At 43.3% G+C, this 71,519-nt stretch overlaps 2 protein-coding genes across 10 annotated transcripts; both read left to right on the forward strand.

Moving 5' to 3' along the window:
- Positions 1 to 570: 570 nt before the first annotated feature.
- Positions 571 to 37,479, forward strand: eif4ba (eukaryotic translation initiation factor 4Ba). 7 transcript variants are annotated; one of them, XM_078431527.1, is made up of 16 exons: positions 571 to 598; positions 12,882 to 13,019; positions 17,674 to 17,879; positions 18,627 to 18,743; positions 19,060 to 19,114; positions 19,698 to 19,832; positions 20,945 to 21,043; positions 22,397 to 22,582; positions 23,978 to 24,221; positions 27,061 to 27,179; positions 28,663 to 28,692; positions 29,587 to 29,836; positions 31,288 to 31,325; positions 32,736 to 32,859; positions 33,306 to 33,375; positions 34,317 to 37,479. In XM_078431527.1, the coding sequence occupies exons 1-16, from the start codon at positions 586 to 588 to the stop codon at positions 34,386 to 34,388; spliced, it is 1,896 nt and encodes a 631-aa protein (XP_078287653.1). In that variant the 5' UTR covers positions 571 to 585; the 3' UTR covers positions 34,389 to 37,479. The 7 variants fall into 7 exon arrangements, with proteins under 7 accessions (XP_078287653.1, XP_078287654.1, XP_078287660.1 ...); XM_078431528.1 differs by having other exon boundaries at positions 27,085 to 27,179; XM_078431534.1 differs by lacking the exon at positions 33,306 to 33,375.
- Positions 37,480 to 43,078: 5,599 nt separating this feature from the next.
- pym1 (PYM homolog 1, exon junction complex associated factor) lies at positions 43,079 to 55,106 on the forward strand. 3 transcript variants are annotated; one of them, XR_013549600.1, is made up of 4 exons: positions 43,176 to 44,116; positions 46,329 to 46,422; positions 46,532 to 46,614; positions 50,287 to 50,421. XR_013549600.1 is itself a non-coding variant. In XM_078431340.1 (3 exons), the coding sequence occupies exons 1-3, from the start codon at positions 43,137 to 43,139 to the stop codon at positions 50,759 to 50,761; spliced, it is 597 nt and encodes a 198-aa protein (XP_078287466.1). In that variant the 5' UTR covers positions 43,079 to 43,136; the 3' UTR covers positions 50,762 to 55,106. The 3 variants fall into 3 exon arrangements, 2 of the variants coding, with proteins under 2 accessions (XP_078287466.1, XP_078287465.1); XM_078431340.1 differs by lacking the exons at positions 43,176 to 44,116; positions 46,532 to 46,614 and adding an exon at positions 43,079 to 43,164 and having other exon boundaries at positions 50,287 to 55,106; XM_078431339.1 differs by lacking the exon at positions 46,532 to 46,614 and having other exon boundaries at positions 43,357 to 43,629; positions 50,287 to 55,106.
- The last annotated feature ends 16,413 nt before the right edge of the window (positions 55,107 to 71,519 follow it).

Here is a 71,519-nt window from a genome sequence, read left to right on the forward strand (position 1 = left end):
AAACGTCACCTATCCATGTTCTCCAGAGATGCTGCCTGACCCGCTGAGTTACTCCAGCACTCTGTGTCTTTTTTAGGAGGGTCATATGGTATTGCCTCCAAGCATGCAAATAAGAAGTAGGACGCATGCAAATCATGGCAAATTTGGTCTTAACATGCAGATCTGACGAGTGACAGCTCATTCTTTATCAAGCGCAAAGATGAACAAAAAGGATGGTGGTGGGAGGGACGGGAAGCTAGAAATGCTAACTGTTGAGAAACCTGCTGCAATATTTAAATTGAAAATATAAAATTACTTGATTGTGTTAATCAATTGTGATATTATGTGGCTTGCAACACATGTGAGGGGTGGGAGGGGTGGGAGAGAGATAGAGAGAGAGAGAAAGAAAGAAAAAAAAAAAGCTGAGTTACTCCAGCATTTTGTGTCTGAAACAAAATTGGATGCTTTTTTTGTTTTGGTTTCAATGGTTTGTTTGAGCGAGGAGAAGAGAGACGTGAACCATGAGATTTACCCTCGTCCCCAACCGCCGGGCGGCGGCGTCACGTGACGCCCATATCCGGGTCCTGTCATCGGTCATTCTCCAACATGGCGTCTTCAGGTAAAGCGGCTGCGGGCGCCGAGCGGGGCGGCAGCGAGAGAGAGAGAGGGGAAAAACCAGCGTGCCGGCCGCGGGAGGCTGGCGAAAAACGCTCGCTTCTTTGGCGGAGGATGGGGGGAAAGGGGAAATGGAGACGGAAAGCGGGGTTTCAATGAGTTGTGGGGGAGTGAGGGAGGGAGAGAGGAGGGGGGGGTTTGGGCGGGGTGAGTGAGGGGACGGACGGCCGTGTGGTGCGTGTGCGGTAAATCCGGCGGCGGGTGTGGGGAAGGGGGAGGGAGGGTGAGGAGGAGGAGGAGGAGAAGAAGAGGAGAGGAGGGGTGGGGGGCTAATGGCGGCCATTCGACCTTCCTTGCCCACCGAGCATGATGCATCCTGCCCGCCCGCATGCGCCGCCGCACTGGCTTTGGAGGGGGAGGGGTGGTTGAGGGAGATCGACGACCACATGAGATAAACTTCGCATTTCCAGCAGCGGCAGCGCTTCAAACTCCTGATCCAGCAATTCAGCCCCACAACGCTGTCACGCCGCGCCAGAACTTTTGCCAATTAACCAGGCGCCCTCGCTGGCACCAGGCAGCGCCGCACTTCACGAAAACGGAAACTCTGGGGGTGGGGGGAATGAAAAAAATGTACGTTCAAAGCTCAAAAAAGTTCCACTGGACTGTTATTATTACACTGGTATTTTACCAGTACAGCTGGTGTTGTACCTGTACAGCTGGCTTTATTACACTGTGATAGAAATCCTACCCAGGGTCACAACCTTCTCCCAACCATCTAGTTTTTTTTTTCTATTCTCATTCCCCCAAAACGTAGACAAGGTCATCTCTGATTACTTTGTCCTTTGGGTGTAACACGTCAGCAATTTTTGGTTGTTTCCCTGCTCCACATTGACGAGTGGAATAGTTGGAAACAAGGGGCTACAGATGCCGGTTAATGCACACGAGGGCACAAAGTGCTGGTGTAATTCTGGGACAGGCAGTATCCGTGTGGAATGTGGATGGATGATGTTTCAAGTCTGAAGAAGGGTTGCCTATCCATGTTCTCTGGAGATGCTACCTAGCCTACTGAGTATAACATGTCTACAATGCTTGGTTGTTTCTCTGCTCCAAATTGACAATCCCAGTAGCACCCTTAGAAACAATGAGCTGCAGATGCTGGTTTACACAAAAGGACAAAAAGTGCTGGAGTAACTCAGTGGGTCAGGCAGTTTCTCTGGAGAACATGAATAGATAATGTTTCAAGTCTGAAGATGTGTCGCCTATCCATGTTTTCCAGAGATACTGCCTGACCTGCTGAGTTCCTCCAGCACTTTGTGTCCTTTCCAGTAGAACCCTTACTCTGTTCCACTTTGATTGTACCTGTGATCAGTTGCAATCAGTGTTACTTTAAGTCCAAGGAAATGGACTCAACTGGGGTATAGAATGTTAATTTAAGGACATCTTAAATAAATTTGTATTCCCTTGATGCTTGGAAGCATTAGCAAGTAATCTGATTGAGCTGTTTAAAAAGTTAAAGGAGTCATACGCAGTAGATACCTTGGAACTGTTTCTGCTGGTAAGGTAACCAAGAACAAAGGGACATTGTGTTAAAACCCTTTTCCTTTCTGGGTGGTAATCAGCGTTTCTCCAGAAATCAGAACTCTTCCCTGAAAGCCTTTTGATACAGGGACAATTAGAGCTCTTGAGACATACTTATAGGTTTTTTATTGGTTAAGGGAATAGAGATCTGGAACTAGGCAGGTAAATTGAGTCAAGATGAGATAGAAGTGACTTATTCTTCCTGTGAATGACACAGCTGGTTGTCATTCATCATCAGCTCGAGCCAGACATCTTCCCTTACCTCTATTGCCAAGAACTGTGGTGACCCGGTGATCGAGATGATACATTCAGTTATCTCTCTGGCATCCTTTTATATTCTTCGCCTGTCGAAATACGATGATCTCTGCATGAGCCATGAATGCAACTTTCATTTTTTTTCTCTTCACCTCATTTGCTCTGCAAGCTCATGTTCATGAGGTTCACTTTCTATTCCTTGGGCATTTCTGGTAAACTATTGACCACCCAACAACTTCCCTTGGCTTTCTTTGCTCTTTCTTTTTTGGAAGTGGTTTGCTCTCCTGGTTCCATCTCGCTCCCTTTCTAACCTGCCAAGATCACACCTCTCCTCTGAAGTAAAGCAGCTGTGACCATTCAGTCATTGTAAACTAAACTCTACTTCTGGCTTCTCTTCTCCAAAAATCTTCATCATTTTCACCTCCCATAATCCCTGCCTCTCTGTCCTATGTTTTGAACCTCTTCAATTTGGGTTTTGCCTGTGCTGCACCAAATAGTCTTGAACAAAGTCACAAATGATTTGTTACGGATAATATCACCTTTTGGATCGAACCCTCATCTTTAGCACCTTTTATGAGCCTTGTCACAGTTGACCACAGTAACTTGCAGTAATTCAGTTGAATAAGACTGCCTTTGTCCACTTCTGCAGTGACTCCACTATTTATAAAGGATAAGAAGTGTGATCTTGGCCTTTTAGAATCCCGTATGGGTGGTGACAACATTTGGATAAATGTGAACTGGTTAAAGGCCAGTGTGGGTTTTGTAATGGAATTTAAATCTAACAAATCATTTAAAAAAAATTAATGTGGTAGATAACGCTATGTTACTTATCCTCGAACAGCCATTCAAAGAAAAGTGACAAATAAAGTGTATGGAATTGGAGGTAACCAACTCAGGCAGGGAATTGAATATGACAATGGACAGATGTTGGGATAATAGTTATGTATTCCTATCCACAGGATTTGACGAGATTCAATGATTCATTAGTTTGTGAGCATAACGCTATAAAGAGTTGCATATATCCATGTTTTCTGATGGTAATCAAGTGGTACTGTAAATTTTGTGGACAACAGTTGCAAAGAGTCACCAACGAATGGACAAAAACATGTCAGGTGGAGCTCCATGTGTGACGTCACCCACTCTGAATCCACAATCTTTTGTGAACTGTAGCATGCCAGGAATTTAATGAACAGATTTTTTGGCTTTACCATTTGCAGAAATCACAAATGTGGACAGTTACAGAAAAATTGAAAAGGCCAGTGAATTACTTGGATTCGGAATACAATTCCCTTAGAAGGGGTGCAATACGGAATCACCAGGATGATATTGAAGTGGGAAAGGTTAAATGAACTTGAAACTCCTGGATTCTCATGCAATATTACCTTGAATATAGGAGCTTAAAAGCCATTCACTTGAGCTAGGGATTTAAAGGATTTGACAGATACTGCGAGACTCTGTTAATGTAGTAAGTTTGGGAGTTAGTGCTGTCGGGCTACTAGAGTTTCAGACTTCAACCTTTCAGACTATTACTTGTTTTCAGAATCCCCTTCACTCCACCCCCTTCTCCCAATTGATACTCCAATGCACTTTAAATTCAGTTTTCTAAGAAGTTTCACATTTTCTAGTGAACCTGGTAAGTCTCAAGGCAGCAGTGGAAACAGAACCAGGTGAGTTTCAAGAGAGAGTGGGAACTGGGGGCCCTGGTGTGTTTGGGGTGGAGGGGGGGTCAGTGCAGGGGGGTCTTGGTATGCTCTAAGGAGGGGGGGGGGCGAGGGATCCTGGCATGGTTAATGAAGGGCAGGTCCTGGGGAGGGAGGAGGTCCTGGTGTTGCCTTGGGGGAGGGGGGGGTTAATGTCCAGGGACCCCCAGTGAGTTAAGGGCCTAACCATCAAGATTTTCAAATGTTGGATTGCAGGTTGTTTTACTATAGATATAAACTTTCCTTTGGCCAGAGGGTCCAGAATAAAGGGTCATAAAATGTAACGGCTTATCCTGTTTTATGGCTGTGTTGGGGCTCATTACTTCATGTCCAGCTAATTGGAAATCTGGAACTCTTTCCTCCATAAAGCTGTTGTGGCATTGTGCCAATGGGAAAACTCCAAATAATAAGTTGAAAGGTTTTTGTCACCTGTTGGAGTTCATGATGAAAGAAACCCAAGGTGGATAAATGGAGTCAAGGCATCTGCAATCTCTGGTCTCAAGATAACAGATTGACTCTGCTAAAATTGAATGCTGGATTGGCCTTGAAGGGATCAATTGTCTACTCCTGTTACTGCACTCCTGTTACCTCTCCAGTTGAAGGCAGCACATCTCCCATAATGACTTATTTCTACAGCACCTGAAGAACCCCCTGCAGATTTACCTTTGTTTTTTAATTTAAAATCTACATGCTGCCCCTTCACAAGACAGACATGGTGTTAGCTGTCACATGTTTGCTAATAAGCTTCAGCTTTGCCTCGCTGCCAACTCTCTCATCCTGTCTACTGGCTGATCTCGTTATCCAGAAGAATTGTCCTTCCATTAAACATTGGGAAGGCCAAAGACATCATCTTTGGAACGACTCCCTTAGCAAATAATTTCACACAACGCAACCCTATTCTGTCTTGGGCAGAAACAGACTGCAGCCACTGTGTCCTGTTTGACCCTGAGCCAAGTGTTGATATGTATCTGATCTTTCACAAAACAAATCCACTTAACTCTTTAGCATCATCCTTCTTCACAGACACGCTCATCTGAAAACTTCAGCCATGCCTTTTCCACTTCCATATTTTATTCTTCAAATTCTCTTTGTCAGTGCCAATTTTCTGCCCTCTATGCCATCAAAATCTCTGCTCTCCTTATCCTATCATGCATCATTCGCCCCTCAACCCTGTGCTTGCTTGCCTGTCTTGGCTCCCTGTGACTTTAAGCCTCAGACTTGGGTCCAAAGCCACCCATTTCCTTCTGATTTGCAATTCTCCCAACTTTCCTCTCAACTCTGGCTTTTAGATTCAAAACGACAAGTTTCAGGTGACCAAGAACTTTGAGTTTCTCAATATTACTGATTAAACAGATATATGTTTTTATTTTTAATCATACTTGTGTTTCTCAGTAAAACTGTTGCCCTTTTTGATTGTACCGTCATGTCTGTACGGCCATGATCTGTTTGATACAGGAAAGCTTCTATGTCCTTTAGCACAACAAAAACATTTTGATCATGACAATATCTGAACTTATCAGTGTTCTAAAACGTTTCTGACTGGGATTTACTCTTTGTCATAATTCTGTTTTAACATTTTCAAAGGCTTCAGTGGACCTAACCCTGACTTGTTCAAACCATCTTTGTTATGTGTTAACTTGTATATCTTGTTGACAGTCACACCGTGGTTTCAGGGAAGAATACGTAGGTTAAATTGCAACTGCATCCTATTTACTTGGACAGCTTCATTTCTTCACAGCTCGGCCAGTTTTAAATGTTCATTTCAGTATTTCATGGTGTACTGGGGTAGAAATTTTTGTCGATTTTTAATCCGGGGTTTTTGTTTTAACCATGAGTTAAAGCAACTGCTGATGGAGATTGCATTATTTGCAGTCAAAATGGAGTTATTAAAAGTGGTCACCCACTACTCTGGCCTCCTACACTGGAGACATCTTGAGTATTAAATATGGTAAGATAAAGTGAAGGATGCTCTGAGAAATGGAAAGAGAGAGGGTTGAAAAGGTTTATACTTGCAATGGAAGGTCTTCTGCGAAGGAGAATAGGAGTGCAGCAGACTGAGGGGATCTTACAAATGGTTTCCAAGATGACATCCGTTTTTTGAGGGAAAGAGCGGAATCAAGAGAAAGTGAATAAGCTGAACCAATAAATCTACCAGGGCTGAAGAAGGGTCCCAACCCGAAACGTCACCTATCTGTGTTCTCCAGAAATGCTGTCTGGCCCACTGTTACTCCAGCACTTTGTGTCCTTTGATCTACCATGGTGATTTTTGCCTGTGGATTTTGAGGAGGAGGTATAACTGGGCTGGGTATGAATTGGGGGTGATTAGTTTTGAATAAAATCTCCGAAGCAGCCCAGGTCAGTGGTGGCTGGGAAATGGTAGCTTGAGGCTGAGTTGGATTATGGTCCAGAGGGAGTCCCAAGGAATTGTCAGTCAATGCTCGGCTTCTGCAGTGGAGAGAATTAGTCCTGTTCAATCAAGTTGCAGGACAGTATGAATAGAAAACCTAAAAATTTGGGAGGAACGATGCTAGTAGAAAAGATGGTTTCCAGTTGAGGCAAGAATAAACCGACTTGGATACAAATTTAATTCTGAGACTAGGATTAAAAGAAAATGGGGAACTTTTCTCGATGTAGTTCAGTCATGGGATTTGCTCCCAGCGTTTTCAGTTTAAAATGGCACTCAACCTTTCAAGTAAAAGTTGAACATGCCGGAGATCTGAAATAAAAACACATTCTGGTAACAAGCAGCCGGTCAGATAGTATTTGTGGAAAGAATATGCAAAAATTTCAGTTTCCAGATACTTTGCCAGAATTGGGAAAGAAAACAGGTTGGCTTTAAGTGGCAGAGGGTGAGGGAGGGATGATAGGTCAAAGGAAGTATTTCTGAAAGGGCGAGTTCAGGATTGCCATGTGGATAAACTCTTGAAATTGTTCATTGATGCGTTAATGAGAGAAAGTAGATATAAAATGAACCGAGAAAATTTAAAAGATATGAGATGAGGGCAATTGGAGAACATAAAGGTGGAGGTGTACGGAACATGAAGCAGACCAGGTGGTGCTAACGGAGAGTGGATAACAGCCATTATTGCAGTTGGATAACCTATAGCAGAACAGGGCAGTTCTGATGTAAATAGAGAGAGAGCAAGTTACCTGAAGTTTTCAAATTCAATATTGAGTCCAATGGCTGCAATGTGCTGAAGCTTGTGTTTTCTTATGTGCCTCATTTCAACAATGCAGGTCACAGACAGATTAGAATGGGCAGGAGAATTGAACTGGCAGGCAAAAGGGAGCTTGGGGTCAGCCATGTTTGCTGAACACTGGTGCTCCACATAGCAGTCACCCAGTCAGTATTTGTTTTTTTTCCTTGAAAAAGGGGAGCACATTCTGAGTACCGTGGTCACAGTGACTGCTGACCCAGTTGGTTTGTCATAGTTTAAAACTACTGTTTGTTGGAGAAAATCAGGGAGCAGACATTTTGTGAAGTTAACCAGTGTCGTGTCACAAATGTGTGATGTAACACTGGGCGACCACAGTGAGAGACCCCTGCAGTAGAAGGTAGACACAAAATGCTGGAGTAACTCAGCGGGTCAGGCAGCATCTCTGGAGAGAAGGAATGGGTGACGTTTTGGGTCGAGACCCTTTTTCAGACTGAAGAAAGGTCTCGACCCGAAACATCATCCATTCCTTCTCTTTAAACCAGCATCTGCAGTTTTCTTCCCTGCAGTAGAACGTTGACAATAGATTTGGGGAGGTTTTGGACAATATCTACTCCTACAAATATTTGTAGTTGGTGTTTTATACTTTAAAAACGATGGCTGTGTTATGTTTTGTAACATTTTAAGTTGTTAATTCAAAAGAATCCAAGTATAAGTGTAATCTTCTGCCAAACTTTGTGCAACTTGTCCTTTTTAGCATCGAAGAAACAGTGAGCCTTGTTTTAATGTGTTCCACAGATTCCTAGTACTAAACTTGAATGTAGGCTAAAGTTGAGCATGAGCTCAACAGTAAGATTACTCCAGCAGTCCACCAGAAGAAAAATAATTTCCTGTTTCTCATGAATGTTACTGCAGCTGGTGACCTGTTCCTAAAGGGCTGTGGAAGCAGTCTTTGAATATTTTTTTAAAGCAGGGGTACATTGATATTTGATGAGTAAGAGGGTGAAAGATTGTATAGGTACATCAGAATGCAGTGGGCTGATTAAATGGCATAGGGTTGAGGGCCAAGCAGCCTCCTACTCCACTTTAAATTCGTAAGTCGTGGTGCACTAATCATGAATATAAAATGTGCTAATAATTCATAACATTGTCCTGTGTCAACATTGAAACAATTCTGATCAATGAAATGATGCTGCCTTCTGGATATCACCTTGGATTAGTTTATCTTGCCTGAACGTCCTGCAGCCTTTGTGCCTGTCCTTGCTGTTGTACAAGTTGTAACCTTTCATTCCTAACCATTGTTTTTTGTACACAATTACACACCACTTCCACCAAAAAATATTGTTATGTGTTTAAGTTTTCAAATGTTATGTCTTAAGTGTGCAACATTTCTGTGGTTTAGCTGTATTAATTTTTTAAGCATGGGAAGATCTCATTTATTCTATGCCACGTGTTTATTGCAGTTTTCAGCTATTCAAAATTTGGTCTTCGTGAACTTTATCTTTTTGGAAATTAATTTGAATGGCTAAAGTAGGTGACTTTTGAACTGTATGAGATCAATGAAGTGAATCAATTTTGTTTCCATTTCACTACTTTGCTTTGTGCAGTAGGAATCTGTATAATGGACAATCTTATTTTGGTGAAAGCAGGAAGCAGACACTATTAAATCCAGATGATTATGTTAGAATAACCAAATATATATTGGAACTCTTCACTTGTAAAACAATTTCAAATGCCATAACAATATCAATATTTGGTTCCTATTAGTTAATTATCATTTAATTAATCGGATGAATTATTTAATTGATAGGATTTAACTAATTCGTTATTGTTTCAAAGAGTTGTATGTTGAACTGGGGCACCTTGACTAAACTACAAGCAATTACGTTATTCAATACATTTGTGCTGGGAATCATTTCTGTAATGGCATTTTGTCAGCAAGATAGTTTGTTCCTTACAAATTCAAATCTTTCAAAAAACTTGTTATTTTTAACAATTAGACAAGTATTTTTTTGCCGCATATTATTGGTAAAATGGCGGGTTTTGTATCTGGAGTGATGTGAAGACAAATATTGACCAGAGATGTTTGATTCCTAGCTAATTTCCCAACTAAAAAGCTGTTCAGAAATATCTCTTATAATAATAAAAATGCTGATTCCGTTGAATTCCCATTGTAACGTGCCCTTTTATATCATGAGTGCTTATTCCAGGGCAATTTCCAAAGTCAAAGCAAATAGGGAGCTCTAAGGGTAAAACTGTCACGTTCTACAAGGCTACTCAAAAATTAGAAAGCAAGTCAGAATTAATAAACTAAGTTTTATATGTAGAAGGGCCTGTTCCTGTGCTATAATGTTCTAAGCAGATAAAAGCAAATATTTCTGTAGACGGGTTGGATGAATATGTACATAGATGTCTGCTGGTTCAGCAGAGCTTTACAATACTGTTTCCTCATCGAATAAAATGCCACGTTCCACTAATTTTGCAGCTTGATACATCTATTTTCTTTTTCATTTAAATTAGCAATTCACTGAAATTAAAGCTTGAAGATGTGTAATATACAATAAGAAATTTAAAACGGGCTAACAAGGTTTTATGAAAGCAATATCAGTGGGTTGAACCTATAGTGCGACACCATGCCCCTGCAAAACATTATGAATGTAATATTTATTGCACGTGGATTGCACCTTCAATGTTAGAAAATGTTCCGAGCACTAGAAAAAATGTCCTCAATCAAAACTGGGATACCGATCCAAAGAGTGAGAGATTTGGAGTTAAAGTACAACTTTCGAGGAGAGGAAACTAGCAGGATTTAGTGATCCGTGTGCTTGTCTTACATCTGCCGATTGTGAGGAAAAGAACATTAGGTTTGTGCAAGAGACAAGTCAACACGCAGCTTCCTGGAGGAGGCAAGTGAGAAGGGAAGACATGAGAGGGTTGAGAATTTTGAAGTTTGTGCATTGGGTAAACTAGTCCAGATATGGGTTTTAATGTACCTTTTTCAAAATAAACTTCCATTTATACAGTAGCTTTATGATCTGGAAGTCCCAATGCACCTTTCCAGTCAATTAAATACTTAACTGAAGTGCAGTCACTGTTGTGATACGCATGATGCAGCAGCTAGTTTGCAAACAGCATGATGCTGCAACAGCTGAACAATAATGACACCCCCACCCCCTTTATTGATGCTTATTAAGGGATAAATAGTGGCCAAGTCTGGAGAAAATTCCCCTGCTGTTTTGAAATAATGCAATGGGACCTATAACATCTACTTAAGTCAGCAGATGTGAAGATTGGCTTAGTATCTGCTCCCAAAAACTGGTCCCCTCTGACAGTGTGGCTCTTGTCTGGCCTTGTGCTGGAGTGTCAACTTGGATCTTTGTGTTGGCTACAGAATGCACTTGAACCCACAACCTCGGGACTCGAGTGAGAATGCTCCTCACTGGACTCAAGTGGCATTCATTTTGTGCTTTAGCTATTTGGTCTATATGAAACTCTTGACTGCTGTGCAGAATGTTATTCCAACTAGAATTATGAGAGCACAGTTAAATGTGTCCCTATCAAAATCCAAAAATAATAGGAAAGAACTTGAGCATAATAATACTCCAATATAAAGGAGAGAGGAACCTCCACCTTTTGTTTGAAGCTGAAGCAGTAAATTCTATACAAATGTTTCCTATTTGCAACTCCCCAAGAGTTGATTTGCAGTTTGTGGTGAATTGTTTTAAAACGTTACCGTAAGGGTCAGTGGCCGCTCTTGGGAAATGTGACCCAGCAGGTTTGTTATCTGGCAGGCTGTGGTCCCAGAAAGGACTGAAACATGGGGCACTGGTCCCAATGTGACTTATATTTGCCATCTCGTAACTTGCATTGTATTCTTGAGTCTTGGTTTACTGTAACAGTGAATGCTTAATGTGAGCAGTTGACTATAATGAGTGGCAAGTTTTTATAACTGCAGATAAATTGGTCGTTTTGGCCTACCCAAGCTACCTTCTTTCACGAAAGAGTGATTTTGCGTGTCTGTTGATCAATTTGGAACTGCAATTATTTGTTGTTGCGTGATACGGCCAGCTGTTTAATAAACTTGTTTGAAAAGGTAGTGCTGGTTGTGACATTATTAAAGCAAATATGCATAATCATTTGCTTGTAGTAGGCATAAAATGTACTCATTTAGAATAATTGAAGTGAGTGCCTGTCTACTTAAGATTTTTTTCATCTTTAGTTTGATTACCTCAGTTGCAAACTACTTGTACTTTGAGCTCTTTTTTTTGCAGCAGAACTGCTTTGGACCAGGTTTGTTCATTCTTCAATTCCTGCCCTTTATTTTAAAATAAAAACTTACTCAATCATGAATCTATTTCCTGAACACTATTTCATTATGGTACACTGTCGTCTTTCATTTAATGTGAAGTTTGCATGTAAGCTGGATATGTCTTGATGACTGAAATTCTCATTCTTAATCTCTATTAAAGTTTGGTTCTCGTTCAGTTTGCATATGCTTGCCTTTACATTGACGTTGGACTCCTAACTCTGATATTCGAGATTCTGTTTTCCTACCAGAGTGTTTACAGGTCCATCCTAGGTTACGGCAGGGTTCTGTTCCTGTGAACTGTTCACAACCCGAACAGTTCATGGGTCAGAAATGCGTCTGTGAACCATGTTCCCACACAGCAGAAGGTGTTTGCAGACCCACAGCAGTTGTCAAATCCACCCCGCCGAGTCCCATGTGTATGGGCTGACATAAGCCGGCCATTCCTAAATTGGGGAGGAGCAATACATGACTAAAATAGCACAAGGCATTGTGATTTTTGGAACAGCATATGATAGGAGTTTAAGATCCTGCATCTTGGAAGACTAAGCACCCAAAGCTTATCACTTGAGCAAGTTACAGTGGGTCTACTGATGCACAAAGGAGGAAAATTGACATCATGTATCTACAATTTTTCTGTATATTCTCCAATGTGGTAGTACAGCAAAGCACCAAGCTGTACACTTGCGCTCTGTAGATTTGGTGTGTGCCATGCCAATTTTTCATTGTTGGATCTCCCTGACTTTGGTCTTTTAGTTTCATGGTGGCTTTATACTGAAGTTTCTTCATCTTTATAAGCCTCTTTAAACTGGCCTATATGAGCTTCCCCCCCGAGAAATGGGGAGTAGGTGCGGAATTGATTCTTGTTTTCAGAACTGCCTTTTGGATATTTTTCATGATTGCCTTTTGTAATGGAGACTGTTTACATTTTCTGTCTCTTGTTCTGCCACCTTTGCTGGTTCTGTCTTTATCTTTGTAGAAATTTGCAGTACAAAAGCTCTGTAACAAAAAAAAAACTGCCTGTAACCTCAATGGCAGAGAAAAGTAAATTTTCAAGGGAATGTCAGTTTGGCCAATTATCCAAAGAGCAGCTCTTAAGGATTGAGATTTTCTCGGTGTGAACCTGCTCCAGGGAACATGTGTACATCCAGATGTGTTTTTTGGGAGTGGAGGAGGCAATCAAAATGTCAACCCAGGTACCCGAGCAGGAAAATAATGTTTCCTTGATGCCACATATTAATGTTGCAAGTGAGTTTTCAATTTTTGTTTTGTAATTCTGTCTCCTGTATCTAGGGAAGAAGAAGCAGAAAAAGGGAAAGACTTTGACCCTGACCGACTTTCTGGCAGAGGATGGCGGAGGGAATACCCCAGTCTACATTCCCTCAAAGCCAGTCAGCTGGGCAGATGAGACAGATGATTTGGATAATGAAGGTAAGATGATATGTTAGCGATTAACAGATTAATTTTGTAAATTCTAGGAATAGAATTAGGTCACTCGGCCCATCAAGTCTACTCCGCCATTCAATCATGGCTGATCTATCTTTCCCTTCCACACCATTCTTCTGCCTTCGTCCCATAACCCCTGACATCCTTTGTGTTTGTAGCCTTTAATATACAATACTTCCATCAATTAATTGCTTGCTGGAAATTGCTCTGCAGTTCACAGCACCTTTTGGAATACTTTGTGTGTGGGAAATCTTGTCTCATGAATTTGAGTTTTTTGAAGTAACCAAGGAGGTCAACGAGGGTAGGGCAGTAGACATAGTCTATATTGACTTTTAACAAAACTTTTAAGGTTTTTCATGGTAGACTATTCTGGGATGTTAGATGGGTCACATGGGATCCAGGGAGTGGCAGCTAATTGGATACGGAATTGGCTTGATGGTTGGATGCATTAATAAAGTCCCCCACTTCCTTTAGGATCTGAGGATGCCAGCTATCCGAGCCAGAAGACTTATCAGCATTTAGCCCATTAGTTTGCCTGGTACCTATTCTCTAGTGATGGTATTAAATTCCTCCAGCTTTATTTAGTATTAATGAAAAGTTTATAGTATCCTGTACCATTAAAAATTGGTGCAAAGTATCTGTTTAACTCCTCTATAGTTTCCTTGTTCCCGAAAACTCTTTCGCCACTCATCCTCTGTGGAGGGAGGCAGAGAGAAATGTTCACGTACATTTCTGTCTTCCTTTTTGCACTGGAGACACTCTGACTGTCTGTTTTATATATTCCTTACTCGTTTGTCCTCAATTTATTTTCCTTTTTTTGGTCTTCCATTGCTGGATCCAGAATTCAATCTTGGGGTCTGCCATTACCTTTTTGTTTTGTTATCTCTTTTATTTTTATGCCCTGTCACTTCCTTGGTTAGCCATGGTTGCTTCATTGCTCCCTTGGAGTCTTGCCTCTTTACTGGGATTGTTTTGTTTTGCTGCCTGTCGTGAGTGACCTTGCAATGCTGCCACTGGATGCCTCTATTTAGCCAACCCTATCCTCATAACCCTCTAATACCTTTCATAAGTTAACCTCGGTTGCTTCTTGCCCAAGTCCTCCAGCCCCCCCCCCCCCTTCTCATATGGAATGCAAAATCCATTATACAGTGATGACTACTTTCTTGAGGGATCTTGTAATCCTGAAATTCATTTAACCTGCCTCATTATGCTTTGCCATTATGCTTTGCCAGGCAAGAGCCTGTTTCCCCAGTTGGTTCTGCAACATATTGATCTCGGAAACAATCTTGCATGCATTCTGAATTTATTCTCATAGTTACTGTTTCCAAATTAATTAACCTAATCAACACGAAGATTAAAGTCTTCCATAATTATTTCCTGGGTTTTTTTTGTACATTTTCTTTCAATTGGCTACTGTTTGGGAATCTATGCACTGCTAGTTGTTCGTTTTTAACCTTCAAAATGGACTCCTGAGCCTAGATTGGCTCTCGCATCTCCACTTATTTTATCACTACTCCACCACCTGCATTGATGACTGTGTTACAGTGGATTAACCATCTACATCTCAGCATTTGGGATGCTCCATGGTGAGTCCGTCTGCATCTCCAACTCTGACATGCTTAACCAATAGCAGCAGCCGGATACACTTTATTCACACGTGGTTCCCATGGACCTAGAAGAGTCCCCGACATCCCACGTTACACAGGACTAGCATTCCATCGGTCAGAGTTCTCCTGCCTTGAATTACACTCCAAATTAAGCTCCTTGGTTCCTCCCCTTACTTAAAAAAAACAACTAATTATGCTGGGGACCTTGTTTCACTCCAAACACTACTTAGTATGATGTAAAGCCCTTGTGCACTTCATTAGCTTAAATGCAAGTGGCAAGTTACTGTCATCCATTTTATACGTTCGTACCTGCAATTTCTTTCTAATTAGGTGGCACCTAATTAGAGCAATTGCAACAAAGGTCCCATCTCGTAAACTGATTTTGGTGTTTACTGGGTTTGCAGGCAATCCAGGAAAAACAGTATGAACGGTAAACACGGGCAGATGGTCTGAGAACTCCCAGAGGTTAATGCATATTCCATCAGTCTGGTTCATTGTCAATTAACTCTGCTGTTCTGTCAAATACCTTGACAGAGGGGAGCAAAGCACCAAGGCAAATTCCCTGTATGTATACATACTTGGCTAATAAAATTTATTCAATTCAATTCACCCCATAAATTCCAGGTCCATTATTCCAGGTGACTGCCGTAGCTGGTCAAGAGTTGCATCAGTCAGTGATGTGCACGTGGGGTTTGGGTGTTCTCTGTCGTTGGATTAATTTGGAAGCTGAAAAGTGGAGCTCAGCCAACTGGCAGAAGCACAGCATATAATAGGTTGTGATTGTTTGAGAAACCTTTAGGTGCTTCTCTGAGCTGGAATATACATCTTAGAAGCAGCTGTCGGTTCCTTAGCTCCTCATGTCTCCTCTGCCATTCAGGAAGATCATTGCAAATTATTTACCTCAGCGTCACGCTCCTACACCAACCACATATCCTTAGATTTCCATTGTGTCCAAAAGACTATTGCTTTTGTTTTGAATCTACGCAGCAGCTGAGTCTCCACAGCCCTCTTGGGTAGAGAATTTCAACATTTCACTGTCTTCTGGGGTGCAGAAATTTCTTCTCATCTCTGTCCTTAATGGACTAGGCAGCTAGGGAAAGCATCATTCCTGCACTTGCCCAGCCAAGCTGCAGAAGAATTTGGTACATTTTGATGAAATCACCTCATTCTTCTAAACACCAGAGCATCGGACGAGTCTGCCTGTAAGACGGTTGTTTCCCTGTGCCAGGAATCTGGTGAATGGAATAAGCTACCATTCAAATCGTTAACGTTTTTTGCCCATTTGTTTATATATCTAATGAATTTGTGAATAAAGGAATAACAATTTGCAAATTGCCAATTGCTTCTTGAAAGTTTGTTGCAGGCAAACAATGAAAATTGCCTGTTGTAGCAGCACTGTGATGAAACAATTCAGGAGTCTGCTGCACTTTGTCACAAATGACCATTGTTTCATATTGCTAAATTGAGTATCAGCAAAGCAAGCTGATACTCGCACAGCAACTCCAAAGCAAAAAAAAGGTCAGCAAGTCATTTGTGCACGTGTATGGAAGGTGTGGTAAAAATCAACCCACCAAAGAGTTGGAGAAGGTAAAATAAATGGCACTGATTATTTTGTTTATGCAACTTCTTCCTCCGTGAAAAGTCTATGCTTTCCTTGCATTGTAACCTAATCTCAGTTTGCCCACAAATACTGAGTAGACTCCCCACTTCTGTTTGGCAAAGGCAGCATGGAGAATCTACTGATGTAGTTTGTGCATTTACCAGGTTTATGCATTCTTTAGCACTATAGAGACCTGGATGTATCTACTATTTTATTTTTTTACGTGTTGAAACTGGAGACATTTTCAAATCAGATTTGCTTGCGGTTGTGCATGTTGTTAATTGAAACATATTTGAACATAATTGGGTTCAAATAATTTCCTTGCATGCCATTAATCTGAAGCAATTTGAAAAACAGTGTTTTCAAAAGTTGCGTGGACCCATTCACCTTGAGAGCAATGAACACACCCTGTTGAAGTGCCCATATCCTTTGAACTTCCTTTGTTTTAAAGGATGGTGGCAGTGCATTTGCATGTATAGCGTGGCAATTTAATTTGTGGGTGGTGGAGCAAACCTTCAGGCTGCAAGCAAATAACTGGAGAAACAGCTAGAGTCTGTTAAAATCTGCAATCTAAATCAAATGGGGATGTAGAATTTTTTTTAAATTTCATAAAATGCTTTGGCAAATTACAATTTAACGTTTAAGAGATGCAATGTAGTCTTCTAAGATAGGTGGAATTGTCAACACAGCATCTTGTTTCACCATCTATTCTCCAATTTTAAAAGAGAGAGCGTTTTAAAGAATTATGATTTGTAATGTATACATTTTCACGGTGTGATCAGAGCAGATGTTGGCGAAGTGTTGGAATGGGATTGTGGGAAATGTTCATCCTTCATGATTTGATCACCTCAGCCTGGAAAGTTGACCCTTCATCTGGTTGGCCTTGTAGTTAATAATCAAAAAGTGATAAATGCAGGCTGAAGACTGATCTGTTAAAATAAAAGGCTGGAGCGTGTAAAGATGAGAACTGATCAGGCAGGCAAGCAGCTAATGAAAATTAATATATTTAGCCCAGAAAGCCCAGAACATCTATCTATTAACATGAGGAAATATCCAATTGGCAAATCATTGGCTATATTCTTTCAAAATTATTCATGAAAAGTTGTTGAATTAATTTTTAAAAAAACATTAATTCTTGAAAGTGTTTCAATTGTGTGGTTACAAAAATGATTTGCTCTTAATCTTTAATCTACATTATTTCCCAAGTTTCTGTGGTGGTTATAAATATTGCTCTTAATTGTGACTGCCACTGCTTATACCTTCCCCACTCCATGCCCTCCATCTGAACCTATGGTGTTGAGTTTTATGTGCATTTTGATGCCGAAAAAATGTAATAATCAGAAATATTCCACCTGCTGTCCTTTTAAAAAAATATATATTTTTGGAGGGACCTCTTATTTTTAATCAATGTTTCCATTATTCATTTTGCTAGTTTCCACTGCTTGGCCTGGTATTGATGACGATGCTTACAAGCCTGCCATTAACCGGGCATTACTGCCAACTGCACCTCGAGCAGCTCGAGCACCAGATGTTGATATGAACCGTATTCCGAAGCAGCCACCGTACACAGCTTTTCTAGGCAATTTGCCTTATGATGTGTCCGACGAGTCTATCCGCAAGTTCTTTCATGGAATGAATGTAAGTAAATGAGGGCAATGTGGCATTTAATGAATACTGAAGATAACACTCATAAATCGAGGGTTACTGCTGTCTGGCTTCATTGCAGTGCAGGACATTTGATAGACGACTGACCCTCACCCCCCTGTTTTGTTTACTATTAATCTGCACGATAATTGTCATTTTGTCTTTCTATTCTGAGATTGTATCCAGTAGATTAAACGATCCTTCCAAGGTTTCTAGCAATATGATTTTTTTTTTAAACACTTAGAATAACTGGAGTTGGCTCACATTTCCAGAGAGAAAGTGTTTTGGGCCGATAACTTTCCCCAGTTCCGATGACAGGTTAATAGTAAACAAGATTAGAGGAAGAGAAGGGGAGGAGAAAACAAAGGTGTGCAAGGGTGAAAAATGGGAACCAGACAATAAAATAAACAAAATATTGATCCACAGGATATGTTGTGCTTCTTTGCAACAGGAGGAACTCAAAGGCACATGGTGGCGGTAGAGCAGCCAAGCAGAAATTCGGGATGGTGCTTGTGTCTAGTGTCTTTGTACCTTGTGTCTTTGTACTTTCTCAGTATGAAGGGAAGTTATTGGCCTTTGTCCCAATCCCTGGAGAGAGCACACTTTCCAGGGGAAAGGACGAGGACAAATAGTTTGATAGATTCATTCAATGAAGAGTATTCCATCTAATGCGATCTGCAGCTTTGTGTTGTGAAGTAAGATGGATGTATAATTTTCTGTGATGTTTTGGGCTTTCTAAAGATCAGTGCTGTGCGTTTGCCGAGGGAGTCTACCAACCAGGACAGATTGAAGGGATTTGGTTATGCTGAGTTTGATGATGTGGAATCGCTGATGAATGCTTTGAGTCTCAATGAAGAGGTACAGTAAATGTGTTGAACACTTTAATGCGTAATATTTTTGTTACAATAGCAAGCTGTTTAAGAATCAATTTTTCCTAAAGAATCCTGATAATATTAAATGCATTATCCTCCAAGTTTCTTGATCCAATATTATTGCTACTCAGATACCATGTTCTTTCTTCCCCTCGCATTTTTTAATGTAATATTCCTTCGTTCAAAATGGTTCTGAAATTGTACAAGATTTGTAGCTCTTGTGTATATTTGTAATGGGAGATACTGGCTGTGATACCTTGTAATATTCATGCGTTTTGTATTACTTTTCATTCTTGCTTTAGATGTTGCAGAACCGAAGAATCAGGGTGGATATTGCTGATCAAGCTCAGGAAAAAGGTGTGGTGTTTTTGTATTGTAATGGTTTGCTACCTGCTCAGGTGTTCTGTGGGGAAATATGTTCTCAGTTGTATAAAGGTTGCAAGTACCAACAAGAGATTAATCTTACAATTTGTAGTTCAATTTAAATACTGGATTCAACCAGCCTTCAGGTTGGTTATGTAGTAATTTTGTTGTTGCTGCTTTTGATGTATGCTTCATGGTTTTTGTTGAGATTTTAAAGTAAATTTAATTATTCCAAAATAACTATCTTAAATGACTTGCCATTGATTTTTTTTTGCCATTATTTCCCCCCCGGTATTTCCATACAGCAGATCACATTTTCTAATGCATATTCTTTTGAACTAAAATTGTTTGGTAGTAATTAGTCTATGAAACCCAGCTTTGAGCGATTTCTCATTGAGCTTGGTAACTAGCCTGGATAATGTACTTTTCCTTTGACCTTGACCAGTGGACTAAAGACTGACCTAGAAATGTTTGTACTTCACGGCTCACTGAATCAGTGAATAATGAAATGTTGGTAAAGTTCTTCCTGAGAATTACAGAGGGGCTTGACGTTTCCTTATCTCTGCTTTCAATTCAGAAAGGGAGGCGGGCAGGGGAGGAGATCGGGACAGAGTTCGCGATGCTGAGATGGAGACTGACTGGAGGGCTCGGCCAACATCTAATACTAATGATGATGTTCCGGCAAGAAGGATGGAGGATTCGTTTGGGGACAGTGAGTTCATCCGATAATAAACATCACGAGCTGATGCAACAGTTCAATAAGCTACCCTTTCATCTGTTGTTTTGTTGGACATGAATCCAGTCAATCCATTTGCAGTAAAAAGGAATGGCAGATACTGATTTATACCAAAGATAGACACAAAATGCTGAAGTAATTCAGTGGGTCAGGCAGCATCTCTGGAGAAAATGGACAGGTGACGTTTTGGGTCGGGACCTTTCTTCAGGCTGTTGAAGAATTTTCTAGCATTTTGTTTCTAACCATCCATATGCAGAATGGTCCCCCTTTCTACTCTTCCAGAAACACAGAACTGCAGATGCTGGTTACTATGCAAAAGGAGGGGAGTTTCACATGTGAGTGAGACTCCAACAAACCATAGTCCCATTGTGCACAATGCATTAGGAATTGACAATCCTGTTGCAAGACAATATTGGTCCACCCCAAGTTAGAGCAGGCACATAGTAATAGGCACATCACTCTGGGAGTATTTATTTGTGAAACTAGCTCTTCCTGTCTTTGTGGCAGGAACATCTCTTGTCTTGATTGATCAGTGTTATCACTTCCCCCAAGAAAATCAGTAAATATTTCTTTTAAAAAGATTGTCAACGCAGGTTGACAATATTTTGAATAGTGTAGGTAATGTGCATGCTTCACACAGCTGGATTTTTTTCCCTTTAAAACCCACTAACCCTATTTGTTGTCTATTCCATTTTTAATTGTTTGGCTATACTGTACTTGCAAAACCATGGTGCCTCTCATGACAGGAACAGCCCAGAGTACTTGACTTTTTTTCTCTCTCTCTTGTCACTAACATAAGAACATAATATAAAACAGTATAGCACAGGAATAGGTCCTTGGGCCCACAATGTCATGATGCCAAGGCCAACTCTTATCTGCCTGCACAGAATTCAAATCCTGCATATCCATGTGCTTATCTAAAAGTCTCTTAAAGGCCACTATCATATCGTGGCATTTCTTAAATGCCACTATCATAACATTGGAAGCAGAGCAGAGTTGACTTCTGCTCACTAACTATGTGTCTGGTGCTTCCAGCTTACTCTGTTGCATTTTGTGCCATTCAGTTAAGACGGCTTTTGGTTTTCCAGGAACGAGGGACCGTTATGAAAGTCGTGACCGGGATGGTCCCCGGCGGGATGGGGATAGATTCAGGGATGATAGCTTCAGGGACCGTGGCTTTGACAGAGGTGAGTGAGTTGACCTAAACTGCATCGTTAACAGTAAAGCACCCACACATCTCTATTGTGAGCCATTGCACGTGTTGCAATGAAATTGTTTTGAGAAAACGATTAGCTTTGATTTTGTGTCTCAATAAAAGGTATTCAATTGAATCTATTGGAATGATACTACTTACACTGTCACAAATAGAAAACTATTTGGAATATATAGAGATAAAATTGGACCTCATATGCACATTAAGTTACGACTCTGCTCATCCATTTAGCATTATTATCTATTAGATTATTATCACCAGAAATAACGATGTAGTAGAATCCCCCAGCTGTTAAAAAGTGGGTAAAGTTGCAGAAAAGATTCACTAGGCTGTTACTGGGGCCGGAGGGCTTGAGTTGTAAAGAGGCTAGATCGGCTGGTACTTTTTTTCCAGGGGCATAGAAGGCTGATGGGTGACCTTGTAGAAGTATGTAAAATCATGAGGGGTGTGCATAAGGTCTTTTTCCCAGGATAGGGCAGTCTAACTAGAGGGCATAAATTTAAGGTGAGGGGGAAAAGATTTAAAAGGGAGCTGAGGGGCATTTTTTCCCCATACAGGATGGTCTCCATCTGGATTGGGCTGCCAGGGGAAGCTGTAGAGCTGGTACAATTACAATGTTTAAAAGACATTTGGACAGGTAAATGGATAGAAAAGGTTTAGAGGGATACGAGCAAAACACAGGCAATAGCTTGCTTAGACATCATAGGTATCACAAAATGCTGGAGTAACTCAGCGGGTCAGGCAGCATCTCGGGAGAGAAGGAATGGGTGACGTTTCGGGTTGAGACTCTTCTTCAGACTTAGACATCATGGTCAGTATGAACGAATTGGGTTGGAGAGCCTGTTTCCATGCAACCACAATAAACTAGCTTTCTACATCTACTAGGCCTTTATAAAGGTGAATAATTGTTTTGAAAAATTGGCCAATAATATTGCACGTGAGGTAGATTGTGTAAATTTTGATAGTTGTAAAAGTGCTTAATAATTATACTTGCATTCCCTTTCTCTCTGTCCCTTCCCCCACCCGAGTCATCTTGCTAGTTTCACTGTTCCTATCCTGTCGTTATCACCTCGTCCACAGCCAACAATGGACCATTGTGGGCTCCACCTTTCCTGAGTCATTGGTGTCGGCTCTGATTTGTTTTGTACTTTTTCACACCTCTAGTTTCCACCTTGCCTGACCCTCAGTCTGAAGAGAGGTCTTGACCCAAAATGTCACCTAATCCTTTTCTCCAGAGGTGCTGCCTGACCCACTGAGTTACTCCAGCGTTTTCTGTCGATCTTCATTCTAAGGAAATATGTTTTAGTGGAGCAAATTGTCGTTTTAGGCAGCCGGCGTGCATTTGGCACTGGATTCAGACGAGACAATTTTGATGACAAGAGGAGTGATGACTTTCGGGGTGGTGGTGATCGTTACAGCGACCGCTTCAATGATGGATTTGACCGCTTTGAGAGAAGAGATGACAGGAGAAGTGATTTTGGCACAAGAGATGAAACGAGACAGGAAGATAGAGGTAACACACTTTTATCACCAAATAAATATCATCAAGAAAAAAATTGAGACCATTGTAAAAGCTTGCATTGCATTGCATTTCAAGTACCATTTTAATATTTGAACTAACGTTAACATGAAATCTGTTATAGCACAAATGCAAGTCTTTCTCATTCATTTCTGCATCCTTCAATGCTGACTAAAATTAACTCATGATTTTTGGATCTATGCTGAAGTAATTCCTATAGCCTGTTCTGCTGGGAGTGATGGTGCAGAGTGTGTGGAGGAATATTTTGCATTTTCCATTTGCTTTGGCAACAGTAAGAACAGTAGTCTCTAACCATGGAGCAGTAAGTTATCATTTCAGGAACTTGGGAATTATCTTGGTGAAGACACTATATTTCAAGGGCATTGTACATGTAAGATTGTTACATTGCTGAAAGTCACTATGCTAAAGCGTTTTGCTGCCACACTGATTTTGAGCACGCACAATAACCCTTTTTGGTTTCCTGAAATAAACAACATACTGCTTTGTCCCCAGTTAGCGGATTCTCAATTTCCTGATGTGTAGAAATTGCAAGTAAATCCTGATACTTTTGAATAACGTTATTAGGCAGACGATTTTTTTAAAGAAATGTAAACAGTTCGGATGCTCCTGATTTGGGGCCTGGTGCACCAATACTCTGAATAAGTTTGAGATTACAATAGACAGACAATAGGTGCAGGAGGAAGCCATTCGGCCCTTCGAGCCAGCACCGCCATTCAATGTGATCATGGCTGATCATTCTCAATCAGTACCCTGTTCCTACCTTCTCCCCATACCCCCTGACTCCGCTATCCTTAAGAGCTCTATCTAGCTCTCTCTTGAATGAATTCAGAGAATTGGCCTCCACTGCCTTCTGAGGCAGAGAATTCCACAGATTCACAGCTCTCTGACTGAAAAAGTTTTTCCTCATCTCAGTTCTAAATGGCCTACCCCTTATTCTTAAACTGTGGCCCCTTGTTCCCAATGTTGGGGGAGTCCAGAACATGTTTCCTGCCTCTAACGTGTCCAACCCCTTAATATACGTTTCGATAAGATCTCCTCTCATCCTTCTAAATTCCAGTGTATACAAGCGTAGTCGCTCCAGTCTTTCAACATATGATAGTCCCGCCAATCCGGGAATTAACCTTGTAAACCTACGCCGCATGCCCTCAATAGCAAGAATATCCTTCCTCAAATTTGGAGACCAAAACTGCACACAGTACTCCAGGTGCGGTCTCACTAGGGCCCGGTACAACTGCAGAAGGACCTCTTTGCTCCTATACTCAACTCCTCTTGTTATGAAGGCCAACATTCCATTGGCTTTCTTCACTGCTTATGTGACATGTGAGATTATGTGACATTTTTAAACAATTGATGAAATTGTCCCCCTAGGATCTGTGCAGAGACCTAAATTGAACCTGAAACCTCGCAGCATTCCAAATGAAGAGGTTGTACGAGCTCCTCCTGCAGTGTCCTCTGGAAGATCAGCCTCCATTTTTGGTGCTGCCAAGCCAGTAGATACAACAGCTAAAGAACGTGAGGTTGAAGAGAGATTGAAGAAAGAGCAGGAAAAGTATCTGAGGCAAATAGATGATCAAGAAAGAGGGATTAAAGGGGTTAAACAACCACGGGAAAGGTAAGCTCTTTTTTTCCCAGGGTAAAGGAAGCTGATTAGATAATTGGATGGAAGAATGAATGTGTGGGCTTTTAAAATCAGAAATGTTGAGGTCCAGAAGTGGCAGAACGGTTGGTTATAATGCTGAAATCCAACACAGCTGTCTACTTTGAGTAAAGCTGCTATATTCCACCCTAAAACATTGATGCTCATCTTGGCGGCACAGTGGCTGAGCTGCCTTACAGCACCAGTGACCCGGGTTCAATCCTGACTACGGGTGCTTGTCTGTACGGAGTTTATACGTTCTCCCTGTGACCTGCGTGGGTTTTCTCCAAGATCTTTGGTATCCTCCCACTCTCCAAAGACGTACAGGTTTGTAGGTTAATTGGCTTAGGTAAAATTGTAAATTGTCCCTAGTATGTGTCGGATAGTGTTTATGTGCTGGGGTCGGCGCGGACTCGGTGGGCCGAAGGGCCTGTTTCCACGCTGTATCTCTAAACTAAACTCCCCACAAAGGAAAACACTTGATGTCACTTTAAAGGTGGTGTAGTGAAATCTAAACTGATGATGTTTACATCTTGTGAAACTTAATTGCAGCATTTGTAGTTCAAGATCTTTGGAGTATTGGTTTGTTGGAACACCGCCTATGATTCACAAGCTCTTGACAACAATGCTTGCACATGTTCTTTGTTATTGAGGCAACCACCTAATAAATATCGGTGTTCATTGCCAGGAGTTGTACTGACAGCACACTAATTTACTCTCATTTGTGGTTTTCTTTAAACCTTCAGTGTGTTATACACTGCTTCCCTTCACTGATTTTGACATGCTATCTGTGGTGGCATGCTATCTGTGGTGGCATGCTATCTGTGGTGGCATGCTATCTGTGGTGGCATGCTATCTGTGGTGGCATGCACAGTAACCTAATTTTATCCTTTTATTTTTGAATGATCTACATTTAGAAGGTGTAAATAGCACAGCCCTCCTAGTGAAAAGTTACATCTGTGAGCCTGTAGGTTTTGTGTATTGCCCCTCAGTAACTTGCACTGAATGTTGTATCTTTTATTCTGTATCCGTCTACTGTAGACAACTTGATTGTATCTGTGTATAGTCTTTCCTTTGACAAGATTAGCAAAGGCTTTTCACCTCGGTACACGTATAATAATCAAATAAACCAAAAATGAACTAAACCTCTGAAACGAACTTGTACCTAACTTTACAAATTTCATTTTAGCGATACAAAGTTTCAATTTTAATTTGCATTTAGAAAGATGACACTTTGAGACATATACAATAATTCAGTGCCTTGTTCATGAGTTACTCTTCTTTGGCCTCATGCGCTATTTTGAAGTTTTTGTAATGAGAACTTTTTTGTTCCTCTTATTTAAACTACGTAGAGCATCTGTCAGTTTTTGGAGTCGTAGTCTTACAGACCCTTCAGCCCAACTTGTCCATGTCAACCAAGCTGCCTCATCTAAGTTAGTCCCACTTTTTCCGCATTTGGCCTATATCCCTGTAAACCTTTATCCACAAATTTGGCCCGTATCCCATGTAAACATTTATCCACACATTTTTTTTATTGATTAAATTCTTCAATAAAAAAATTGACTGGGGTTGACTGGAAAGGATTTGCTAAATAATATGTAAATGTTGGAGTGGCTTCAGAACAAGTATGTTTGTCAAATGTTGAATTTTTTTTGAAGATGTCAATGATACGGGTCATAGATTGAATTCAATTGGTAAAAGGATTAGGCAGATGTATAAAAAATTATTTCATGCAAAAGAAGTGCCTAATGACAAGGCAGTTAATGAATTATCTCACAAACCAGGAAACATTCCTTAAATGTTTAGGTTAAACATTTGAATTTAAATACTAAATCATGGAACATGTGCTTAAACACAGCAAATGTACATTGCTGTATTATTGTCACGTGTACTGAGATGAAATGAAAATCCACCATTTGCTTGCTATGGGTCAAATCATACCATAAGTGCACCAGGTAGTGCAAAAGAGAAAATAAACAGGAATATAATGTTACATCTGCAGAGGAACTGCAGATTTAAAAAAAATTGGGGTAGAAATGAAAGTAATCATAAATTTAATGTCACTGTACATGGTATATATTTAAATATTCAAAAATTCATACTGTTATTCGTGGTTTTAAGAGCCAGAAGGTGTAATTATGGCTTTATACACTCGGGCTTGTATATTGAGATTTTCAGGATCTTTTACAGTGAGACTAATTTATAAAAAGCTGAAATTCTCATCAAGTTAAACAATTTCAACTTAATTGTGTGGGAAAGCACTCCAGATTTCTGACCAAACTCGAATTTCATTCTGAAGCTATATATGTGTGTGTGCAAATGCCAAATAATTGAGGTGCATTGGTGGCTTTGCCTTTATACTACCACAATATTATATACAATTGTGAGGCATAGGTAGGGTGGGCAGTCACAACCTTTCTCCCGGGATAGAAAGATCAAATACTAGAGAGCATAACCGTCAGGTGAGAGGGACAAAGTTTAAAGGAGAATGTGTGGAGCAAGTTTTTTTTTTTTACACAGAGGGTGGTGGGTGCCTGGAACGCGCTGCCAGGGGTGGTAATGGAGGCAGATACGATAGTGGCATTTAAGAGGCTTTTGGATAGGTTTGTGGAGGGATATGGATTACGTGCAGGCAGATAAGAGTTGGTCTTAGCATCATGTTTATCACAGACATTGTGGGCCGAAGGGCCTATTCTTGTGCTGCACTGTTGTATTTTTGTAAAATTATCTAGCCCGACTTGAATATTAACCAATTTTTTTTCTTGTATTTTTTTTCCCTCTTAATTGGCACATTATTCATTTTGATGCCATTTAGTGATTATCCCTTGGTTCAATGTAGGCATCCAAGCTGGCGCAGTGAGGATCAGGTGGAGCGTACAAGGCCTGATAGAGACTCATCACAGCCAACTGAAACCAGTGCCCCTGCAGGTCGAGGTAACCTTTTCTTTACGCTGCCTATTAAGATTTTATGGATAAACTTTGTGAGAGTCATTGTTTTTTTATAAGCTTTTTGAAGAGCTATGAAGATTAGCAGATGTAAAGCGCTATGCGGCTGATTTTTAAAAATATATAAATGATTTGAATATTGGACGGGTAAATGGCCTGGTCCATTTGAAGTATGGTTGAGAGGAGTTTGTAAAGCAAATAGGATCTTGGACCAATAGATGCGAAGTTAACTTGAATGTTTATAAATCTCTGCTTAAGCCACAACTGGAATATTGAGTCCAGTTCTGATCACCACACTGAAAGGATGTGAAGGTCCTTGACAAGGTGCAAAGGTGGTTTGCCAGTTATAATTCTGAAGGTGAATTGTCCATGCTTAAGATCCCAAAGGAGAGTGTCTGATCATTTAAATATAATTCCCAGAAATTTGTTTTCACACTTCAATTATTGTATGAAATCTGAGCCACGTTTTGGCTGATTCCCAATCAGATCCACGGCAAAATATTGCATAATTGCACGTAAAGATGTTTGCAACGTAATTAACACCCGGAACCAGGCATTGAAACGGGACTTGCACAGTTCCCTACCAGACCAAGTTCCTGCTGAAGGCAGTTTCTAACACTATGCTGCATGCTGGTCTTAGAAAGAAAGGTGTTGGCTCTCCAAGGCACAATCTATTGCAGCCATTCACACATCGGCTACCACAAAGGAGTTGGGGGGGGGGGGGGGGGGGTCCATAAACGTACTGACCAAGAATGGAGGTTGTAATAAGTGCTGCACAGAGTGCACTCTGGGGGTAGGAGACCAACCTGCCTGTTCTAGCAAGAACCTGGCTGCAAGTGGTTTCTAATCTTCCAAGAGTGAGAATCACCACATGTTCAAGTAATGCAGAATCGGGACTGTTATCAAATTCAACAATTTCCGATGACTCCCGTGATCTGTGTTAGAACTGTACAGTTCTTCTGTAGGTCATCCACATATATTAACTTTTTTTCCCTCCTCTCTACAGACACTGCCTCATCCGTTGACCATGCATAGCTTTCTCCCTTTGCTTTTGATTCTACCCCTCTGAACTGCATTTCACAGCTTTTACATGTTTTATCTTTACCAGTTCTGACAAAGGGTCTTGGACCTTAAACGTTAAATCTGTTCCTCTTTCTACAGATGCCACCTGACCTGCTGAATGTTGCAGGTGTTATTTTCATTTAAGGTTGTCAGTTTAACATTGCAAAAAGCTGTTAAACTGTATTTGGAAATTTGGTTATTTTACACGAATAGACAGAGCCTGAAACCACTGAAGCAATGACTCTATTTTATTAAACAAAGTTCTGGCACTTTGTTAAATGACTTGTGTGATCTACACAGGATAATTGACTTTGTTGTAAACTAATGTCAGCATTGTGCTATCTGAAGCTGAAACTGACCCTCTGTTGTTTTTTTGTCCATGCTTCCTAATTGTTTTGGGACTTCAAAGATAGAAGAATACAGTTGCAAAGCCACATAGGTAAAGCTTTGGCTGTTGTCACAATTTTAAGGAGAACCCATTCCAGCTCCATATGAAGATTACCATGCGTTTTAGTTGGATAGAAATGTAAATAAAACAGTTTGTTGCTGAGCATAAGATGGTGCCTGGAAGATTATTTCACTGGGTCATTGCAGCATAGATTTAATTTTCCATGATGTTGATAAGAAAGGAATTCTCCTGATGAGGAGAAATGTAGGGTTCGAGATGGGGGTTCTCCCTCCTAGAATGCGATGGTCAAAGTCCTTAATTAATTTCCTGGTTACTGGACAGAAATAGTGTATTTTTCTGATTTGTTGCTTACTATTGTCACAATCATGCTCATTTAGTCTCAATTCATATTGTGAGCCAGAGATTGATTATCAATGGTTGCAACAATTGTAGCTTGTGGAATAATATGCGATTCCAGTAAATATGGAAAAAAATTAACGGCATTCACGTGCAGCAACAATCGTGTTGTTTTGTTTAGAGATGCAGCATGGAAAAATGCTCGTTGGCCCACCAAGTCCGCGCCAACCAGCGATCACCCGTACACTAGTTCTATCCTACACACTAGGGACAATTTACAGAAGCCAATTAACCTACAAAATCGCGCGTCTTTGGGATGTGGGAGGAAACCGGAGCACCCGGAGAAAACCCACATGGTCACAGGGAGAACATACAAACTTTGTACAGACAGCACCCGTAGTCAGGATCGAACCCTGGTCACTGGCGCTGTAAGGCAGCAACTCTATTGCTGCACCACTGTGCCATCGTCTGCAGAGTTCAAAAGTCTTGTGTCCAGTTAATATTTGTTTTAAATGTGTTTTATTTTGGATCTGAAAGAGCTGCTTTTCCCCTCCAAGAGCAACTAATTTTCTATCTTCTCATCTCAAGCTACAGTCAGGAGAGAGAGTGAAAAATCCTTGGATAATGAAGTGTTCAGCAAAGAGGAGGAGCCACAGTCACCAGTGTCCAAATCTGCGAAGCCAGACCAGCTCCGACTTAAGGTTGTACCTGCCCCTCCACCTAAAGAAAATGCCTGGACGAAGCGAACGGCTGGAGGCTCCAGTAGTACCCAGAACACCGAGTCAGAGGCCACACTGCCTCTTTCCCCGACTAGTGCATCATCAAATAAATCACTCAGGTATAGGTTGCAATTTCTAGAACAAATCTAACTCCTGGAATCTTGCATGCTAATTGAGATTGTCTAATTCATCCACTGGCTCACCAATTAAAGATACCATTGTGCTTACACATGAAAAGTTGCTTAGGTTGTGTGAGTGGGCGGATACATGGCAGATGCAGTTTAATGTAGATAAGTGTGAGGTTATTCACTTTGGAAGTAAGAATAGAAAGGCAGATTATTATCTGAATGGTGTCAAGTTAGGAGGAGGGGGAGTTCAACGAGATCTGGGTGTCCTAGTGCATCAGTCAATGAAAGGAAGCATGCAGGTTCAGCAGGCAGTGAAGAAAGCCAATGGAATGTTGGCCTTCGTAACAAGAGGAGTTGAGTATAGGAGCAAAGAGGTCCTTCTACAGTTGTACCGGGCCCTGGTGAGACCGCACCTGGAGTACTGTGTGCAGTTTTGGTCTCCAAATTTGAGGAAGGATATTCTTGCTATGGAGGGCGTGCAGCGTAGGTTCACTAGATTAATTCCCGGAATGGCGGGACTGTCGTATGTTGAAAGGCTGGAGCGATTGGGCTTGTATACACTGGAATTTAGAAGGATGAGGGGGGATCTTATTGAAACATATAAGATAATTAGGGGATTGGACACATTAGAGGCAGATAACATGTTCCAAATGTTGGGGGAGTCCAGAACAAGGGGCCACAGTTTGAGAATAAGGGGTAGGCCATTTAGAACGGAGATGAGGAAGAACTTTTTCAGTCAGAGGGTGGTGAAGGTGTGGAATTCTCTGCCTCAGAAGGCAGTGGAGGCCAGTTCGTTGGATGCTTTCAAGAGAGAGCTGGATAGAGCTCTTAAGGATAGCGGAGTGAGGGGGTATGGGGAGAAAGCAGGAACGGGGTACTGATTGATAGTGATCAGCCATGATCGCATTGAATGGCGGTGCTGGCTCGAAGGGCTGAATGGCCTACTCCTGCACCTATTGTCTATTGTCTATTGAGAGGTATACGCGCTGCTAGCAGCAATAGAATTGTGTACCTTTAAATCTGTGACTTCAGGCGAGAGAAACTGGGCAGAATAATTTATTTTGTTTTATTTTGGCCATGAAAATTGCAGTGCAACATTGTGGCATTTAGCATCATAAAGGATGATGTTTCCTGAATAAACTGGTACCACATTTAAAAAGAGTACGTTTTTGGAGTTGTCATCTAATTTTGCATGTCTCGTGTTGAAAGTTGTCGTGGGGAGGGTGGATGTGGGTAGAGAAACGGCTGCTCTGCCCAAAATGTTGCTCAGAGGCCTGGGTATGTTCAAATAATTATGGTACCAGTGAAGGAAGTAACATCCATTTTTGTAACTTCCATTCTAATTTGATCTTTACCCAGCAGCAAACAGTTCATTGCTGATTTTGTGTTTGTTAAAACTAACACACAAATTTACAATGTACCATCATCTGTCTTCTCTACAGGTCACCAAGTGGCAAAGCTGGACCAGTTCCTCCTCCAGGTATGGAAACGAAGCACCATTTAGTAGGGAATGGTAGAATAATAGTGTACCTGCCATCTAATCATGAGAACAGTTTTTTTGTTCCTAGTTTAAAAATTAGGTTCTTCCTAATAGATCGATTTATATCATTATTTTGTGTGTTCCTCCTACCTCTTTGTCATGCAATTTCACACTTTGGGGATTGTTTAAATTATTCTTGTGGTAAATTTGGGGAGTCCACGCAAAGAGCAAAACATAGTAGCATGAAATGGTTTGGATGGTATGATACTTCTGTCAGAAAGCAATGTTTCTTTATATGCTTCAATTATGGGGGGGAAGACCATAGGTTCTAGGAGCAGAATTAGGTCATTTGGCCCATCAAGTCTCTACTATTCGATCTGGCTGATCTATCTTTCCCTCTCAACCGCATTCTCCTGTCTTCCCCTCGTATCCTTTGGTACCCTTACTAATCAAGAACCTGTCAACCTCCACTTTAAAAATACTCAATGTCTTGGCCTCCACAACCATCTGTGGCAATGAATTCCACAGATTCACCACCCTCTGGTTGAAGAAGGCAGATATTAATGCCTAGTTTCTCTGGACTGCATAAATGAGGATTTCAAGCAATTCTTAGCTAACAATGATTCCTGAATGTGCCCTTGTTTAAAGGTTACTCAGCTATTCCAGTTTCTAGGAACTATGAACATGATGCCGAGGTGGTCATTATACCTAGTTTTGAATTATTGGTAACTTCTAAATACTATGGATCATTTTTGAATACTTACAATTATCATTGCTTTATATTTCTTTTATGGAACCTGAATCTTGAGTGTCTCTTGCCTACTGTGGGGTAAAGAACATGAGTGGGAAATCCATCATTGTAGTTCTGTTAAAACCAACTGTGCTTTTTGTTTGCAGGCAAGCACTGGGCAATCAGGCCGGGTGTGTTAATAAGTCCTGATAAATAGTAGCTGTGCCGAGACAGTGAAAACGGGTCTTGAAGCCATTTTGCTGCAATTTGAGGAGAAACAGTGACAACATGTGTTAGTGTAGTTAGTAAGTGTAATTTTATAAGGGGTATAGACCATGTGTTTCCACTAATGTAAAGATACTGGAGTGGCATTGGAATCCATAGCCTATTCTAACAGGCTGACCTGCATTGGCCTCAATGGGAAAATAAAGTGAGTAGTTGATTATCTATGAGAAAGCACTTGCAAACATTTTCCAGTTCCACTCTGGATGGGATGGATTTGCTTTTCAAAGATCTTGGCAAATGGACACCAGCTGCTAGAAAGCAAGACGTGTGTATGAATTTGGGTTTTGTGGGCAGAATGTTTAATGCAATCAACTACGTTTTCAAATCATTCCTAAATTGCTGATTAGACTGATGAAACGGAATTTGATTTTTAATAGGCATTTTTAAAATTTTAGATGATAAAGAAGAAAATGAAGTACTAGAGAAAACTTCACCCATAGAACGTGGTGGGGCCAACAATGCTGTGAGCCGGGGACAGAATGATGGCATAAACAAGGACCGAAGGAAGGAACCAGACAGGTCTGTCCTTTCATAGCTTCTGTGTTTCCAATGTTCAGTTTCCATAGTTGGTATTTTCTCGCTGTCGAGTCAAAAGATTTCGCTCATGTTTCCAGGTGTAGTTCTGCACCACATTTCCCCAGAGCTAAACATTTGAAGGAATTGTATTAGTTTGTGAAATTTGATATTGCTATTATCAAGATGTCTTGTAGTGTCTGTGGTTTAGTCTGTCATTATGATACCAGTGCGATTGGTGGTGGTCCTCATACATACTCCCTGGCATCATGTAACTGACTGGTAGAAATAACGAACATTGCCAAATTCTAATCTGTACTCATGATGCCTCATGTCCACATGGTGCATCGGCAGGTCAGTTAATATTCTCGACATCAAATCATGTCTTTTGCAATGCACATTATGTTTTTCTAATGCAGGATCGATACATAATGTTTGCTTTTCTTGCACAGGAAAGACAAAAAGGGCCGTGATTCAAAACCTATAACTGAGCCAAAGAAATACGAAGAATTGCCCACTCCTGTAAGTCGTAGAAGTGGTGTTTTCATTGCAAAAGCATTGTCTGCAGTGTAGAAACAAACTCTAGCATTGAACTTAAAAACTGAATAATTGTTATGGTTTAACCAAGTTATAGATAATTGTGTTTCATCTCAGCCCTTCAAACAACTGGATAAATAATTTGGGATTCAAAGTCCCCTGGTGAATTATAAACACCATTGATCAAATGAATGCTTCATCAACCTTTAGCTGTAAACCTCTAGGTTATGGTGCAGCATTGTACAAACAATTGACCAAGTCAGTTGGTAGATAGACACAAAATGCTGGAGTAACTCAGCATCTCTGGAGAGAAGGAATGGGTATTGTTTTGGGTCGAGGCCCTTCTTCAGACTGGTAGATAAGTTGCTGGGAAAGGTACTAAATGCCCTGGGGGCCACTATTGACTAGAAACTCAATTGACAACAGCTATATACATAACTAGTGACAAGAGGAGGTTGCAGGCAGGGTATCCCATGGCAAATGACTTGCCTCTTGACAATCTATTTATTTGGTTAAAATCCTGGAACACACCCCAGCAGCACTGTGAAAGCACCTTCACCTGAGGAACTGCAGTGGTTCAAGAAGGTGGCTCATCACCATCTTCTCCAGGGTAGTCGGAGATTGGCCATAAATGTTAGCCTTGCCAATGATGAGGGATCTATATATTTAAAGCCAATATGAGGTCCCAAAACATAGGTGTATGTGCATGTGTATGTACGTACCTGAATGTGGCTTTTCTTTCCTCTGCAACAAAATATTGTCAATATTGTGTTTAGTTCTCTCAATGGTCCAGAATGCTGTGGATCACCCTAAGCACCAGTATGACTTGGCACCTTCAGGACAGGTGTGGAAAGGATTTTAAATTTAAAGTTGTGCATTGCGGCTTTATCATTAATCCTGGGCTGGATATTTGTGTTTTTCTGTAGAAATTCAGCTCTGCTAGCAAATATGCTGCTTTGATGATTGATGCTGAAGAAGAAGAAGACAGTACAGAATAAAGTTCTGTTTGAGGAAAACGCTTCCACATCCCCTTTTCAGAGAACTGAAAGAATGAACTTCAATTAAAATGTGACTGTCAACAACCCATATGGCTTACATCTCCCGGAACTTTTTCTTGCATGCTGCTGCAGCCATTCAATATGAAACCTATGGAGATTTCATCTACCACTTAAAATATGTCTGCCTCAGGCTTTTGAGAAAACATTGTGTGCAGTAGTTAGAATGGTATTTTACATTTGGATGTCCCTCTTTTTAAAAAAAAAAAACCTTGTAAGGAGGTAATTTTCGGCTAAAAGTGAATAATGGAAACAGTGGTCCATAGAAATTGTAATTGTTGGTGCACTTTTTAAAATAAAATGGGCTAGTACGATTGGTACAAATAGTTGTCACAATTTTGGTGCCCCTTCCAAAATGTCGGATGGCATTTTAGAATGAAAAACGTTAGAAGGGGGGGATTTGTCAGACAAATTTCTTTCTGTCACCCCACCATAGCCACACTGGTCAACCTGCTACTGGGACTAACCTTGAAATTCTGCAACTGTCTGTTGATATTACTGGACAATTTGTTTCACCTCCCCATAAATTTGGTACAGCTCTTGGTGTACAGCTGATTGTATTGTTGGGGCCAAATGTGCTTGTGCTTTCATCTGTGAACAAATGTATACTGGAGTTCATGGCCAGTAGTTGTGGTTTGTTTGAGAATGTGACATTGAGTATCTGAAAGCAAAAAGCATTGCTTATGTGTAAGCCTGTGCACAGCATACATTATACATTGCCACAAGGAAATGGCTCATCTCCTTACACAGGTTTAGTTCTGGTTATGCCATCCTTCTTGATGTCAGCTATCATGACGTAGCCTAACTCAACACATTTTACTCTGCACATCTTTCATCTGATCCATCTTATAGTTCCTTTCCAGTAAACCTTGGAAACTGCTAACTCCAGGCTTACTCGGTTGTGACATTGTTTTGATTGTGCATAAATATCTACATACAAGCTCAGATTTCCGAATGATTGAGAAAATTTTGTGCCGATCAAAATTTAAATTCTATTCAGAAAAGTGAATTTGACTTGCTGAGTGTCCGATATTTGAATATACAGGACACATTTTTTTTTGTTTTTACTGCTTTCATACAGATATTTAATCACATAAGGTTCTCTCATTTGGGAAGATCTATCTGACTGCAGATTTTAATTCTAAATATTTGTAAGATTGCCACAAAGGAATGATTTTGACGTTATAAGTGTCTGACACGGGAAGATCTGATTGCACCGGTGCAGTTTCTAGAGTCTCAACAGTATCGGTGCAGGAGTACTTAGGATAAATTAATTCCAGTTTCCATTCAAGTCATTCAGAATAATCTCAATTTACTTTCCCAGCAAACACCAAGTCATTGAAAGTTACCCTTCAGTATTTGTGAAGACAGTCTCACTAAAAGCTGGTGCAGTTGCAGATGTTGTACCAAGATAAACATTGGAGGGATAGCTGAACACTGTCTAAACTGCTGTGCTTGATCCTAATGCAACACAGTTCTCAAAACAATAATCCTTCGCAATTTAAAACCAGAAGTTAATCTTGTTCATCTCAAGTTTTTAAGTTTACTAACAGTTACCTTAGAAGTCCTTGGGAGTTTAACAAACATGTTACATTTTTTGTCTACTCAACTCGGTCTGGTTTACAACCAATCCCAATTCATGAAGGTTATGGCTTTTTTTTGTGTTTGGCAGCATGTTCTAGCAGAGCTGAAAGGGCTGAAATCTTTACAGCTCATTGGTGCAGTACAAGCATTAAATCAATTGCATTTTATTTTTAGGTGATCAGTTTTGGGACTTGGGGAAAGGCATTTGTATTGAAATGTTTGCTTTAACAATTGGCATTTATTTGGGGCATAAACTTACATTTTAACAATTGATAGTATCTGAAATTATTAAGACGTAAAAACCAACAATTAGATCTTAAATTAAATTTTCCTCCGTCACAGAGTCTGGATGGTGTTGGGAACATTGCTTTTCACTTTTATCAAATTCACATGATATCCTGTTTTTGAAGGTTTGTTTAGTGCCACAGCAGAGGTTGTGTTCATATTTAAATGCGCATCACTTTATCAAGACCATATGATGAAAAGCAGGTGCAAAATGTGACTATGATAAAAAGATAAAGATTTTTTTTAAATTTCAGAATCAAATTGATTTCCGATGTGCAGTGGTGATTTGCCTAGTCTCTAGCAGTTCAGACTGGATTTTCTTTTAAACAGTTAAATCAAGCCCCCTAATTCTGTCCCTCCCCACCAGTAGCAGACTGTGTTTTACTCTTTACCAGGTTGAGTGATTTTTACGCTGCAGTGGTTTGTACTGATAATAAAGCAGTTTCATTTGATAGACATAAATTTGCTGAGTTCATAGTATTTGCTGAACAATTTTGACGGGCAAAAATTGGACATTTGTGTATAGTTAATAAAATTGGCTTAAAGTAATTAAATTTGGAATTCTGGAGTTCAAGTTAAACAGTACAAGTCTGTGTTTTAAAAGAAATTCAGCTTTCGACACAGGTATTTATTGGTGATTCTTGGAAATTAGCTCTTTCTCTCAATTCCTCTTCCCACCCACTGCCACTACCACCACTATCCCATTATAGAAAAAAAATTAAAGAATTAGTTTACACATTACACACTGAGAGGACTTATGTAAAATTTGTATAATACCTTCTATTAAAAAGATTTGTACTCTATAGTCTGCTTTCCAGGAGATGTCTTTTATTATCATGTATAATGCCCCATCAGTTTTCCTTCGAATAAACTAATCTTTGGAATACCTTCACTATTGCTGCTGCTTAATTTCTATAGTGTCCTTACTTTTGACTTGTATAAGTTTAGTGACTCAAATTGGTGGTGTTTATACGTATATTAAAATTGAAGGTTTCTACAGATTAAAGTGAGAGAATCTGGTTTCTTGTGTCTGAAGAGTCAATGATCACAAGGCACAGTTTTAAGATATTGGTATGGTAATTGATTCTGTTCAGTGACTGGGAATGCTGGGATGTGGAATTCTCTGCTCAATTAAATTTTATTGGACATTATTGGCAATAAAAAAATTAAACTAACAATGTTGGCTATAATTAGTTTTGGTTTATTCATGTGTACCAAGATACAGTAGAAAAAACTTTGTTTTGCATCCTAGGCAAATCCTACCAGGCATGAAAATGGCGCAAAGAGAAAATAAACAATGCAGAATATAGTGTGAGTTATAAGTGCACGTCCACAACGAGGCAGATTGGAAGATTGTGAATTTATTCATGACTTGTGAGAGGTCCGTTCAAGAGTCCGATAACAAGGGGGAAGAAGCCACTCTTGAATTTGGTGCTACATGCTTTCAAACTTTAGTATCTTCTGCCTTACGAGAGAGGGAGAAGAGAATGACCGAGGTTTGAGGTGTCCTTGATTAGGTTGGCTGCCTTCCTGAGGCACCAGGAAGTGTAGATGGGAGGGCGAGGGAGGGGAAGAAGGCTGGTTTGCATGATGGACTGGGCTGGGTTCACAACCTTGGGCAGAGAAGGGCATTCATTTCCTGAAGGAGCACCTAAATTGCCTATGGGCAATGTAGTGATTGGAATATGCCAACAGTTGGGAGGAGTAGTAGTTTGGTCAACAAGTGTGCAATATGAGTCAGATTAGTTGGATAGGTGTCAAATTGGCACAAGAGGCTCATTTGACCCGAAAATAAATGAAGGTAATAGATTTTAGAGTGCTCCCTCAGTTCCAAGCAAGTGGCACCATCTCCTGGTAGAACCCACCAGGTTGCCATGCATTCATAACCCCTAATTTGCTTGTAGTTTAATGTTAAACATTTTGGAAGCTCAGCTTCATGTGAAACGATCAACAGGGAACCAGCTTTTAACAAAGGCTCCAAATAATATATAGACAATAGGTGCAGGAGTAGACCATTCGGCCCTTCGAGCCCTACTGTGGGTTAGCTTGTATATTGGAAGGGCCTATCTCTTGGGTCTGCTTGGTATAATTAAGACTGCCTGCAACAGATGGGATATGCAGGATTGAAACTTTGTTCCATGTCTTTGTTAATTGGAGAGTTAAATGACCTGGACATTTATCTCTATTTCTTCATCACTAAATCCCTCTGCAACAGCACTGTGGGAGCATCTTCACCAGAAGCACCATTTTTTATTTAGATTTTAGATTTAGAGATACAGCGCGGAAACAGGCTCTTCGGCCTACCGAGTCCGCGCCGCCCAGCGATCCCCGCACATTAACACTATCCTACACACACTAGGGACATTTTTTTAAATGTTTACATTTACCCAGTCAATTAACCTACATACCTGTATGTCTTTGGAGTGTGGGAGGAAACCGAAGATCTTGGAGAAAACCCACGCAGGTCACGGGGAGAACGTACAAACTCCGTACAGACGGCGCCCGTAGTCAGGATCGAACCTGAGTCTCCGGCGCTGCATTAGATGTAAGGCAGCAACTCTACCGCTGCGCCACCGTGCAGCCACATCATGATTCAAGGGTAACTAGGGAAGGGCAGTAAGTGATGGCCAGATCCCAATAAGATTATTCCAGTGCTCACCTTGCGGTTTGAGGTTAACCAGACTTCTGCAGTCTGTATCCCAACTCATACCAAGCCCGATTTACCCATCACTTCCAACGAGTCCTGCAATGGCTTGATTTTAACATTCTTATGCAATTCCTCCATTGCCTGCCCTCTCCCTATCTCTGAGGATAATATAGAGTCTACACCACAAAGGTAAAGCATTCTCCCAATATGTCCAGTGGCATTGGCTAGACTCACACGCCCCCTCGCTCTTTATCAGCATTTTATTGTAACCTTGTGCCGACCTGCAATCTTCGCATTCTCCAACTGCTAAAAAAAACCATGGATAGTCAATGGATGTGATGGGCCGAAAGGCCTTGTTTTGTGCTTTATGACCTTTCCTCTACCACTCTCTGCTTTAGAAATATCTTCAGAGCCAGTGGGATTGATTATGGTCATAATAATACACAAAAAGCCAGAGTGACTCAGTGGGACAGGCAGCATCTCTGGAGCAAAGGAATGGGTGATGTTCCGGGTCGAGACCCTTCTTCAGACATAAATTCTTTGCAATTCAATGTAAATTATTTTACATAGCTTGGTGTTAAATCAAGGTGATGCAATACTAATTGCATGGGAAGATGTGCCATTTAGCTCCTCAAGCCTGTTTTGCCACTGTTGATCTGTGAGACCTACACACCCACTTTTTCCACAAATCTATTATTCTGGTGTCTCCAGTTGCACTTACCATTAATAAGAATCTGTCAAAATCATATTTTAGAGTACAAAAGCAGGGAAGTTATGCATAAAACACAGATGATGCCACAACTGCATTAATTTCTGGTCACCTAACTTTAGAAAAGATTTAAGGATCCAAAAGATGGTGCAAGAAAAAATATATATAATGGTTGAGGGATTTTAAACTTTGATGAGAAAAGCAGGGTTTATTTTCATTGGAGCAAAGGCAGCTGAAAGAAGATGTAATTGCTTCAGATGAGAAAATTGGAGATAATAAGGGGGAAATTTGAGGTAAAAGCTACAAGGACAGACATCTTATGGCTAAACTGGGTGATACTGTAGATAGTGAAGATGGTTGTCAAAAATTGTAGGATATTGATCGGTTGGGCAGGTGAGCTGAAGAATGGTTGATGGAGTTTAACACAGAGAAGTGTGAGGTGTTGCATTTTGGGAAGTTAATCAGGGTAAGACCTACACAGTGAATAGCAGAGCTCCGGGGAGTGTTGTAGAGCAGAGGGATTTAGGAGTGCAGGTACATAGCTCCTTGAATGTGGCATCACAGGTAGATAGGGTGGTCAAGAAGGCTTTTGGCACTTTAGACTTGATCAGTCAGAGTGTGTACGAAAATAACTGCAGATGCTGGTACAAATCGAAGTATACACGAGTTTAGAAGGATGAGAGGGGATTTTATCGAAACATATAAGATTATTAAGGGGTTGGACACGTTAGAGGCAGGAAACATGTTCCCAATGTTGGGGGAGTCCAGAACCAGGGGCCACAGTTTAAGAATAAGGGGTAGGCCATTTAGAACGGAGATGAGGAAAATCTTTTTCAGTCAGAGAGTTGTAAATCTCTGGAATTCTCTGCCTCAGAAGGCAGTGGAGGCCAATTCTCTGAATGCATTCAAGAGAGAGCTAGATAGAGCTCTTAAGGATAGCAGAGTCGGGGTATGGGGAGAAGGCAGGAACGGGGTACTGATTGAGAATGATCAGCCATGATCACATTGAATGGTGGTGCTGGCTCGAAGGGCCGAATGGCCTACTCCTGCACCTATTGTCTATTGAAGGTTTCCCAAAATGCAAGAGTAACTGCTGGTCAGGCAGCATCTCTGGAGAGAAGGAATGGGTGACGTATTGGGTGGAGACCCTTCTTCAGACTGAGTCAGAGTATTGAGTATAGAAGTTGGGAGGTCATGTTACAGTATTGTGTTCAGTTTTGGTCACCCTGTTGCAGGAAAGATGTTAAATTGCAAAGTGCAGAGAAGATTTACGAGGATGTTAGACAATAGACAATAGGCAATAGGTGCAGGAGTAGGCCATTCAGCCCTTCGAGCCAGCATCGCCATTCAATGCGATCATGGCTGATCACTCTCAATCAGTACCCCGTTCCTGCCTTCTCCCCATACCCCGACTCTGCTATCCTTAAGAGCTCTATCCAGCTCTCTCTTGAATGCATTCAGAGACTGTTGCCAGGACTCAAGAGCCTGAGCTATCGCGACAGGTTGAGTAGGCTAGGACTTTATTCCTTGGAACACAGGAGGTGGGGTGATTTTATAGAGATGTATAAGATCTTGAGAGGAATAGATAGTGTAGGAGCCATTTATGCTTAATTCAGTTATTGTCATTGTGTTATGGCCATGTTTTAATATTTCTAGTTTATGTCTTTTTTGTCTGCTTGTGGGTGTGACTTAGTGCATAATGGGGAGTGTCAAGATGGGAGGAGGCTAGTGTGTCGACAGAGGTTGTGGGTCAGTTTAGACTCGGAGGACGGTGAGCATACAGTTCTTTACCACGCGCTCGTACCATGCGCTCGCACCGGTTATATTTGTAAGAACCATACGGTAATAACTGCAAGAATTCTAGATATTGTTTGAAGAAGAAACAGTTGATAAAGTACGGAAACTGATGAATTACTCTATGATTTGTGCTATTTTAATAAAACCAATTAATGAAGAAAAGAATTTTGGAAGATTCGATTTGTCATATCAGGGTGCGACGTGTGCGTAAGCTATAACTATATTTCATCCCCGAGAAGTAATGGCTATCGAAGTAGGATTTCGAGATGGTATAGAAACTGCCATTACAGATAGGGTAAATGCACAGTCTTTTGCCCAGTGCACGGGAATAGAAAACATAGAAAATAGGTGCAGGAGTAGGCCATTCGGCCCTTTGAGCCTGTACGCACCGCCATTCAATATGATCATGGCTGATCATCCAGCTCAGTAACCTGTACCTGCCTTCTCTCCATACCCCCTGATCCCTTTAGCCACAAGGGCCACATCTAACTCCCTCTTAAATATAGCCTCAACTACCTTCTGTGGCAGAGAATTCCACAGATTCACCACTCTCTGTGTGAAGAAATGTTTTCTCATCTCGGTCCTAAAAGACTTCCCCCTTATCCTTAAGCTGTGACCCCTGGTTCTGGACTTCCCTAACATCGGGAACAATCTTCCCGCATCTAGCCTCTCCAACCCCTTAAGAATTTTATATGTTTCAATAAGTCCCCCCTCAGTCTTCTAAATTCCAGCGAGTATAAGCCTAGTCTATCCAGTCTTTCTTCATATGAAAGTCCTGCCATCCCAGGGATCGAGAACCAGAGGATATAGGTTTAGGGCGGAGGGCGGGGGGCGGGGAGATTTAATAAGAACTCGAGCAACGTTTTTCCCACAAAGCAGGTAATATCACAATGTTTCAAGACACATGGGCCAAACGCAGGCAGGTGGGACTAGTGGAGATGGGGCAAGTTGGGTCAAAGGGCCTGTTTATACGCTCTATGTCATATGACACTGCTGATCTGCGAGACCCACACACCAATTTTCCCCCAGATCTAGTCTCTAGCCAGACTTAAGGATCTGTTGAAATCTAAATTACAATACAAAAACAGGGATGTTAACACAATACTGTACTCTAGAGCAGTGAAAACAGCACCTTCCAAAAGGGTTTAAAATGGGAAAGCTGGAAATACTCGGGTCAGGCACCATCCGTGGAGTGAAAAGCAATGTTAACATTTTCAGGCCAATGTCCTTTGATCACTATTGAGGGGACAATTTACCAGGAGGTGCAAACTCAATGGGCTGAACGTCCTCCTTCAATGCTACAACGAATCTCTTATCAATCGGATCAGCCGCGGTTGAATGGCAGAGTGACTCGATGGGCTGAATGGCCTCATACTGCTCCTCTACCTTATGATTCACCTGGCGTTAATTGGATTGAGATACAACATGACTGTAAATGCGGGGTTTTGCTTCCTTTTGCAAACACTGGAAATAAAAGGATGTGAGGTGATTGTCTGCGCCTTTTCCTGCGCCTTGGGAGGGGGCATTGAAAGGAGGGAGGAGGCCCCCGCTGGTCGTGTTGGTTCTTGCCAAAGATCATATCTTTGGTTCTTGCCCTGCAGCAGGCGGCCACACCCGCTGACACTCACCCTGCTGGTTCAATTGAGATTCGTCACTCCACAGAGCCGCCATGGAGGCCGTTCCCGACGCCGATTCTGGTAGGGGCTCGCTCTTAGCTTGTGCGTGAGAGAGGAGCCAACTCGAGCAAATCTCGGCATTGTCGGGTTTTGTGCGCGTGTTAAGGTCACATTAAGCTAAGAATCCTGTTTTGCGGGGGAGATGGGGGAGAGTAGGTCGGTTTTACCGCGTTGAAGCCGGGAGAGGTTTGTGGCGGGAGCGTGCCGCCATGGCGGGCGGGCGGGCGGGAGATGGGGGGAGATGAGGTGATGTTTCTGCCGCTGTGTGGGGAGAGCGGGGGCCCGCCTCACGGCCCTCCTTCGCCCGCCCGGCGGTTCGAGGAAACTCGAGGCAGGTTTATTCGCGGGACCTCTCGTTGTTTTCCCCTCAGTGCACCATGTCGTCGTCCTCCTCCTCCTCCTTCCCCCGCTGTCCGCCATGGAAAGCGAGCGGCGCAACTTCCGGCGCGCTCATCATGGCGGCTCCTTATGTGACGGACGAGACGGGTGAGTGGGTTTCTTGGCCGCCGTCGCTCTCCCCCTCTCGCCTCCAAAGCCGGTGCTCGGCCTCCAGAAGTCGGTACGTCGTGTGGCCTGTCCCTTCCCCGCTCGCCATTGCACTTCGGCCGGGTCTCCAGCCCGCAGGCCGCCTCGACTGGCCGGCTAAGAGAGATAGGAAAGTCCGAGGCTTCGCTTGCGGCCTAGTGCCAAAAAAGTGGCCTGCCCAACACCCGAACTCGAAATTGTAAACCTCCTTTGAAGCGCATTAATTAGTTCAAACTTAAATGCGTTTTTTTACCGAGATTTATAATGAACTATTGAACTAATTTCGAGGGTTTGGTCTGATGCAGAATTATTAACCCTAAAATGCCCTCGCTCCACTCCATTTTGATCATTTGAATCCTTTGTTCGAAATATAGTCGTCTTAAATGTTATAATTTTTGAAGCTTGGTTCGTCGGAGATTCACATTCCAAAATCCAATAAACTACACAAGTGAGTTTTGTTTCCATTACACATTTTTTGAAATTGTGATTTTTAACATTCAGTGAAAATTGCACAATTGGAAAGGTTTTATGATTTACTTTTGGTCACATCAACAGTAAGTCCATTGTAGTAGGTGGGCTATTTCATTCTGAATGAAAGCCATGTACTTTTCCTGAAGGGAGGCAAAATTGCTGCATCAGCGCTCTGTTTTTGTACATTTTGGAGAGAGGCCCTGGTAGAGACTTGGAACTAAGCTTGTCTCTTCAATCAGGAAGGATGCTTGTGAGAGTTAATAGACAAAACAGTGGGTTTTGAGGGGAAAGAAAGTTATGACAAGAAAGACTAAAACACAACAGTCAATGTCAATTTGTAGTTTTTAAAGTCTAACAACGGCAGGACCTACATGGTGAATGGTTGGACTCTGGGGAGTGTTGTAGAGCAGAGGGATCTAGGAGTGCAGGTATGTAGTTCCTTGGAAGTGGCATCACTGGTAAATTGGGTGGTTTAAGATTTAATAGGAGCCTCAGTGGAAAAGGGGTACACAGAGATGGTGGGTGTATGGAACGAGCTGCCAAAGAAGGTATTTGAGGCAGGTACGGTCATAACATTTGAGAAACATTTTGACAGGTACTTGGATAAGGACTAGTGTAGATAGGCCATCTTGGTTGGCATGGGCAAGTTGGGCCGAAGGACCTGTTTCCATGCTGCATGACTTTCTCTCTATGACTCTAAAAATCTAGTTGCGCATTGGTAGCCATTGAATTGCCATTTCTTTGGCTAATGAACAAAACAGTTATATTGGCATTTGAGAATTACTGCTGCCTTTGGAATTGAAATCCTGCATTAGTATTTACTTTTCAAGAGACAGTTAGATTTAGCTCTTAGGGCTAAAGGAATCAAGGGATATGGGGGAAAAGCAGGAACTGATTTCAGATGATCAGCCGTGATCGCATTGAATGGCGGAGCTGGCTCGAAGGGCCGACTGGCCCCCTGCACCTATATTTTTTCTACTTATCACAAGGAAATCTTGTGTGACTGGTACTTCAGTTAAAAGTGTTGCCTTTGCTTCTGGGAACAAGTGCTTGAAAGTGGAGATCTGATGTTGTGCCCACTTCATTGACATCAATGGAACCCAAGGCAGGTGACTAGCTTCCGTCGTGAGGCATAAAAGAGAGAGCTATGTTGAATCTATAAAGTAATGGTTCAGTAGCAACTAGGAAAGTTTGGTAGTACATCTGAAAAAAATGTGGAGAGGGTGCACATTTTGTGGATGAGCAGCTTCTCTTTGCATAGATGGAGAAGCTGGGGTTGGTAATCTGAGCGTGAAAGGTTCAGAGGAGACTTGATAGAGCTGTTTGCAATCATGAATTATTCAGCAGGCAAGGGGATAAAGATGAACTGTTTCGATTTGCAGAAAGTTGAGAATCAATGCGTGCAAGTCAAAAGAGATTAGATAACATGCAAAAGAACTCTCGCACAGTGAGTAGTTAGGTGTTTGACTTTGCTGTGTAAAAGCATGTTAGAAATAGAATCCATTGAAGCTTTCCAAAATAAATCGGATAAGTACTTTAAAGTATTTGCAGTGGGAGAGAGAGAGCCAAGAATGAAAATAATTGTATTGATCTTTAAAAAAAGGCAGACATTAGCTCAATAGGCCAAATATGCTGTCACAATCCTGATTGTAACCCTCCCACCACTTATTTTAGAGTTGACAGTACACCAAATGTTAATTGTTCTGAACTTCTGTGCCAGTTGCTGGATGAGAAGACAATTGTGATTTTGCATGGGGTCACAGAACAACAAGGGATCACAGTTTAAGGATAAGGGGGAAGGCTTTTAGGACCGAGATGAGAACGTTTTTTTTCACACGGAGAGTGGTGAACCTGTGGAATTCTCTGCCACAGAAGGCAGTTGAGTCTAGTTCATTGGCTATATTTAAGAGGGAGTTAGATGTGGCCCTTGTGGCTAAAGGGATCAGGGGGCATGGAGAGAAGGCAGGTACAGGATACTGAGTTGGATGATCAGCCATGATCATATTGACTGGCGGTGCAGGCTCGAAGGGCCGAATGGCCTACTCCTGCACCTATTTTCTATGTTTCTATGCATGCAGTATTCCTTTGAGTATGTTGAATATTTCACAATGAATAGAGTCCCCTCTTAAATCACAGCAGACACTAAACAATGTATATATTCAAAACTTATTTTTCCTCAACATTTGTAGGAAAATATATTCCAGCATCACAGCGCCCTGACGGGACTTGGCGAAAACCAAGGCGCGTGAGGGAAGGATATGTGCCTCCAGAAGAAGTGCCAGTGTAAGTAACATTTTAAGAGAATTAAATATTTTTCTGCAATATGTTATGGTGGGGTTGGGGTAGGGTGTCCATCTTTTATCTCATTGTCTGTTTGTCTGTTCCCCCATAGTTCACACCTACTGTCTCTAAGCACCTGCTGTCATCCACAACAGTGGCACCAATTGTCACATCACAGACTGTTATCCTGTTGAGGTACCAAAGCATTTCAGCTATCTAAAATTTGGCTTTTTAACTTTCCATCATATGTGACTATAATTTTACAGTTCTTGTAGTTGGTGAAAATACTAGCTTTGAGTTGGGAAGTGACTGGGTGACCAGAGCGAATGACTTCTTGGCGAGCCTGTGAAACGAGAATTGTCCTCGACCACACATCTGCAAGTGCAGTTGTGGTGGTTTCACTTTCACTATTCCAACAGATGTCTTTGAGAAGACTTCTTTGTTGCAAAGGTGACTGGATAAGCTGCAGTGCGACTGTCCAGCTTGTGTCCCCTATTGTGTTTTGGCATCTTAATCGAGTGTAAAGTGCTGACCATATTAAGTGTGTAACAAGGGGAAGAAATGTAGTCAACATTCCATTATCTGGTTTCATTTCAAAGTGGCCATTTGTGTTGCATCTCAAGGATGTCTTCCAACACATTTTACCTGGAGTTCACGGGCGCCTAAAATAATTGAATTCTCAGTACCAGTCTATAGTTAGTTTGGCATACCAGCCTTCAATCTTTAGTACCCCAGGAAGAAATGGAAGAAAGTAAAATTAAGTTGTTTCCTGTAAATGCCCGACACCTAGATCCCTTATTGCAAGACTTTTGAGGTGTGACTAGCTCTGGGATTTAAAGAAAAGGTCAAGTCCAGAGACCTCAGTGAATTTTGTAAAGCCATTGTCCTATGTTCTCCTTGGCAATGCTGCTTAATTTGACACATTTAATTTCCACATCTAGGTTATGTTAACTAATCTTAGTGGTAGAAGCAATTTGGGTGCTGCAGGGAACCTCTGCATGCCAGGGCTAAGAAGGGCAAGGTTGGCCAGCATTCCTTGCAATCGCCAACGAGTAACTCAGATTGGGAAGAAGAAATAGATACAGAGCCAAAGCAAATATTGTATATTCCAAATTTTGAACCCCAAGGCAACTTTTCTTCAACTGTTACAGCCATGACACTTCAAAGAGCTGGTGTGGCTAATTAATTTTTAAGAATAGAAGGTGACCCTCACCATTCCTCTAGGCAAGCTGCAGAATAGCACTGAAAGCTTGCAGGCAGGTTGCTCGTGGTTTTTCTTTGTCTTATGGCAACCAAGCAGAGAATGGGAAAACTTCTCCTTTATCTCCCTCTTAATTCTCCCTGCTTCTGAGAGAACTAACCTGCTGAGGTTCTCTGCCCCTGAACTAACTGACATTCAGCGCAAACCCATATGCACTCTGCGTGCCGCTGCAAGTTTCCCCTCTTCCTGTCCTTACTTCCGTCGAACCTGGAATGTAGTGTTACTTATTTCCACAAATTGGGCCTTTATCCTCAAGTCATTAATGAGTTCCAAAAAATATGCTTGGCATACATTTGTGATTGGACACAAATGTTAATTATTATAAATAAATAAAAATTGCAATGTACAAAAGTAAAGGGGTAAAATAGTTATTATTTTAAGCCTACTTCATTAGTGCAGGCATAATTTTGAAATGTGCATTACCTGTGTTGTGCAATCTTTGTGCAAAATCGCTACGCTGAATTTCTAAGCATGTATCTATTGCATTATAAAAGGAGTCAGATGAGTGTTTATTATTTTCTCATGATAAATAATGCACTCCTGATTCCACGCTTGTTCACTGCGCAAAGTAGGTTTATTGTGCTAAAAAAATTAAGGCTCATTTTTATAGGGATAACGACATATTTCCATCCAATGCAAGCTAATCGTTCCATCAGTGCACCAGGCTCCCCCCTCTGTTCTCATCTGGAGACCTTCATAAGTGCACTTATTCAATGTGCACCTCTTGCAATTATGCGCAAACGCCTTTTGTGTTAAGCTGTTATTAAAAATATTTTCAAAAAAATAGCACTGGATTAATACTTCCATCGTGATGCCATGAGATTTGAATTCTAGTAACTTCACTTGGCACTATGGATATCAAAGCCAGCTAAATCTGCAGGACTTCATTGCAAATTGCAGCCAAGGAGACAGAGCAAAGAAATGGTGTAAAGGAAGCACTAGAAAATGGGTGGTGTTTAGTGGAATGGATCTCTGCCTCAAAGTTCTCAATGCAGAGTTTTAGGTGTCAGTCTGACAATGATGGGAAATTTTAACTGGTGGGTGACCATAGAGGACGAGGAAGCTTCAGCTCTTTGGATTTTGGGCCGCAGTTGGAGAGGGTGCTTGTGTGGCTAAGAAGGATGGAGGTTGAGGGCATAACTGCGAATGGGGTGATGAAGCTTGATAAAAGAAACACCACTTACAGGAGTTAGACTGTGGGGTAGGTTTGGCAGCCAGCAAGTGGGATGAAATAGGATTAGAGAAGAGATGGCTTTGGGAGGGGAGGTGCAGGGTTTTTTGGGTGGAGGAGTAATCTTTGGCAGAATTGGTGGGTTTTTTTTAAACGTAGGCAGGATTCTGGCCCTTTATCCTGTCATTTTCCCTAGTTGATTTTGCAGTGTAAAGTGTATGTGTGTAATGTAATAAATGCAGCATGTTTGAAGTCCTGAGACCATGTATTTAATTTCATAGCTCGAGGTTTGTATTTGCCTCCTTTGATTTTAATTAATATTTGCTCCATATGTCACTGCAAACTTATACTGGCTTTCACCATAACCTGAATCTCAGTGCTGTATATGGTATCATTGTAAATTGTCCCTCGTGTGAGTAGGATAGTGTTGGTGAGCGTGGATTGCTGGTCAGTGTGGATTCAGTGGGCTGAAGGGCCTGTTTCCGAACTGTATCTCTAAACTGAACCAGCACCATGACTACTGCCAGCAGCCTTTCATGAGAGAAACATCATACCAGAGCTGTCTTGGTAAGATGTTTATAACATTTATCACTGCTCTCCGTAAAGCCCAATTCATTTCTGAATGATTTTAACAAAAAGGTTCTCGTTATAAAAAAAAAAATTCCCCAATGTGCTCTCGATCAGTAGTTTTGGAAGGCACCTCGTCAATAGCAGGGTGCATGCAACAACTATTGTCTGATATGCATTAACGTTTCCTCATGAGTTCCACATGGGAGCAGAAGCTACCTTTTCCATATTACCAAAAGTTAGATTTGCATACCAATAAATGCAGCCCCTTTGTTCCAGGAAAAATCCCATATTTTTATTTTCCCAATTGTAGGATCTGATCTATAAGGGAACAATCTGCCCTCGTGGCAACTTATCCTGGTGGACATTGTTCCTGTTAATAATTGGTGATGTTATTCAGTTGAGAGGCATCACTGCCAAACCCGATCCTGTATTCATTTTGGTGAGGCAACACAGCTGAGCCAATTGGGAGATGTGATTTATCAGGTCCCATTAAGTAGTATGCCAAGAGCTTGTTGGGGAAGATAACTTTTAATACATTGAATGGGGCTTTGTGTCTTTTCTTCCCAATGCTGCATTTATTGGAGAAATGGGCCTGTCACTCTTTACAGGATGACTTGTGCTGCAAAAGTTCTGGGTTGTGCACAGGATCAGCTTTGGTTAGAGTTGTTCTCAGTTGGTTTATTGTCGAGGTCAGGCACGGAGCGTGGTCACTTAAATTCAGTGGGTTTGTGCCAATTAAACTGTTGTTGGGCAAGAGCTGGCAGAGAAAGGGAGCAAGTCTGGGGGGAATAGAACTTTGTTGTAACACAATCTGCCTGTATCCCAGTTCGCATGGCCTGTTATTATCTGTATTTGTTGTGTGCAGGTACGAGAACAAGTTTGTGAAGTTTTTCAAAAGCAAACCAGACCTGCCGCCAGGCCTTAACGCAGATGAATCCGACAAAAGCAAGCAGCAACAGTCAAAGCAGGACGGAGAGCTAGTTGGGTTATCCAAGTCAGCTAAACGCAACTTCAAGCGCAAAGAGAAGCGCAAACAGCAGCAGGAGTGTGACGGCACCGCCGAGGCCGATGAGCTGAGCCAAACGTTGCAGAAAACCACCATTGCTGGTGGCAGTGGCAATCCAAGCCCGCTGGCGGCGGCTGCACTGCAGGGGGACCACGACGGAGCAGAGAAGGCGAAAAAGGTAAAAAACCTCAAAAAAAAACTGCGCCAAATCGATGAACTACAGCAAAAGCTAGACTCTGGCGAGATTAAGCAGGCGACAAAGGAGCAGCTGGAAAAGCTGAGCCGCCGGAAACAGCTGATGGAGGAGCTGGAGGATGTGGAACTGGGTTTATAGGGGAAATGTGTACGCTTCCAAGGAGACGAGGAGTGTTACGATTCCATAGCCATGCCAAGTAACTGTCAGACAATAAATGGGTATGCATCCTACCGAGACCAAGGGTCACTTGATGGGACATCAATGCCCATGCTGGCCCTTGTAATTGTGCGGCCTTTCATGTTGGTTTTAACAGAACTGATGGAACTATTTTTTAAACTCTCCTTCGTATGTGCAAGAAAGTGATATGGGATTAATGTACTGTACAGACTGTCAATAGACTGCATTGAGTCTTTGCTGTTACACTACGTGACTTTGCGCTGTGCCTCTCGCTGTGTGCCCGTCCTGAACCAGGGGGCTCGCCATGCTGAGAAGCCTGGAAATCATCTCGGGTGCTTTCCACGTAATGGAGGAAAAAAACAGTCCAGTGTTTAATTCGCCAGACATGGTTACAGCACTTTTTTTCCCCCACCTCCTTTCCAAGTCTCGCGTCTCCTTTTGTGCATTGAATTTGGATTGAGAAAACAAATTAATGATGGGGAATAAGATGTATTACCAAATGGGAACATTGAAATCAAAATGACCCTCTTTGGGATGCCATTGCACTAAATGATATCTGCCGATTATTTTTCGAATTGTGCTTGCTCCCATTGTGTGGGATAATTAAATGATATTTGTATAACTCCCATGCGGTGAACTCTTGTCTAAAGGTTTTAATAAAATAATTTTTCTGTGTCCTTACGTTGCAGAGCGAGCATGATCAAAGATATTTCTTCTGTATACAAGTGCCAGCTATGCTTCACTGGTATAACAATACAATGCATTAGTGATTTGAGCTAATTGAATTCAATGCTACTGTTGACTTGTTTCTTTATTTTTGATTTTCTGTTTGTGTAATTGGTATCATTTCATAGTTGTGCCATTTTCTCCGTGGACCGCAAGCCGTTCCGAGTAATGGAAGCTCGACCTACACTCCAGCTTCTGCACTAATTCATCCCACTGTGAAGTTCTTTGACACACTTCTGGGGACAAGGCGCAAAGTGAATGCAAATCTCTCCCAAGTTGCCCATCTGCATTGAATGCAGACATGCATGGAGTTAGGCTGGTACATGCACACTCACTACCATGTGGGACACGCGTGGGAACGAAACATTTCTCTGCTGACATTGATGTGATGTAAGGAAGGAAAACTGCAGATGCTGGTTTAAATCGAAGGTAGACACAAAATACTGGAGTAACTCTGCGGGTCAGGCAGCATCTCTGGAGAGAAGGAATGGGTAACCATTCAACCAGACTGAAGAAGGGTCTCGAATCAAAACGTCACCCATTCCTTCCCTCCAGAGATGCTGCCTGACCCGCTGAGTTACTCCAGCATTTTGGAGTATTTGGATTACTCCACCTTTGATGTGATTTTAAACTCTTTCCTTTTCCCACCAATGATGCATGCATGTTACATATAGTCATAGATAGTAAGGCCTCTGTAAACACACTCTCCAGATCATCGAGATTAGAGGAAGATGGCATAGCACTTTTCTGGATTCATTGCCAATCAGCACAATGTATTGGCTGCAGATGGGCACAGACGTTGGTGTGGCATTGGCAGTCTTGCGGCTGAATGGCAACACTATGAGATTGGCAAAAGAGACCTGAACTGGTGGAGTTGGTTGACTTTGGAGTGGATGTTCACTCAATGATATATGCAGGTAATGTATCTTGTCAGTGCACAACTTTAGTACGGTCATACAAGCAAAGGTCAAGGGTGGCTTTTATAATGGTCTAAATTCAATGTCAATGTATTGGCTAATGCTTAATAGCCATATGTTAATTCTGCCCATTGTAATGGGAATACCAAAATCAAGGCCCAGTGTTTTTTTGTATACTTTAACAGATAATTTATTTTGACAGTTTTCAATTGAAAGTTAGGAAAACTGTTTGGGACTTTCCTTGTCATTGACTTTTTAACCTGTGCTGTACATTTTAGATACAGGTTTGGGAAATAACTCGTAGTTATGTGAAGGAAATAGTCTACATTGATTAAGGGAAGCAGCAGCTGGTGATCAATATATATATTTGAGGGCGAGTTTGTCGAAGTTGGAATCTTGTTTAAATATGACTCGGTTGTCCATGTCCAGTTGAATAATCAAGGTTCTGAATGTAGGTTTGAAGTGCCCAGTACATTAGTTCATATATTTTTTAACAAGGGTCTCTACAGGGAGCACAAGAACTGTTGCCATTACAAATTCTCATATTCCATGTGGTTATTTTCTAGTTTCTTGAGCAGTAGTGCTGCCATGGTATCTGTGGTAGTTCAGTCTGCTGGTATTAGCCCACCTCTACGACCAACAGAGTGGGAATTTTTGGAGTACAAGGCATCACTTAAATGTCGTTAGAAAATTTATATCCGAACTTGTGTGATAGAAACTGCTTTGGTCACTGTAAACTTTGGGACCAAATCAGTCATAAATGCGTGAACTTGGAACAATGTGCTGCTATAATGTGAAGTGATGCGAAGTTCATGCCTTCAATTCCTTGTAGCTCAGGTGACTGGGAGATTAGTTTCCCCCTGAGGAAGACTGGGTATATTAAAAGATGCTGTAACTTTGTTTTAGGTACCGGAGCAGCGCCCAGAGTTCTTGACGTGAATATGAATCCCGCCATGGCAGCTGGGAAACTTAGATTGGGGTGATTAAATAAATCAAGTATTTAAGGAAAGAGGTAACTGGTAACTGTAACCATGAAGCCACCGGGTTGTTGTAAAAGACTCATCTGGTTCGCTAACGCCCCTCGGGGAAAGAAATCGTGTCATACTTACCTGGTCGGGCCTTGTAACCCCCCAATCAACCATCCAAAATGGCCGCCTCAGTTCAGGGCCAATCAGGAATGGGTGATGAATATTGGCATAGCAGTAATGTCCACATTCCATGAATGAAATGTTAAAAAATTCTAAGAATCAGTTTTCCAATCTAAGAGGCACATAGAGTAGAATCAAGGAACTGCAGACGCTGGTTTGCACAAAAGGACATGCAGTGCTAGAGTAACTCAGCAGGTCAAGCAGCATCTCTGGAGAAGATGGACACACTAGCAGCAGCCATGTTGCGGCACAGTTGTAGAGTTACTGCCTTACAGTGCTATAGACCCTGGTTTGATCCTGACTACGAGTGCTGTTGATAGAGTTTGTACGTTCTCCCCATACAACCTGCGTGGGTTCTCTCTGGTTTCCTCCCACACTCCAAAGACGTGCAGGTTTGTAGGTTAACTGGCTTGGACATTGAAAATGAATCAATAATACTTTATTTTGACCCTACTGTGTGTAGGGTAGTGTTAATGTGCGAGGATCGCTGGTCGGCGACGGTCCGTGCTGTGTTATAAACTAAACTAACCTTATTTTCTCATTAATTGTTTTGAAGAAACATGACCAAGTTGCTGATCAATGGGAATCGGGAGCTTAAATACAGGCTAGAGTTTATCCCTCTTGCAAATGCACGGGGAACAGTGCTGCATGGTTCATCCAGGCAGCTGCTGGGTTATCTTGGGACAAGCCTTCAAGTGAACTGTGGGGGGGTGATGTGCAAGGCAGTTCTACCCACTTTTGCAAAGAAATTGTGCATCTGTGGTTGCTAGGTGATTATTTGATCAAGCCTGTTGCCTTCGCCCCTGTTTCTAACTCGAGGAATGGACAGTTGCAATGAGCTAGGTAACATCCTTGATATCATACCACAGAGTAAATTCTGCGTTAAATACATTTCCCATTTGAGAGATTTAGTAGTTGGAAGGAATGCATTGATGCGTATGCACAGTGGGGCAGGTGGTCGAGCTGCCGCCTTAGTGCCAAAGACCCAGGTTTGATCCTGGCCTCTGGTGCTGCCTGTGGAGTTTTTGTGCTCTCCCTGTGACAATAGACAATAGGTGCAGGAGTAGGCCATTCGGCCCTTCATGGCTGATCATTCTCAATCGCATGGGTTTCCTACCATGTCCCAAAGGCGCGCGGGTTTGTAGGTTAATTGGCCCTCTGTAAATTGCCCTGGATTGCAGGGAGTGGGTGTGAAAGCGGGATTACATCGAATCAGTGTGAGCAGGTGATCGATGGTCGGCATGGACAGTGAACCGAAGGGTCTGTTTCCATGCTACATCTTCCAATCAATCAAAGACTCTTTTGGAATATTTAAGATCCCTTTTTGAGAAGTGGGACTGCGGCTAAATCCGAGCCCTCAAATGTGTTTCTAGAAATTGTATCGGGGTGAGATGAGCAGATCAAAAATACTCGGTTTTAGTCCAAGAAGTGTAAGAAAATAACTGCAGATGCTGGTACAAATCGAAGGTATTTATTCACAAAATGCTGGAGTAACTCAGCAGGTCAGGCAGCATCTCAGGAGAGAAGGAATGGGCGACGTTTCGGGTCTCGACCCGAAACGTCGCCCATTCCTTCTCTCCTGAGATGCTGCCTGACCTGCTGAGTTACTCCAGCATTTTGTGAATAAATACCCTCAGTTTTAGTCCTGTGATCTTTCTCCTCTCCAGCCTTAGGGCAGAGTTTGCTGCTGATTTTCACCTCAGACAGTCTTGGTGCTTATTTACTTTGAGCACGAGTGATTGGGAGCAAAGCTCTGCTGCCGTTTTCCTTTTCTAGCTGAGGCAGTCGATGTCCATTTGTGCTAGCTCTGCAGCAAACTTGGCTGAGAGTCGTTAGCTCAGCCCACTTCAAAAAGTGACTCTGATACTTTCTGCTTGCGATAGTTCAGCATACGAGTTCTGTCCACAATACTGCAGAGACAGCATCGGGGTTCGATCCCAGCAGAGGGAGAATGGTTTGTATCTTTGTACCACCCATTGTATAACTAAACTTGAATCTGTTTCAAGGGAATTGGCACTTCTAGTGGTCACCTCCTGGTTCTTGGCACTGGAGTATTGACTTTTAACAGGATTTTAATTTCAAAGAAAAGTAGAAATTATTTTACTGTAAGTAACTATCAGAAATGTGTTGCTTGATATGTGTGATGTGTGGACTATTAAGTGACTGGTAAAAACACTTCCAAAACTAGTGAATAAAAGTTGAAACTTTATCAATCAAAGCTTGTTTGCTTGCTTTCAATTAGTTTTGTTTTCAGAAAGTGGTCATTTGTGTCATCTTAATGGAGCACCAAGCAGAAAAATATCGGCCACTCTTTGATACAGTATAAAATGGCTGGCTTAAAGAATCAAAGGCGCAGTGTGAGTGATTTTCAACCACCAAGTGCCTGGATATGGTATCACATCCCCTATGATACGACCAATACCTAATACTGTAAATGTCAGCTATGATCCAGTGGTCTGAGTCTGTGGGTTTAAACTCGCACACTGAGCATGGAATTTTGTTTTCTACTACACTGTATTGAGTATTGTGTATCAAAGCAATGTCCTGTGCATCCTTCTCCACTGAACGCAAATCATGCATTGGTACTATTTGAAAGGGGGTTTCTTGGTGTTGGGGGAAAATTACTAATCCCTTGATCAACATCTCAAATGGATCAATTTGTTATCACTGTGGGAGATTGTTCTGTGAAAATTGCCTCTCGCATTTCCTGCAATACAGTGCCAATACCTCAAATGAACTTTTGCTGTGAAACACTCGTGTTCAGAAGAAGTACTGGGTTGTACGGAGAAGCATAACCTTCTTGTGGAAAATCGCCCTTTAAAATTGTATGACTTGAATTGCCGATTGAATATCTTTCGTGCTAAAGCAAGAGATTCCGTTCTCCTGCAAGTAGGTAGTCAGGGAGGTAGAAAGGTCCTGTGTCCCATTTCTCATTTCTGAGTAAATTGATCTCTGCCAAAAGACCGATGCAAGGTACAGACTAAAGGACTTTGATTCTTATAGTTTCGGTCCACATTTCAGATTTCGGTCAAAGTCCGTAACATCTGTAGATAACTATTTCTCCTTAGAAACATAGAAAATAGGTGCAGGAGTAGGCCATTTGGCCCTTCGAGCCTGCACCGCCATTGAATATGATCATCCAACTCAGTATCCTGTACCTGCCTTCTCTCCATACCCCCTGATACCTTTAGCCACAAGGGCCACATCTAACTCCCTCTTAAATATAGCAAATGAACCGGCCTCAACTACCTTCTGTGGCAGAGAATTCCACAGATTCACCACTCTGTGTGAAAAAATGTTTTCTCATCTCAGTCCTAAAAGACTTCCCCCTTATCCTTAAACTGTGACCCCTTGTTCTGGACTTCCCCAACATCGGGAACAATCTTCCTGCATCTAGCCTGTCCAACCCCTTAAGAATTTTGTAAGTTTCTATAAGATCCCCCCTCAATCTTCTAAATTCCAGCGAGTACAAGCCGAGTCTATTCAGTCTTTCTTCATATGAAAGTCCTGCCATCCCAGGAATCAATCTGGTGAACCTTCTCTGTACCCCCTCTATGGCAAGAATGTCTTTCCTCAGATTAGTAGACCAAAACTATACTCAATACTCCAGGTGTGGTCTCACCAATGCCCTGTACAACTGCAGCAGAACCTCCCTGCTCCTATACTTAGTTTTTAAGTCTCGAACAATACAGGATTCTGCAATTGGGTTGTGCCTTATTACAGAAAGGAAAACAGTCTCTTAGCTGGTGAAGGCCAGACCCGAGTAGCTTCAACACTGGGTGATCTACCAGAGAATGACAGCGTCCAATTAACTACATCAGTAAGAAGTCGGTTCCCTGAAAGAAAATGCAAAAACAATTATCTCTAAGCATGCATTTCAATGCAGTTTAATTTAAAGCATTACATTCTGCTATTGGTAAATACATTACATTCTGGGATTAGTAAAATGCATCTAGCACAGGTTTCTGTGTGGCCACTGACAAGTTGTGATGTCTTATAAATTGCCTGACTCGTCCTTGTGTGCCAACAGGTTGTTCAATGCTTATTACCGTATCAGATGTAGCAAATGTAAAGTCCAAATTCACTTCTCTAAACAATCGTGGTCAGCAGTGGGTCCCAGAGTTTTAAAATGGAGGACGGATTTGAGAGAGTTCGGGGAACATTTTCCTTCACCGATGGATGTGAAGTTGGTTTTGTGGGGAACAAGGAAGGTGAAGTGGATGGAGATGATGAATGATTATAAGATCTTTGGGAAGAGGTGGTCACAAGACATGATGCAGCCAAGGAAATTGAAAACTAAACGCTTGTATTTCTATACAACATTGGAACATCCTGAAATACTATCCAACCAATTAAGCACTTTAAAATGGAGTCACCGTTGTCACATGGGATACACATCAGCCTTATATCGCGTGCAACAAAGTCCAGTAAATGGGAATATAATAACTTTGTTAGTGAAGGTATCACAAAATGCTGGAGTAACTCAGCGGGTCAGGCAGCATCTCGGGAGAGAAGGAATGGGTGATGTTAAGGGTCTCGACCCGAAACATCACCCATTTCTTCTCCTGAGATGCTGCCTGACCCGCTGAGTTACTCCAGCATTTTGTAGGAAAATACCTGCTGGTACAAATCGAAGGTATTTATTCACAAAATGCTGGAGTAACTCAGCGGGTCAGGCAGCATCTCAGGAGAGAAGGAATGGGCGACGTTTCTGGTCGAGACCCTTCAGACTGATGTCGGGGGGAGAGACAAAGGAAGGATTTTGTGATACTTTCGATTTGTACCAGCATCTGCAGTTATTTCCCTACACAACTTTGTTAGTGACATTGGGGATGGGTACTGGCAAAGACATGGGAGAACTCCCATGCTCTTAAATAGTGCGGCAGCATATTTGCCCCTCATCTGAGGGGGAAGATGAGGCCTTTGTTTAGTATCTCATTCACAAAGCAGTATTTCAGATGCTGCGTTGTTTTATCAGTGTTACACTGACATGTCAGCCCAGATATCTCTAGTCTCTGGAGTTGGTCTTGAACCCATTACCTGCTGACTCTGGTAAACACATTCACAAAATAGACGGTAGATCTTTACGCAGAATCCATTCTAAAGGATTCCTTGCTTTTTAAACCATGCCTGCTTTAGATTTATACTTGTAAGCAAATCCATTGCAAGTGTAGCACTGGGTTCTGTATGTATATGTTAAATATCTGCGTCAGCAGACTTCTTGAAAGGCTCTCGCCTTTGCATGAACTCTGCTTTTTAAGTACAACCACCTGCCTTCAGTCGATTGAGAAGGCATCATGGGCATATGATGCCATCTGGATCTGTTAAAATTGACTCAGTCATGCTGTGGTTTGTCCATGTGAAAATTTCACCCAAAATAATTCGATAGGCAAAAGGACCATTTTGTTTAGAACTGAGATGAGGAAAAACTTTTTCAGTCAGAGTTGTGAATCTGTGGAATTCTCTGCCTCAGAAGGCAGTGGAGGCCAATTCTCTGAATGCATTCAAGAGAGAGCTAGATAGAGCTCTTAAGGATAGCGGAGTCAGGGGGTATGGGGAGAAGGCAGGAACAGGGTACTGATTGAGAATGATCAGCCATGATCACATTGAATGGCGGTGCTTGCTCGAAGGGCCGAATGGCCTCCTGCACCTATTGTCTATTGTTTAGTTTGGAGATACAGCGTGGAAGCAGGCCCTTCGGCCCACCGAGTCCGCACAAGCTCCTGTGGGACGTGGAAGGGGCTATGGGTCACGTTGCTGGTGGGGACTATTTCGGGGAGCAGTCCGTTTCTGGGGCGCTTGATGTAAGCCGACTTTGAATAACTGGATAGGAAAAAAACCTGCAGATGCTGGTTTAAATCGAACGTGGACACAAAATGCTGGAGTAACTCAGCGGGACGGGCAGCATCTCTGGAGAGAAGGAATGGGTGACGTTTCGGGTCAAGAACCTTCTTCAGACTGATGTGAGGAGAGGGGGGCGGGACCGTGGTGTCAGTATTTCCATAACTCTTCTGCTGTAGTTTATAACAACACCACCAATTATATTTGTAAAGCACTTTCAACAAAGTAATGGCAGTAACATTCCTACTGACTCCATTCAAAGACAATGGGCGGCACGGCACGGCGGTAGAGTTGCTGCCTTACAACGTCAGAGACCCGGGTTCGATCCCGACTACGGGTGCTGTCTGCACGGAGTTTGTACGTTCTCCTCGTGACCCGCCCACACTCCAAAGATGTACAAGTTTGTAGGTAAATTGGCTTGGTATAAATGTAAAAAATTGTCACTCGTGTGTAGGATAGTGTTGATGTGCGGGAATCGCTGGTCGGCGTGGACTCGGTGGGCCGCAGGGGCTGTGTTTGCGATGTATCTCTAAACTAAACTGTTGTATGTAATTAAGAGCCTGGATGGTGTTATCTAGAGGAAGAAGCATCCATAGTATGGACAAAAAGTATTTATATCATATGTTTAACGTTTTGCAATGTTCCAAGACACTTCACAGGACTATAAACAAGCAACTCTTGCCATCAAGGTAACCGATAAATCTGCTTGTTCTCAACCCTCAACAAGTGACTGAAAGGATGGTTTACACAATGACAGGACATTCTCCAATAACCCAATACACAGTTTGGCCATCGCCAGGCCAACACAGCTCTTTCACAGCCTTTGTCTGACTATGGCGCAAATGGACCTCAAGAGAAAAGCACTCTTAAGAAAGATGCTCCACTACCTCAAAGCATCGAGGGCAACTGTGGCAATACGCTCACAATCTTACTTTTTTTTAGAGATACAGCGCAGAAACAGGCCCTTCGGCCCACCGGGTCCGCACCGCCCAGCGATCCCCGCACACCAACACTATCCTACACCCACTAGGGACAATTTTTACATTTGCCCAGCCAATTAACCTACAAACCTGCACGTCTTTGAAGTGTGGGAGGAACCCGAAGATCTCGGAGAAAACCCACGCAGGTCACGGGGAGAACGTGCAAACACCGTGCAGACGGCGCCCGTAGTCAGGATCGAACCTGAGTCTCCGGCGCTGTAAGGCAGCAACTCTACCGCTGCGCCACCGTACCGCCCTTGGTGTCAGGTAACAAACTTCTTGAACAGCCTTCCAGTGGATGGTAAGGTCAATATGTAACACTGACGCCCTCTATTAGAAATCTATGTTCTTCAATGAAAACGTTTATCCTTTCATGTTCGCATTCTGTACAGTTGCAATAATAAATCTTTATCTTTGGCAACTCACCGCTGTTTGACTGAAAGGTTTTCGTGTAAAATGGTTGGTGAGAAATGTAAGTGCGCTAAATATTTTCCACTCCAAGCATCTAAGTTTCCCAAATTCACAATGCCTTGTGAAAGCTAACCAGGTTATGATGTATCCTAGCGGGTCAGGCAGCATCTCTGGAGAGAAGGAGTGGGCGACGTTTCGGGTCGAGTCCCCTCTTCAGTCTGAAGAAGGGTCTCGACCGGAAACGTCACCCATTCCTTCTCTCCAGAGATGCTGCCTGACCCGCTCAGTTACGGACAGCATTGTGTGTCTAACTTCGATTTTAAACCAGCATCTGTAGTTTTTTCCTACACATGAATGTGTATCCTACCTGTCGGAGTGTTTGTTATCCAGGCTAATGGTGGGTCTGTTCATGTGGCAAGTCAAGGAAAGATTGAACCCCAAATTTGAGGCTGAGGCTCATCCACAAGACTCATCCAGCAAGGACCCGCTCCGTTCTGTTGCTCTGTTCTATTTTAACAACCTCTTCCAGGGATACCTTCTCCTGCCCCAAGATGGATAAGAACTTCAGCCGTGATTTGAACTGATGGTCAGAGTGGGTGGGTGGTGTTGGGGGGGAGAAGCCCAAGCAGGTAGGTGTTTGAACTTGTTCTTTCCCTGCGGCAGCACTGAGAGGAGGTTGGCTGCCTCCAATCACCCAGCTGCCAGCAGCCCTCCCATCCTGACAATCACCTGCTCGTCAACGCTCCACGACGCAAACTTTGGCGGTGGGTATTAACAGGAGAATGGTCCACAGAGCACATCGCCCGCCCAGGCCCACCCTTGCAACTTTGGCCCAGTGCTGCCAGCAGGACAATGGGCGCTTATGGCCAAGTTAAGATTCTACGTTTGTTTGTTTGTTCCTGAACTACAGCCAAAACGGTACACGATAGCGCGACAATTTTCGGCCCACCTTACTCACCGTCGTCCCTTTGGTGCTAATGGAAGAAGTTTCATTGAAATCGGTGTTATATTTTTAGTTATTCACATTTCTAAGTTTAAATCTAACTCCTAGGGAGGGGGGGGGGGCAGGAAGGAGGATAAGGGGGGTTGTGGGGGATGTAGTGGGGGAGGAGGGAGGATAAGGGGGGGGGGGTTGAGGGGGATGGAATCGGGGAAGGGGAGGAGGGGGAAGGGGATGGGCGGAAGGGGAGGAGGGGGGAAGGGGATGGGCGGAAGGGGAGTGGGGGAGGAGAGGGTGCTGCACCAATTCAGGAGAGGTTTGGGCCCAACGGGTCCACTTGGACTAGTTTTTAACAAATTTAACCTTGAAGGATGCAAGATGGCGCTGGAAACATGGCGACAGTTGAATACTGCCTCAGTGTAATATACTATTCTTGTACCTAAGACTTAAGTATGGTTATGCCAATGTTTATGAAGTTTTTCACTCAACTGTATGCAAACAAGGAGTTTCACTGTACCTCAGTACACGTGACAATAAAGTACATTGGGCATTTATTACTGAGACCCAAGCTGTTTTCACCCAACATGCTCGATTTCACCAAAGAGCTGCACGATCACAGGACTTGCTCGGCCTCTGTTTGCCATCTGGTGATGTTTATGAAAGGAGAACTGAACTAACTGGGTCTCATAAAGTCTTGGTGATCTGCGCTAAATATTTGCACCTTCGGCCTCGTAATGTCCGAGACCTCCACTCAACTCCTGCCCTCTCTTTCCGCTGCCATACTCCGCAAGTGGATGCTTTTGTGCTTTTTACATTGCTTCTCTGCATTTGCTTTCGCCTTTCCCCTCCTTGCACTAGACTGTCTACTCACTTGGGTCCTACCCCCTGAGTGGCGTGGGGCGCCATCTGCGCAAAGAGACAGCCGCCGCCGGGAAAATGAATTGTTTCAGTCACCTGAGAGCGTTCGCTTTTGCCAGGAGGGTCGCAAGGTTTCATCTGCAGTCTGCGCTAATGTAGCAGGTAAGGGCTGTGCTTGTGGTCTTTGGTGTGGAAAGAGGCAAAATCAGCCAGGAGTCTTGCTGGTGCCGTACCACAGTGAATGTGTGATCAGAGGTCAGCAGCAGACTGGAATATCTCCCTCCGATCACTGCCCGAACCCTTCCACAGTTAAATAATTTGCTGCCTCGAAGGGCCGAATGGCTGCCTCCTGCACCTATTGTCTATAACGCTCGCTGCCCATTCCCCCCCCCCCCCCCCCCCCATTAAACATGTCCAACGAGTGACGTTTCAAGGACAATATCATCATATCATATCATATATATATACAGCCGGAAACAGGCCTTTTCGGCCCTCCAAGTCCGTGCCGCCCAGCGATCCCCGTACATTAACACGATCCTACACCCACTAGGGACAATTTTTACATTCACCCAGCCAATTAACCTACATACCTGTACGTCTTTGAAGTAATAAAGACAATAAAGAGTGTTTGGACAATAAAGAGTGTTTGTAGAAACGAGGAACTGCAGATGCTGGTTTACAAAAAAAAGGGCGGCACGGTGGCGCAGCGGCAGAGTTGTTGCCTTGCAGAGCCATTAGGTTCCATCCTAATCACGGGCGCTGTCTGTGCAGAGCTTGTACGTTCTCCCCGTGACCTGCGTGGGTTTTCTCCGGGTGCTCCGGTTTCCTCCCGCGCTCCAAAGACGTGCAGGTTTGTTGATTAATTGACATTGCTAAAAATTGTCCCTAATCGGGGTGGTCGGCGCGGACTCGGTGGGCTGAAGGGTTTCCACACTGTACTTCTTTAAAAAAAATCTAAAACAATGGAGGCACAGTGCTGGAGTAACTCAGCGGGTCAGGCAGCATCTGTGGAGAACATGGATAGGTGACGTTTCACAGAGTGCTGGAGTAACTCAGCGGGTCAGGCAGCATCTGTGGAGAACATGGATAGGTCATGCTTCACAGAGTGCTGGAGTAACTCAGCGGGTCAGGCAGCATCTGTGGAGAACATGGATAGGTGACGTTTCACAGAGTGCTGGAGTAACTCAGCGGGTCAGGCAGCATCTGTGGGAAACATGGATAGGTGACGTTTCACAGAGTGCTAGGGTAACTCAGCGGGTCTCTGGAGAACATGGATAGGTGACATTTTGGGTCACAACCCTTCTGAGTTTCTCCAGCAATTTGTGTCTTTGGTCAATAGCGCTCACTTGATCTGAGGAAAGACATTCTTGCCATAGAAGGAGTACAGAGAAGGTTCACCAGATTGATTCCTGGGATGGCAGGACTTTCATATGAAGAATGACTGGATAGACTCGGCTTGTACTCGCTGGAATTTAGAAGATTGAGGGGGGATCTTATAGAAACGTACAAAATTCTTAAGGGGTTGGACAGGCTAGATGCAGGAAGATTGTTCCCGATGTTGGGGAAGTCCAGAACAAGGGGTCACAGTTTAAGGATAAGGGGGAAGTCTTTTAGGACCGAGATGAGAACGTTTTTTTTCACACAGAGAGTGGTGAATCTGTGGAATTCTCTGCCACAGAGGGTAGTTGAGGCCAGTTCATTGGCTATATTTAAGAGGGAGTTAGATGTGGCCCTTGTGGCTAAAGGGATCAGGGGGTATGGAGAGAAGGCAGGTACGGGATACTGAGTTGGATGATCAGCCATGATCATATTGAATGGTGGTGCGTACTGGCTCGAAGGGCCGAATGGCCTACTCCTGCACCTATTTTCTATGTTCTGTTGTTGGCACATATAATAATAATTCTTACTGGCAGCATAACTGACCTGTAACACAATACACATAGATAATATATAATAAGCAAAAACGGAATAAATTAATAACTACAATGCTAGTGCAAAAAATATAGTCCTTAGTGCAAATTTTTTTTTAGTGTTGTGCAGTTCAGCTGTAAAAATATATCCCACTTGAGATGAAGAGGACTATTTTCTTATGTGGACTGTGATAATGAAACCAGGAACTATAACTGTGCTCTTGTAACAATGTTTCCATATGAGGTTAATGTGTCATTCCAAAACCTGTTGAGCAGCAGGAATCCTGCAATGTTTTGTGTCGATGTGGAATCACACTTTCTTTAAATTATGGGCCAAACTCTGACACGTAGAAAGTGTAAGTCACAGAGTGATACAGCGTGGAAACAGGCCCTTCGGCCCAACTTGCCCACACCAGCCGACATCTCCCATCTACACTAGTCCCACCTACCTGCGTTTGGTCCATATCCCTCCAAACCTGTTTATCCATGTGCCTGTCTAACATTTTCTTAAACGATGGGATAGTCCCAGCCTCAACCACCTCCTCTGGCATCTGGTTCCATACACCCACCACCCTCTGTGTGGAAAAAGTTACCCCTCAGATTCCCATTAAATCTTTTCCCCTTCACCTTAAACCCATGTCCTCTGGTCCTCGATTCACCTACTCTGGGCAAGGGACTGTGCGTCTACCCGATCTATTCCTCTCATGATTTTATATACAGCGATGTGGTCCTCTGACTTTTTCCGGGCTGAGCCCAAAACAGCGCAGGTAACGTCAATACTTAATCCCACCCACGTTACAGCAACTTTAGCAGCAGTATGAAGTGGGAGAACATCGCCGGCTTATGACACATTGGCCAACCTGAGGAGCACCTTCAGCAACAGACTGGTTCCACCAAGATCAAGTCTAGTCAAGTTTATTTGTCACATACATATACAAGATGTGCAGTGAAATGAAACATAGAAACATAGAAAGTAGGTGCAGGAGTAGGCCATTCGGCCCTTCGAGCCAGCACCGCCATTCAATATAATCATGGCTGATCATCCAACTCAGTATCCTGTACCTGCCTTCTCTCCATACCCCCTGATCCCTTTAGCCACAAGGGCCACATCTAACTCCCTCTTAAATATAGCCAATGAACTGGCCTCAACTACCTTCTGTGGCAGAGAATTCCACAGATTCACCACTCTCTGTGTGAAAAAAAACGTTCTCATCTCGGTCCTAAAAGACTTCCCCCTTATCCTTAAACTGTGACCCCTTGTCACATTGACCAAAACTGTATGCAATACTCCAGGTGTGGTCTAACCAATGCCCTGTACAACTGCACATCCCCAATCCTTTCCACTTGTCACTTTAATTTCATGTATCTTGTGTTTTTATGACTGTTGGCAGATCAATTTCCCTCCTGGGATCAATAAAGTTCTATCGTGAATCGTGAAGGGAATAATCCATGCAGTAAATTGCACTGCCAATTCAGCCGCTGCCAAGGGCCTGTTTCACCATTGCAATCGTCAGAGTGTGCAAATATCTCTGTATCCAAGTATATGCGCAAAAACCTCTCTGGAAAAATCAGACAAGTATCCTACTGATGGCCATCCAGTGTGCAGGCCGTTGTCTGGGAGTATCAGGACAAGCTTGATTATGATTTTTTTTTAAATATCAAAAAATACTTTATTCAAGTAATAAATATTTACAAAAGATCTTCTTTTCAACAACCCCATCCGACATTTCCGGAAGTTACACGTTCAATACCCAAATTTACACCAACATTTACACAGAATCCCTTATTTGGAGGGGCGTCTCCACCAGACCCTGACCCCCCCCCATGTCCAGCAGCGGAAGGACCCTAGACTGTGGTCCTCCCCCACAGGGCCTTGGCGTTGCCTGCACCGAGCTTCAGTGCGTCCCTCAGCACGTACTCCTGCAGTGTGGAGCGGGCCAGTCGGCAACATTCCCCCACGGACAGCTCGCTCCGCCGGGAGGCCAACAAAGCTCGGGCAGACCAACGAGCGTCCTTCACCGAGTTTATGACCTTCCAGCAGCACTCGATGTCAGTCTCTGAATGCTGCTGCCCCTGGGAACAGTCCATAGATCACAGAGTCCTCTGTGACGGAGTTGCTCGGAATAAATCGTGACAGGGACCCCTGCTTGATTATGATAGACAATAGACAATAGGTGCAGGAGTAGGCCATTCAGCCCTTCGATTTAATGCCCTCTGTGTTTTAATGCCGACCACTGGTAATATGCCTCATGCGTGTAAACATGTCCACCTGAGGGGGAACTACTGTCTGCACAACAAGCACCAGGCATTCCACTTATAAGTTATCGGAGCAGAATTAGGCCATTCGGCCCATCAAGTCTACTTAACTCCAACATGACTGCAAGTCAAACTAACCTCCTCTGCCTACATGTGATCCCAAACCCTCCATTCCCTGCATATCCATGTATCTATCTAAAAGCTTCTTTAGTTTAGTTTAGAGATACAGCGCAGAAACAGGCCCTTCGGCCCACCGGGTCCGCGCTGACCAGTGATCCCTGTTCATTAACACTATCCTACTAACACTAGGGACAATTTTTACATTTATACCAAGCCAATTGACCGGCATGTGGGAGGAAACCGAAGATCTCGGAGAAAACCCACGCAGGTCGCGGGGAGAAGGTACAAAGTCCGTACAGGCGCCGCCCGAAGTCGGGATGGAACCCGGGTCTCCGGCGCTGAATTCGCTGTAAGGCGGCAACTCTACCGCTGCGCCACCGTGACCTGGCTTACCTGCCTCCACCCCTGGCAGCGCATTGCAGGCACCCACCACCCTCTGTAAAAGAACCTGCCCCACATATCTCCTTTAAACATTGCCCCTCTCTTCTTAAAGCTACGCCCTCCGGTATTTGACTTCCACCCTGGGGGAAAAGGTTGTGACTGTCTACCCTATCTATGCCACTGATAATTTGACACGCATTTATCAGGTCCTCCTTCGACCTCTAACGCTGCAGAGAAAACAATCCATATTTGTCCAACCTTTCCTCACAGCGAATACCCTCAAATCCAGGCAGCATTCCCATGTTCCCCCCCACTGTACCTCCAGTTCCTTGCTGGTAATAATTGGCCTCCACCCGTCTTTGGAGTCTTGGACAGAGGAGGTAGTTGGGGACAGGTACTATAGCAGTATTGAAAAGACATTTAAATGGGTGCATGGATAGGAGAGGTTTAGATGGAAATGGGCCAATGTGGGCAGACGGGACTAGTGCAGATGGGGCATGTAGAGTATAGGAGCAAGGAGGTCCTACTGCAGTTGTACAGGGCCCTGGTGAGACCGCACCTGGAGCACTGTGTGCGGTTTTGGTCTCCTAATTTGAGGAAGGACGTTCTTGCTATTGAGTGCAGCGTAGGTCACCAGGTCAATTCCCGGGATGGCGGGACTGACATATGAAACATAGAAAATAGGTGCAGGAGTCGGCCATTCGGCCCTTTGAGCCAGCACTGCCATTCAACGTGATCATGGCTGATCATTCTCAATCAGTACCCCTGTTCCTGCCTTCTCCCCATATCCCTTGATTCTGCTAGCCCTGAGAGCTCTATCTAACTCTCTCTTGAAAGCATCCAGTGAATCGGCCTCCGCTGCCTTCTGTGGCAGAGGATTCCACAGATTCACAACGCTCTGGGTGAAAAAGTTTTTCCTCATCTCAGTCCTAAATGGCCTACCCCTTATTCTTAAACTGTGTGACCCCTGGTTCTGGACTTCCCCAACATCGGGAACATGTTTCCTGCATCTAGCCTGTCCAATCCCTTAATAGTTTTACGTGTTTCTATAAGATCCCTCACGGCAGTCCCCCACCACCCCTCACGGTCCCCACTGTCTCCCCCCCCCCCTACTTTCTCATTCATTCCCCACACACTCAGGGGGCAATTTACAGCGGGCCAATTAACCTACAAACCTGCACGTCTGGGATGTGGGAGGAAACCGGAGCACCCGGATGAAACCCACACCGTCACAGGAAGAACATTAGGCAGTCACGGTGGCGCAGCGGTAGAGTTGCCGCCTTACAGCGAACGCAGCACCGGAGACCCGGGTTCCATCCCGACTGCGGGTGCTGCCTGTACGGAGTTTGCACGTTCTCCCCGTGACCTGCGTGGGTTTTCTCCGAGATCCTCGGTTTCCTCCCACACTCCAAAGACGTGCAGGTTTGCAGGTTAATTGGCTTGGTAAAATGTAAAAATTGTCCCTAGTGGGTGTAGGATAGTGTTAATGTGCGGGGATCGCTGGGCGGCGCGGGCCGAAAGGGCCTGTTTCCGCGCTGTATCTCTAAACTAAACTAAACTAAAACCAAAAGAACGTGCAAACTCCACACAGACAGCGCCCGTAGTCGGCACGGTGGCGCAGCGGTAGAGTTGCTGCTTTACAGCGAATGCAGCGCCGGAGACTCAGGTTCGATCCTGACTACGGGTGCTGCACTGTAAGGAGTTTGTACGTTCTCCCCGTGACCTGCGTGGGTTTTCTCCGAGATCTTCGGTTTCCTCCCACACTCCAAAGACGTACAGGTATGTAGGTTAATTGGCTGGGTAAATGTTTAAAAATATTGTCCCTAGTGGGTGTAGGATAGTGTTAATGTACGGGGATCGCTGGGCGGCACGGACTTGGTGGGCCGAAAAGGCCTGTTTCCGGCTGTATATATATGATATTGTAGTGAGTCCAAACGAGCGGTATTATTCAAATACTTTATTGTCGGTAAAACCCGTGACAAACGCACGCACTTACTTTTGGACTAACACTAACTTCGCGAACTAATCTAATCTCTATCTACAGTTTGGCGCCAGGCATTTAAATACCCCGCGCTCCCTCACCCCGTGACCGTAAACCAATCCGAGGGTTCTAGACTACCTGGCCAATCCCTATGTCCCGACATGACCCCCCCCAGAACCCTCGAAACCATACCTCACGGGCGCCCGAACCTCCCGCCCAGAACGTGTACGGAGGGGGGAAACCGATACCCCCAGCGTGACAGGAGGCGGGGTGGACGCCGCCGCTGGAGGCGATGGGGGGTCCACTGGAGCGGAGGGTGTAGGTGACGGGGGGCACTTGATCAACAACGGCAGCCCGGGCCCAACCATAGGCGGCGGAGGCCCGAGAGGTGGTAAACTGGGCGCCGCTGACGGGACCAGTCGAGCGGCCACAGGCCGGCCCCGGCGCGGCGGCTGAGCCACCGACACGGGGAGGTCCTGGTCCAAATGGGCTGGCTTGAGACGGGACACTGAAACAAGCTCCTGACGATTTCCTACCTGCAAGGTGAAGGTTACAGTCCCTCTTTTGAGCACCTGGAACGGGCCCTGGTAAACCGGCTGGAGAGGGGGGCGGTGGCAATCTTTCCGAAGAAACACGAAATCACAGCCCCGCAATTCAGACGGAACGTGAACTGCTGTGCTTCCGTGACTGGAGGTCGGGACTGGAGCCAGAGAACCCACCCGTGCCCGGAGGGAGCCCAAGACTGACATGACGGATGGCGGCAAGGCGGGAGTGGAAGGGAGAATGTCACCCGGCACCCTCAGGGGCGAACCGTAGACGAGCTCGGCCGAAGATGTGCCCAGCTCAGCCCGCGGGGCCGTACGGATGCCGAGGAGGACCCAAGGCAGCTGGTCAGCCCAATCGTAGCCAGTCAGGCGAGCACAGAGGGACGCCTTCAGCTGCCGATGGAAACGCTCAACCATCCCGTTGGCTTGGGGATGATAGGCGGTGGTCTGCTGTAATCGAGAACCATACAGCTGTGCCAGCGCGGCCCAGAGGGACGAGGTGAACTGGGCCCCCCGATCCGTAGTGATAATAGCCGGGACCCCGAAACGAGCCACCCAAAACCCCACCCACCGCCACGTCTGAGGCATCCACCGTCAGAGCCGTGGGGGCGGAGGAGCGCGGGTGCACCAGCATGGTGGCGTTGGCGAGGGCCTGTTTGACTGCAACAAAAGCCGTCTCCGCAGCTACGGACCATACCAATTCAGCGGGGTTACCCGCGAGACATTGAAAAAGAGGGCGCATGACCCGAGCTGCTGCAGGCACGAACCGATGATAGAAATTCACCATGCCCACGAATTCCTGCAAGCCCTTGATGGTAGTCGGGCGGGAGAAAGAGCGGACCGCGTCCACTTTAGCTGGTAAAGGAGTGGCACCGGCCGGAGTAACCCTGTGACCCAAAAAATCCACCGCCGACAGGCCGAATTGGCATTTGTCCGGATGGAGAATCAGGCCATGGTCTTGCAGCCTCTGGAACACCGTGCGGAGGTGGACCAAGTGCTCCTGGACCGAACGGCTGGCAATCAAAATATCGTCAAGGTAAATAAAGACAAACGGCAACCCTCGACCCACCCGGTCCATCAGACGCTGGAATGCCTGAGCTGCATTTTTAAGGCCGAATGGCATACGCAACCACTCAAACAGTCCGAACGGGGTAATGGTCGTTGTTTTTGGAATGTCCGGCGGGTGGACCGGGATCTGATGGTATCCCCGCACCAAATCAATTTTTGAAAATATTGTAGCCCCCTCCAGGCTAGCTGAGAAGTCCTGAATGTGTGGAATCGGGTAGCGGTCCGGCCGTGTTGCCGCGTTGAGTCGACGGAAGTCACCACATGGTCTCCACCCCCCAGACGCTTTGGAAACCATGTGCAAGGGGGAGGCCCACGGACTACTCGAAGGCCGAATAATTCCCAACCTCTCCAAGTTTAGGAACTCCTCTCGCGCCCTAGCCAGCTTGTCGGGTGGGAGGCGCCGTGCCCGGACAAAAACCGGCGGCCCCTCGATTGGGATGAAATGGACGACCCCGTGCTTCTCAGAAGGTGAATCAAAACACTGGACGAGGAGCTGCGGGAAGTCGGCTAGGACCGCATCGAACTGACCGGGAGCCGTGGTAATGGACTGGATTACTAGGCTGGGTGGGGCGGCGCTTGTAGAAGCCTCTGGTCCAGTACCCCGAGGCCGTACATCAGCCGAGGGCTGCAGGCCCCT

The sequence above is a fragment of the Rhinoraja longicauda genome, chromosome 42 (assembly GCF_053455715.1).
Source record: "Rhinoraja longicauda isolate Sanriku21f chromosome 42, sRhiLon1.1, whole genome shotgun sequence".
Classification (NCBI taxonomy): Eukaryota; Metazoa; Chordata; class Chondrichthyes; order Rajiformes; family Arhynchobatidae; genus Rhinoraja; species Rhinoraja longicauda.

Excerpts from the sequence above, each read along its gene's own strand:
- eif4ba (XM_078431527.1), top strand. Across the intron at positions 17,880-18,626 it reads AGTTCTTTCATGGAATGAAT|ATCAGTGCTGTGCGTTTGCC; the intron begins GTAAGTAAATGA and ends GGCTTTCTAAAG. Across the intron at positions 24,222-27,060 it reads GTTAAACAACCACGGGAAAG|TGATTATCCCTTGGTTCAAT; the intron begins GTAAGCTCTTTT and ends GATGCCATTTAG.
- pym1 (XM_078431339.1), top strand. The coding sequence starts at position 43,521 with ATGTCGTCGTCCTCCTCCTCCTCCTTCCCCCGCTGTCCGCCATGGAAA. Across the intron at positions 43,630-46,328 it reads TTATGTGACGGACGAGACGG|GAAAATATATTCCAGCATCA; the intron begins GTGAGTGGGTTT and ends CAACATTTGTAG. Across the intron at positions 46,423-50,286 it reads CCTCCAGAAGAAGTGCCAGT|GTACGAGAACAAGTTTGTGA; the intron begins GTAAGTAACATT and ends TGTTGTGTGCAG.